This window comes from Lucilia sericata, unplaced genomic scaffold (genome assembly GCF_015586225.1).
Source record: "Lucilia sericata isolate MDLA Ls3-8-SP2 unplaced genomic scaffold, ASM1558622v1 Contig001247F_arrow, whole genome shotgun sequence".
In the NCBI taxonomy this organism is placed as follows: Eukaryota; Metazoa; Arthropoda; class Insecta; order Diptera; family Calliphoridae; genus Lucilia; species Lucilia sericata.
The window spans coordinates 5,531-77,619 of record NW_023995202.1 but is presented as its reverse complement, the minus strand read 5'-3'; the positions used below and the strand labels follow the sequence as shown (position 1 = coordinate 77,619).

General features: G+C 30.8%; 1 protein-coding gene across 1 annotated transcript; it reads left to right on the top strand.

The window, feature by feature from the left end:
- The first annotated feature begins 55,582 nt into the window (after nt 1-55,582).
- LOC119610616 (rhoGEF domain-containing protein gxcI-like) lies at nt 55,583-67,471 on the top strand. Its single transcript, XM_037965908.1, has 2 exons — nt 55,583-55,905; nt 65,563-67,471. The coding sequence occupies exon 2, from the start codon at nt 65,914-65,916 to the stop codon at nt 66,718-66,720; it is 807 nt and encodes a 268-aa protein (XP_037821836.1). The 5' UTR covers nt 55,583-55,905; nt 65,563-65,913; the 3' UTR covers nt 66,721-67,471.
- Nucleotides 67,472-72,089: the final 4,618 nt, after the last annotated feature.

Below are 72,089 nucleotides of genomic sequence, written 5' to 3'. Positions count from 1 at the left end.
TTTTTCAAACGTTTTTTTGAAAAACTGCAAACATACTTTAACATACCGACTTATAATCGCATGTATATGTAAATAATGTGACCAACTAGAAAATAAGATATAACTGAATTGAATCTAATTAGCGATCCTTTTTGGATCTTATTCTATGAGTAAAGTTCCTCACCTGCTAAATAAATTTGCACGGGGCTAAGCATTGCAGTCTCAAGACCAATGGGTCGACTAAACTATAGAATATACTTTAGACTAGATTACATTTAGCCTAAATTATAGACTAGTGTAAAGACTAGACTATAGACTAGATTATAGAATAGACTATATCCTAGACAATAAACTATTCTATAGACTAGACTATAGAATAGACCATAGACTAGAATATAGACTAGACTAGACCATAGACTAGACTATAGACTAGACTATAGACTAGACTATAGACTAGACCATAGACTAGAATATAGACTAGACTATAGACTAGACCATAGACTAGAATATAGACTAGACCATAGACTAGACTATAGACTAGACTATAGACTAGACTATAGACTACACCATAGACTAGAATATAGACTAGAATATAGACTAGAATATAGACTAGGCTACAGACTAGACTATAGACTAGACTATAGACTAGACTATAGACTAGACTATAGACTAGACTATAGACTAGACTATAGACTAGACTATAGACTAGACTATAGACTAGACTATAGACTAGACTATAGACTAGACTATAGACTAGACTATAGACTAGACTATAGACTAGACTATAGACTAGACTATAGACTAGACTATAGACTAGACTATAGACTAGACTATAGACTAGACTATAGCTAGATATAGACTAGACTATAGACTAGACTATAGACTAGACTATAGACTAGACTATAGACTAGACTATAGACTAGACTATAGACTAGACTATAGACTAGACTATAGACTAGACTATAGACTAGACTATAGACTAGACTATAGACTAGACTATAGACTAGACTATAGACTAGACTATAGACTAGACTATAGACTAGACTATAGACTAGACTATAGACTAGACTATAGACTAGACTATAGACTAGACTATAGACTAGACTATAGACTAGACTATAGACAGACTATAGACTAGACTATAGACTAGACTATAGACTAGACTATAGACTAGACTATAGACTAGACTATAGACTAGACTATAGACTAGACTATAGACTAGACTATAGACTAGACTATAGACTAGACTATAGACTAGACTATAGACTAGACTATAGACTAGACTATAGACTAGACTATAGACTAGACTATAGACTAGACTATAGACTAGACTATAGACTAGACTATAGACTAGACTATAGACTAGACTATAGACTAGACTATAGACTAGACTATAGACTAGACTATAGACTAGACTATAGACTAGACTATAGACTAGACTATAGACTAGACTATAGACTAGACTATAGACTAGACTAGACTATAGACTAGACTTTAGACTATAGACTAGACTTTAGACTAGACTATAGACTAGACTATAGACTAGACTATAGACTAGACTATAGACTAGACTATAGACTAGACTATAGACTAGACTATAGACTAGACTATAGACTAGACTATAGACTAGACTATAGACTAGACTATAGACTAGACTATAGACTAGACTATAGACTAGACTATAGACTAGACTATAGACTAGACTATAGACTAGACTATAGACTAGACTATAGACTAGACTATAGACTAGACTATAGACTAGACTATAGACTAGACTATAGACTAGACTATAGACTAGACTATAGACTAGACTATAGACTAGACTATAGACTAGACTATAGACTATACTATAGACTATACTATAGAAGATACTATAGACTAGACTATAACTAGACTATAGACTAAGACTATAACTAACTATAGACTAGACTATATACTAGACTATAGACTAGACTATAGACTAGACTATAGACGAGACCTATAGGACTAGACTATAGACTAGACTATAGACTAGACTATAGACTAGACTATAGACTAGACTATGAACTAGACTATAGACTAGACTATGGACTAGACTATAGACTAGACTATAGACTAGAATCTAATAGACTAGACTATAGACTAGACTATAGACTAGACTATAGACTAGACTATAGACTAGACTATAGACTAGACTGATAGACTAGACTATAGACTAGACTATAGACTAGACTATAGATTAGACTATTTTATTATTATCCCAGATTTAATGACTTATCCAGATTTCAGAGTTCCTGAAATTCTGGTTCACATAGTCTCCATCAAATTAAATTGGTCTCACTGTATAACTCATAAAAATCCAGCGTTAAAAATTATTGCTTAGTAATGATATTTTTTCCCCAAAAGCAAATCTAATATCAACAGTAACAACAACAACAGCCAGTAATGCTAAGCAGCAGCAACAGCATGAGTATGACCGACCAATGTTAAAAAATAAATAGAACGAACCAAAAAAATATAATCAAGAATATCAAATACGTGTTGTTATTTGATGTGAATTTAATATCCTTCAAATGAAAAGGTCATTTTCTATATATAAAATACTTAAAAGCGGAAAAAAACAATAATTGCTTAAATTTTTAAATGATTTTCTATTAAAGCGTCATAAAAATAAATTTGTTTTTAAAAGTAAAAAATTTGGTTAATTTAACTATCAATTTTAAAGGGCACAAAGGACATTTGTTTTAAAAGGAGACAAAGTAAGAAACACGAGTAGTAGATTTCAGAACTGGTAAAGACTTGTAGTTGTAAGGTTTCAAACTGTCGGATATAATTGACTGTATTATCTAATTTGCTTAAGTTTCAAAGCTGTAAACTTCTTTATAGAATTTAATTTTTATTAAAATTTCCTTTTTGTCAAAACACTTTCTGTAAGTCCTTTAATAGTTGTATGAATTCCTTATCATTTATAAAACACTAGCTATACCCAGTGTGCTTTGCTACCCTAAAAGGAATATGTATAAATAAATACCAGATTTATTATATGTTACATATAAAAGATGTCAAGCAAATTATTGCAAGTTCGCCAGTTTCTATCTATCGCCAATTTCTATCTATCTACAAAAAATTTTAATAATATAAGAGTTTCCAAGATGCACGAAATTTTGTATTTAATTCATATATGTGGTGCCAAGCCCCCCATTGAAAGTCCGCCCGTTATTCTCTAAATGTTCACATGAATGTCAAAGTTCTTCATGTAAAATTTTAAGATTCTAGCTCTAATAGTTTCTCAGATATACGAATTTAATTCATGTGGGGGCTTCAAGCCCCCCGGATGAAAGTCCGCCCTTTTTCCTCCAAAATATTCAGATGATTATTAAAATAATTTGTTCAAAATTTGAAGAATCTAGTTCTATTAGTTTCCCAGTTAAACGAAATTTTGTATTTAATTCATATGGGAGGTACCAAGTAACCCATTGGAAGTCCGCCCGTTATACTCTAAATGTTCAGGTGAATGTCAAAGTTCTTCAAGTAAAATTTAATGATTCTAGCTCTAATTGTTTCTCAGATATACGAATTTTTCTATTTTATTCATATGGGGGCTCCAAGCCCCCCAGATGAAAGTCCGCTCTTTTTTCCTTAAAAATGTTCAGATGAATATTAAAGTTCTTCGTGCAAAATTTTAAGAATTTAGTTCTATTAGTTTCCCAGATAAACGAATTTTTGTTTTTAATTAATATGGGAGGTGCCGCTCCTCTCATGGGTAGTCCGCCAATTTTTTACCCAAAATGTTTATATGGATGTTAAAGTTCTTTGTGCAAAATTTTAAGAATTTAGTTCTATTAGTTTCCCAGATAAACGAATTTTTGTATTTAATTAATATGGGAGGTGCCGCTCCCCTCATGGATAGTCCGCCAATTTATTACCCAAAATGTTTATATGGATGTTAAAGTTCTTCGTGCTAAATTTTAAGAATTTAGTTCTATTAGTTTCCCAGATAAACGAATTTTTGTATTTAATTTATATGGGAGGTACCACGCCCCCTAATGCTAGTCCGCCTACTTTTTGTCCTAAATGATCATATTGACACTAAAGTGGCTCCGACAAAATTTGAGGACTCTAACTGTTATATTATCTAAAATATACGGATTTTATATTTTCTTAATGTGGGCGTGGCTCATCGCCCACTTGAAATTTCGAAATAAAAAGTAGCCTATTACCTATTCCAGACATGCAGGAATATGCTGTGAAAATTTCAAGAAAATCGGTTCAGCCGTTTAGTAGTCTATAACGTTCAAACATACAAACAAACACACATTCATTTTTATATATATAGATAAATACATACTTTCTTAATTATTTGTCGCTACAAATTTCCTTAACAACAATCTTTAACAACATCTTCCTATTTAAGGTGTATCCAAGAGTTTCTTCTAATTGATGTCAACTTTTTCCCCATTTCTTTTATTTAATCTTTTTTCCCCATCAGAATATATTTTAACAACCATATGATTTTATTCTACCATTGAACTCCCCAAGCTGTGTACATGAGTGTGTTGCCAATCATAAAGTTTTCATCTTTTTGTTTCCTTTGCCAAACTTAGAAAATCTGTTTTACAACGAGACAAAAACGTAAGAAATGTGTAAAAAAAAGTGAAAAATAAAGAATTGAGGGAAAGTTTTTTAGAGCACAAATTAAATTTCAGTTATTAAACCATCAATTCAATACACAATTAAGAAGTTCAAAGAAGTTTTAGAAAATGTAAAAAAAAAAACAAACACAATGAATAAAAGTAAAAAGCCAAAGTAAAGTTTTGCGTTATGTAAACTTTTGACAAAAGTGCCAAAAACTTTAGCAACGTGTTTTTCTTATTTCTTTACTATATACTTTTTATACTCAACTAATAGAAAGAAGAGTGGTATTTTGATTTCATTATTGCATTTGTAACACATTTAACTATCGTTCTTATACGAACTAGACATGTCCATGTTCGTCCTATACAAGTATACCGAACGAATCACTTTCTGAGTTGATTAAAACGTGTCCATCCGTCCAGTTGGCTGGCTGTCAATGTAAACCAATTTTCAAATATATGTATCGGATTTATAATAGGCTTCGTCCTTGAGCCAAAAGAAGAGTATGAGCCAAATTTCATCAAATTATCTCGAAAATTGCAACCTGTAGAGTGCGTAAGGTTTACATGGACATATTGACAGGCAGACAGACAGACAGATAGATAGACAGACAGACAGACAGACAGACAGACAGGCAGGCAGACAGACAGACAGACAGACAGACAGACAGACAGACAGACAGACAGACAGACAGACAGACAGACAGACAGACAGACAGACAGACAGACGGACAGACAGACAGACAGACAGACAGACAGACAGACAGACAGACAGACAGACAGACAGACAGACAGACAGACAGACGGTCATATCTAAATCCTCTCAAAGTAATTCTGAGCTGATTGATATACTTTAAGGTGAGTGTAGGAAATGTTACAAACATCAGCACAAACGCATAATACCCTCTCCACTATAGTGGTGTAGGGTATAATAAAATGTAGCTGTTGTAGGGTATCATATAGTCATGCCAGCTATACTTACCTTCTTGTATTTTACTTATATTATAAACAAATTTGAAGAGAAATACATACATATGTATATGTATTTGATGCAAAATCTTTCGTTAAGCTAACAGTTGATAATTCGAAAAGCATATGAGTGTGACTCCCACTTCCCTCCTCCCGTAATATTGAAGTAACACTTGAAATTAAAATCTTGAAAAAATATTAAAGATTTTCTTTCTTAATTTTTATTCCAATATTAAAATTTCATGAATGTATAATAATAATAAATAGTTCAAATTTTATAAACAGTTTATTTTATGTTTCCTAAAATTATGCAATAAAAATGGCATTATTTTAATAATAAATTCAGTTATCAACTGCATCACCCTGTTTCTTTATTTGTTTTCGTTTGCCGTTATTTTTAAAATAATACGAAAATCACTGTCAATGGTGATAGAATAATACCGTGTACAACACCAAGAAATATTCATCTGAGACCCAACAAATTAAACACATTCCTGGTCCTTGTGAAATTTTCAGTCGATGTAGCTATGTCAGTATGTCACTTAATTTGATGTTTCTATGTTCAATATCACAGGAGATTCAAAAAGAACCTTTTGAAGAACAAAACAGTATCAAAAAGTCCCCTTTTATACGTTCTCACTTACTTGGGGCTCCACATGCTTAGTTTCATGTTTCTAGGTACAATATTATAGAAAATTCAAAAAGTACCTTTTGAAGAACGAAAAAATACCAAAAAGTCTCCTTTTATTGGTTCTCACTTACTCGAGGCACTACATGTTTAATTTCACGTTTCTAGTTTTAATATTTAGAAAATTCAAAAATGACCATTTAAAGATCGAAAAAGTACCAAAAAGTCCCCTTTTATCGGTTCTCATTAACTCCGGACTCCACATGCTTAATATCATGTTTTCTAGGATCATATTATAAAAAACACAAAAAGTACCAGTTAAAAAACGTAAAAGTACCAAAAAATAGTCCTTTGTACCGGAGTAACACCAAGTAACACTCCATTGGTATATTCAGTGTTACTAAAACTAAAAGTCAGTGAGTTTGAATAAAATCAAATTTACCAAAAGGGAGAAATCCTTTTGGTACTTTTTTCTCCTTATTGAAGTAATAAACATTTTATTACAAATCGTAGTGGGAGCCCCCAAAAACAGGTAAAATTTTCACCCCTTAAACGTCCGAATATCCTTAAAATACTGAATTCATATTTTTATTTTTTCGTTAAGTTATGAAGGAGTCAAAAATATTTTTTGTATGTTCATTGGTTTAAAAGATACATGGGGTGCAAAAAAAGTACCAAAATACAGTTTTTTCCCGTTTATTTCCTAAAGGGACCGAGTTTGAAAAAAGTGCCAGACACCTGTTCGCTTTATCTAGTTTAGGAGATATGAGGTTACCGAATTTACACACTTTTATACCCCCTAAACATTCGAATTTCCAAAATTCCCGTCTTAGTGGATCTATTTGGTGGGAGACCAACCTCCTGTCTAAATTTCAGCTCTTTAGTCTCAACCGTTCAGGCTGTGGGATGATGATTCAGTCGGTAAGTCAGTCAGTAACGTTAAAATTTTATATATATAGATATAGATAGATAACTTCAAAATATCGCTATCACCACATAATTTTGTTCTTACAAATATAATATTAATCAATGGAAATTATATTACCAATAAAGTTCTGTATAGGTTCCTAATTGGTCATAGCTAGAATATAAATAGAATATAGAATAAATATATTACTTTGCGATTTTTGTCTGGATAGATCAATTTTGGATCATAGCTTCGAAATAAGTTCCACTTTCGAAAATCTGTAAAAGTATTAAATTCGTCCTAAATTAAATTAAAATTTAAAATTCGACTAGGTCCACAATTGGTCATACAAATCATTCTACAAAATTGTTACCTACTGGTTCTAGCAAAAATTGTTCAAAAGAGTTAAGATAGCTCTCTCTTCTCTCTTTCCACAAAAGTGTGTTATTTATTTTTTTATACCCTACACCACTACAGTGGGAAGGATATTTTGGGTTTGTGCTGACGTTTGTAACGCACAATAATATTGGTCCTATACCCGCCTTAATGTATACCAATCAGCGTACAATCATTTTCTCAGTCGATTCTATGTCCGTCCGTCTAAACCAATGAAATTTGTTAAGATCGGTCCATTATTTCACTTAGCCCCCATACAACCGGACTCTCTTGCTTACAAGGCTTGTAAACCTTGTAATCAAACTATAGGTCGCAATTTTGAAGATAATTCAATGAAATTTGGCACATGATCTTCTTTTGAAGAAGCCTGTAGAAAATGGTTAACATTGGTCCTAGCCCCCCCATACAACCGAACCCCCCGAATAGGGCTTTTAAGTTCATAATTATTTGTAATATACTCGTATCTATACAAAAAGCTGCAAAACCAAGTTCTATACTGGCCTTGATGACCCTGATGAATTTTATAATGATAGGAACACATTTTTATTTTTATAACTGGTGTAGGGTATTATATGGTCGTTGATAAGTTACATAAATGAGAAAAAACGTCTATTTGGTAAAAGTTTTAAACTTTCACCTACTGTAACGCAGAGAGTTCTTGACCTGTCTTGTGTCTAAACTAATATGCAATAGGATAAACCTCGGTGTAAATTTCATACCGATCGAAAGACATCGATTTCAAATGTTGGTTCACTTGACATGAAATACCCCATATACAAGTGAAAGCTCAAATTACTTCTTCAAAAAGCAGCTAAGTATTTCGCTCAATGACAAAATAGCTAATTATATCACTCTCGAATTTATGTTTTAAATTTAAATCTTATTAAATTATTGATTTATTTCAATTAAATACTCTCTGCAATATACTCTTGACTTTTGTCCCTGCTGTATAGAGCACACAAAAAAGACATATATTTAATTCTTTAATTATGTATTGAGCTCTTATAATATTGACTTTCTACACAATGATCAATGATGTTTTCTTTTTGCAATTGTTTTTATTTATTTTATATTCAACAGTTTAAGCAGACAGTATATGGAGGGACTATATTCAATTGTCTCTATCTTAATATACACAAGTTTAGGAGATAACACAAGCAGATCTTGAAAACCTTTAGATCCATTTTTAATATTTTGACAGATTTGTGTTTTGTATTCAAATTAGTATGAAATCTTACAACAGAAAATTATCCAAATTAATATAATTTTCATGAAAATGAAAGATAGCAACTATTGTATATAAATAGTCCATCGATATGTTATGTGTTTCTATCAAATTGCTTCTCAAATAAAAGACTTGTTGCCTCTGTGACTATTTACGACTAAAAAGAACTTAAATATACGAACTCATACAAACATATCGAAATAATAAAAATAAAATAATATAATTAATTAAATTTTTGTTGACATCTGTTAAATCTCAAAATAAACACACATACATACATACATTAGACCGCCCCCTTAGAAAACAAATAATTGTTTCTTTTATAAAGTTTGTTTGGTTTTGAAAATGGGCAATATCGGTTTAGCCGAAAAAATTTAACAATTGAATTGATGGACAGACATCTTGTCCATCAGGCATGCTTAAACGGTAAAAACTATATAATTTTAGAACCACATTGGTGATTGTTCTGATTTTAAATATGTATGTATATATGTATATTGAAATCGATTGTACCTTTCTGCTCTTCCAGGGAGCATGTTACCTTGGTGAAGCCTCCATATTGGTGTTATTGCAATATCCCGGGTAAAAGAGGTGCTTACAATACCTCTGCCGGGACTATAAACTGGTTATAATCAAATGTTTCCTCGGCCCTTCCTTGGAATGATTTGACATGGGGTCTATCCAGAGAATCATATAATCTGGAACTACGGGTGGCCAGTAACCCACAGGACTTTTCCCGGCTGGTCAGTTGGTTGAGGTTCCTTCGGGATCCACGCAGTTGCTGTGGTTTAATACCAAATACGCGGGGAGAAAATGTTGGTTTAAGGAATGATATATATATATGTATGTCTGCATTCTCTCTCCTGTGCTGTTGCCATCTCAACAGATGTCACTAGGTGATGTGACAGAGCAACTTATGCTGGATTCCTAAGCCCGTTGAGTATCTCTTACTCTTCGCGTAGTAGGACGCCAGTATAGGTTAGAGAATTCTCAAGTTGACACTTGGTATCTTGCCTGGCAATCCGTAGATCGTTCTTTATGGTCTGAGAATAGAACTGATGTAATTGGTGAATGATCGGTAAAGACTCCTCTGCCCTACGGGAGACTAGTACTGATTTAGCAGACCTTTAACTTCAGGAAAGTTCTCGGTGCTGTTGTCATCTCAACAGGATGCATATTGTTTCATGCTATGCGACTTATGGTTGAGGCCTTCTACTCAACTTGTCGGGGCAATTATTTCGAATTGAAATTCTTTTGTCACATTATCTGACATACAGAGGGATCCTGATTCATTGGCTGGGTATTTCGGACTACCAAATACGTCTCTAGGTGTTGTTGCCGGGCCATCTAAGTATTGTGGTTGTGCGGGCTTTAAAAGGTTAAGGAATGCACTGGAATGGGTCATTAGTTGATGGGATTGCTTTTTAAATAATGCAATCTTTCATGGCATCAAAAGGGTGGTCACTTGACTTTAGACCAGTGATTGCAATTTTCTTGTCGAGGCTTGCATAGGGATTGATCCCATGCTGTCTGTCATTCCGCAACGGGGCTACTAAGGCAAGAGATAAGACAGCTCGAGTACTTTAGGAAAGTAGTTGTACATGGACCGGCATAGCCATGTACAAACATTACCACCTGAGTTCTTCATAGAAGGATTCTGGGGCGCGTAGTAGACCGTCTCAAGGCGATGTTCACGTTAAGCACTTAGACATCTAGTACCAAAACTCTGCTTTTCCAAATACAAAATTAAAATTTGAAATTTTTTCTTCCTACAAGTTTGCTGGGTTATTTTATTGCTGTCAGCTTTATTTTGTGTTAAACATTACACTGTCGTTCACTGTGCGCAGCAATTAAATGGATATGACTTCGTCACAGTTAATAATATTTTTATACAATATTTGTGCTTTTTTTACAAATCGCACAAACGACAAGATCTGCCCCACAATTTTTGTTTTTTTGGATGGTGTTTGAAAATCACAGCTCCCACTAAAGAGCATACAAACAAACACACTCGCACATTTAGACATCACATCTATTCGAATTAAAACTCATGATGTTTTTTTTTTTTTTTGTGAGAATGATACGAGTAATAATAAAAAGAAAATTTTGTGTGTGATTTACAATAAAAAATACATACAAAAGAACAGCAGCAACAACAAAATTATAAAAATAAAAGATTGAAACAGAAAAAGAAATGTCGTGCGCATATTTTTGCTTTTTCCTAATAGTACAGATAAAGATTCCACAATTTAGTGATTGGTGTGACATTATTTTTAATGTCCAGAAATATGGAGAGGTGGTATATCGATTTTGTTAGTCTGTAAGTAACATGTGTGGATTTATATTATATATCCGATCACATCATGCATCAGGCCTCGGACTTAGAATCATTCACTTTGATTGGTCTATTATTTTCAGTGGAAATATCTGGGTTGTTGTCATTTTAGCTATGTACATTCACCTGTAAATACGTCTAAGGCATGATAAAATACAATTTGAACCTTCGTCTCTACCTTTACGAGATGGGTATATATAAGCCTGTCGTTCGGTTTGTAGTTTTTGAAATGTAAAGTATGTATGTATATAATACGGATTCTTTTAAAAGTCCATTTGTCTGTTTATTGAAATTAATTTTCTGATGACCTCACATTGAAAGTAAACCATGCCTAATATATGTATATACGAAAAATGTTGTACATTGTACGTATGCTTTCATGTTTCGCACTACGAAATTGTTTCGTAATATATATGAAATTGTACGAATTGTACTTGTAACGTAAATTTTATAAAAATTTATTTAAAATATATTACAAGAGATTTTTAGCATTTCGTACTATACCCGAAATTGTCGTAAATATTACGAAAAAAATAGTTATGAACATTTGTGATCATAAAGTTAAGCATGGATTATTTTCAGTGCAGATCTCAACAATAATTCCATCACATATGCTTTCAAGGTGCAAAATCGGTCCTGATTAGGCCCTTTACAAATATATTGACTAGTTTACTCACTTGACTACTGAATAATTTGTTGACTAGATTATTGACTGGTCCATTCACTAGCTTTTTGCCTAGTCTATTGACTACATTATTGTTAAGTTTATTAACTATACTCCTGACTAGACTATTTACTAATCTGTTAGTTAATTGTAAAGTCAATTAACTATTGACTATTCATTGCCTACAGTCAATTGACTACAAGCTTTTGATTACAGCATATTGACTGGCCTAACAATTAGTCTATTGACTAATCCATGCACTGGTCTATTGACTAGTCCATTGCCTAGTTTTTTTGTTACTCTATTGATGAATCTATTTACTAGGTACTGTCTTGACTATTGACTTATCTAGGCATTTATTGATTAGTCTATTGACTAGTCTACTGATATTGACAAATATTTTGACTAGCCTATTGACTTATTTGTGGACTAATCTATTGCCTAGTGTACCGACTAATATAATGACTAGATTACTGACTTTACTAGACTATTGACTAATCTTCATTAAACGATTGACTAATCTATTGATTGGACTTATTACTAGTCTATTGGTTAGTCTTTTGACTAGACTATAAACTGTCTATTGGTTAGTCTTTTGACTAGACTATAAACTGTCTATTGATTAGCCTATTGACTAGACTACTGTCTTAACTATCGGCTAGCCTATTAAATAATATGTTAACTAGATTATTGGCTAGGATATTGACTTTGCTGTTGACTATTTTATTGCCTTGACTATCTGTGACTAGTCTGACTAGATCTGTGACTAGTCTATTTCTATTAACAAGATTATTCTATCTATTGGTTATTAGTTTATTGACTAGTATACTTTCCTGTTGACTACAATTTGCCTTGACTATTGCCTAGACCTGTGACTAATCTATTTCTATTAACAATATTATTGTCTAGACTAGTCACTAGTGGCTTATCTAATGATTAGTTTAATGCCTAACATTTTGACCATTGACTAATCTGTTGATTAGTCTATTGACTTATCAGTCGACTAGTCTATTGATTAGTCTACTAACTAGGATATTTACTGTCTTCAGACTAGTCCATTGACCAGATTGTTGTCTACAGTTGTCTATATTAGTTTCTTATCTAATGATTAGTTTAATGTCTAAAATGTTGACCATTGACTAATGTGTTGATTAGTCTATTGACTTATCTGTCGACTAGTCTATTGATTAGTCTACTAACTAGGCTATTGAATGTCTTTAGACTGTTCCATTAACCAGTTTATTGACTACCTTGAGTCCGTTAACTAGTCCATTAACCATATTGTTGCCTAGACTAGTGTCTAATATAATGATTAGTTTAATAACAGATATGTTGACTAGACTATTGACTCATCTGTTGACTAGTAGATTGATTATTCTCTTGGTTAGTTTATTGACTAGTATACTTTCCTGTTAATTATTTCATTGACTTGACTGTTGACTAGATATGTGACTATGTAGTCTATTTCTATTAACAAGATTATTGTCTAGACTAGTCGCTAGTAGTGACTTATCTAATAATTAGTTTAATGCTTAAAATGTTGCCCATTGACTAATATGTTGATTAGTCCATTGACTCATTTGTCGACTAGTTTACTAACTAGACTATTGACTGTCTTTTGACTAGTCCATTAACTATTCTATTGACTGTCTTCAGACTAGTCTATTAGCCAGTCCATTAAGCGGATTGTTGTCTAGACTAGTGTCTAATATAGTGATTAGTTTAATACCAGAAATGTTGACTAGACTATTGACTAATTCGTTGACTAGTAGATTGATTATTCTATCTATTGGTTATTAGTTTATTGACTAGTATACTTTCCTGTTGACTATTTTTTTTCTTGTTAACAGAAATAGACTAGTCACAGATCTAGGCAATATATCTGTGACTAGTCTATTTCTGTTAACAAGATTATTGTCTAGACTAGTCACTAGTGACTTATCTAACGATTAGTTTAATGCCTAAATTTTTGACCATTGACTAATCTGTTGATTAGTCTATTGACTTATCAGTCGACTAGTCTATTGAATAGTCTACTAACTAGGATATTGACTGTCTTTAGACTAGTTCATTGACCAGATTGTTGTCTACAGTAATGTCTAATATAATGATTAGTTTAATTCCAAAAATGTTGTCTAGACTATTGACTAATCTCTTGACTAGTAGATTAATTATTCTATTGATTAGTTTATTGACTAGACTATGGACTATTAATTAGGCTAATATGTATGTTGACTAGCTTAATGCCCGAGATATTGACTAATACATTGATTAATTTTTAGTATACCAACTAATCTATTGACTATTAACTAGGCGATTAACTAATCTCTTAACTAGTCTACTAGTTTTGGTGTTGGGTGTTTAAAATTCGCCACAGACCACAAACTCACACTTGTTTTCATTTGATTTTCTAATCTATTGGATGAATAAAATTGTCATAAGTTTTTTCTTTTTGTATTTTTAATGAAAATTATTGAAACTGAAAAACAACAAAAGAATAACTAAAATAAAAATTTGGCGCGATTTTTTTTTTTTTCTTCTTTTGTTGTTTGTTATTTGATTTGTTTTGGAACAAAATTAAGTGGCCGTTTTCGGAGATTTTTTGTTTGTTATTTTTTTTGCTGTTTAGGTAAATATTTGGAGAATGTTGTGACATTCTTCTAGTAGTTCAAAAGACGTGTGAGATTAAGGTGCTATAAAATTTGTCTTTTAACATTAAACGTTTTTGGTGTTTTAATACTCGCTAAAAAAAAAATACAAAATACACGAAACATTGAGAAAGTGAAATGAAAATGTGTCATCTTTATAATCTGACACATACATACCTCCTCGACACCGCAAAAACAGCAACAGCTTTTTTACAATTTTAATGGCCAATGACACTTTCTGTGTAAATTTTTGAATTTTATTTTGAAAAAAAAAAAAAACAACTTTTTGAAAAGATTTTTTTTATAATAAAATACTGCACAGCAAGTGCAAAAAGCAACAGAAAAATAAAAAAAAAATCAAGCAATTACTGTGCATTTTTAATGTGTTCTTTTTTCCATTAAAACAATTTTCCTTCCATGTTCTTTTAGTCGGTCACTTGTAGTCAGCAAAGTGTTTCTTTCGCGGTTCGTTACATTTTCTTCTGTATGTGTTTTTTTTCGTCGCTCATTCGCGTAGTCTTACCGCGCCATTCGAAAGTGTTTTTCTTACTTGCGAGAACCACAACAACAAAATTATCAACAAAAAAATAATATTTTAAAGAAAAGTGTTTTTTATATATAAAAAAATCCATGTTTTTTTTTCCATAATTCCACTGATTGCGGAAAAGTGTTATATGGAAATTAGTCTAAAAATAAAAAAGGAAAACATAAATATAAAAAATATTGATTTAAATCCATTAATTTAAAGTGATTTTTGTTAAAAAATAAAATTAGAAATAGAAATTCTTAAAATAAATAAAAATAATATTGGATACAAAATTTGAATAAAATATTTAAAATAATGTCTTGTTAAAAAAATATATTTTAAATTAAAAAACATAAAAGAATCATAATAATAAACATAAAAATTCCTAACAAAAAAAAAATAAGTCGGAGATAGACGCACTTAGGATACCTTTCATTGCAAAAAAGTAAGAACTAAATTTAGTATATAAAACTTAATTTACAAGAATATTTAAAAAAAAATATTTTTCAAAGCGTTTACGATAATAGCAATAACACGATCGTTGCGTCCAATAGATCTATTCCATATTTAGTATTTACATTATAAGGTACAACCCTAACTGTGCCGAGAAGATGTGAGCATCACTTGAAGAGGTGAGCTTCACTAGTTGAACTGTTTTTTTACTAAAGATCTAATATATACTGATCTGATCTTCACTAAGAGGTCACTAGAATATTTAAAATCTGATCTTCTCTAAAATAATTGATCTAACCTGTGCTTTAGCAGTACTCATCTTTTTCAGAGTAACTAACAATCTTTACTAAAAGATCTGATCTTAACTAGAGCTAATTTCCACTAGTTGATCTAATCTTTACTAAAGAATAATTGATCATCGCTAAAACAGCTGATCTTCACTAGTTGAGCTAGTCTTTACTTAAAGATCTAATGTTTCATGATCTGATCGTCACTAAGAGGTCGCTAGAACAGTTAAATTCTGATCTTAGTTGAAATAATTGTTCTCTAGAAATACTCACCTTTTTATACCCTCCACCACTATCAGTGGTGATAGATGGTATATATAAGTTTGTCATTCCGTGTGTAACACCAAGATATATTCATATGAGACCCAACAAAGTATATATATTCTTATGTATATATATTTACGTATGTCCGTCTGTCTATATTCAAAATCAAAATAATCGATCCAAAATTTCCCATAGCCCCCATACTAAGGTGCATATTTCCGGAAATGGATTTAATAACTAAATCAAAAATATCGGTATCAACTAAAAATTTTGCAGATATAAATATTATATTAACAGAAATCTTACTACCAACGTAGATCTCAGTTTGGCCCACAATTGGTCATAGCTCCCATATAAGGCCCACTTCCGAAAATCACTTAAACGCGCATTTTTCACTGATAAATAAAGCTATCGAGATAAAATTCGACATGAATATGTTTTGTGTATATATAAATCACTACACTAATTTTTTTCCGAATTGGTCCATAATTGGTCATAGCTCGCATATTAGGTTCACTTCCGAAAATCACTTAAACGCTCATATTTCATTAACTAATGAAGTTATCGGGGTAAAATTCGACATGAATATGTTTTTGTATATATAAATCAAGCTTCGATTTTTTTCGAATCGGTCCATAGTTGGTAATAGCTTCCATATAAGGTCCACTTCCGAAAATCACTTAAACGTTCATATTTCATTAACTAATGAAGTTATCGGGGTAAAATTCGACATTAATATGTTTTTGTATATATAAATAATTCTTCGAAATTTTTTCCGAATCGGTCCATAATTGGTCATAGCTCCCATATAAGGTCCACTTCCGAAAATTACTTAAACGCGCCTATGTCATGGACTAATGAAGCTATCGTGGTAAAATTCGACATGTTTTGTGTATATATAAATCGATCTTCGAAATTTTTTCCGAATTGGTCCATAATTAGTCATAGCTCCCATATAAGGTCACGTCCGAAAATCACTTAAACGCACGTATTTCATTGATATATCGAATATGTTGTGTATATGTATCAATTAATCTACGAATCTTTTTCTGGATAGGCCCTTAATTGGTCATAGCTCCCATATAAGGTACATTTTCGAAAATAACTTAAACGTATATAATTTATTAACTAATAAAGCTATTGAGGTAAAATTCCACAGGAATATGTTTGATATATAAATATAAATCATTATGCGAAATTTTTCGCGGGTCGGTCCATAATTGGCCACAACTCCTAATAAGGATCATTTTCGAAAATAACTTTAAGGCACAATTTCATTGACAATAAAAGTTATCGGGATAAAATTTAACTTGAATATGTTTTGTGTATACATATGTATATAAATCAGTATACGCAATTTTTTCCGGATCGGTCCATAAATAGTCATAGCTCCCATATAAGGTTCATTTCTGAAAATCACTTAATACCACATAATTCATTATTAAATTATTATTAATGATCCGGACAAAATTCGACATGTGTATAGATAAATCATTCTGCTAAAATGTTTTCCAATTGATCCATTATAGATCGTAGTTCCCATATAAGACCGTTTGATATGGGTTTTTTTAAACGAAACTCACAAAAAATAATCATCACTAAAAGAGCTGATCTTCACTAGTTGAGCTAATATTTACTAATATGATCGTACTAAAAGATCACACTATTAAAATCTGATCTTCGCTAAAACATAATCTGTTCTCATCATTTTTAGAACAACTAATAATCATTACCAAAAGATATGATCTTCACTAAGTAAACTGATCACCAGCTGATCTTTAATAAAAGTGATACATTTTACTAGAAGAATTGATCATATCTAGTTGAGCTGATTTTCACTAGTTGAGCTGATCTTTACTAAACATCTAATATTTACTGATCTGATCTTCACTAAAAGAATTGATCTAACTTGTTCTTTCAAAGTACTGATGTCTTTTAGAAAAACTTATCTTCACTAGGTAAGCTGATTTCCAGGTGATCTTTAATCAAAGAGATACATTTTACTAGAAGAGTTGATCATCAGTAAAAGAGTTGATTTGCACTGATCATTATTCTTTCTACTAGGTCTCTCGAACAGTCAAAATCATATCTTTGCTAAAAGAACTGATCTAAATTGTTCATTAGAAGTACTGATCTTTTTTAAAATAACTCATTTTATATAGAATAGGTGAATTAATTAGCTTTAGAATTCGGAAGGTGTTGATATTTACTGAAAGATCTTGTCCTCACTGATCTACACTAGAACAGCAAAAAGTAAGTACCTAGATCAGCTGATCTCCAATGGAAGAACTGATCTTCTAAAGAAGATCTGATCTTTTTTTAAATAAGTTATTTCCAATAACTGATCTTCATTAGAAGTATTCTGATCCATTCTATATAGCTTTGGGCCATTTAAACAGCGGTTATAAACCTTCAAAAGTGAATGTTTTCTGGATATTAATAATAAATTCTCAAAATTGATCGTCCTATGTCCGTCTGAAAGCACGATATATGGGTTAATTATCTTTTTTTATTATTATTCACCTTCTTGAGAACGATATACATAAGATTATCATTCAGTTCCAAATTTCTACAATATAATTTTCGGACCCTATAAATTATACAAATATATTCTGGATATTTAGCGAAGTCGATTAAGTTATGTTAAATCTAATAGCCTAAAGCGAAAGGTCCGGTAATGTGGGGCCAGGTGAATCTATAGACCGATTTCAACCATTATATATAGAGAATAGTTGGCTAAGAGAAGGGTATTTAAAAATCACACTCATATTAAATATGTATTAAAAATATTTTTGAACAAGAAAAATAATTTTTACACCATTTTGTTTAAACATATTTTTCCACTTATAAAAATAAAAATTATTAAATTTACGTTTAGTATCTCTATAAAAAAAAACAAACAAATTTCAAATGTTTTATACTAATTGCCATAAAAAAATCAAAACTTTTATTTTCTTGTTTCCATTTACTGCCCATAAATCATCCGGTATTTTGACCTCGCTCTTCAAATGTCAATCTTTGTATGCGAATACAAATAATTTTCTCTTTCATTTATTTATTTGTTCAATTTTTTTTGCTGGTATTTGGCATAGAAGACGTGGGGACGACATCGTTGACGCTGCTGTATAAATAAGTAGAAAAGAAAAGAACATTGTTATAGAATTTTTATGGACATATGTTTGTTTATTGTAGTCGTACTATAAGTGTATGTTGCAGAGTTTAAGAACCCTCATTATTTAGTATTTGAATTTATCACCAGTCACACTCACCGTCGGTCATTTTACAGCGCGTCACTTTTTCACTTTGCAAAAATTCATGTATAATGGTCTCCAATTGTGCATTACGTATGGTAATTTGTCATTTTTTTTAGCTCTGTTATTCACATGAATAGTTTTCAGTATGTATATAGTGAGAGATTACAGTTCATTGCATACGTTTGTATGTAATATTCATATTTAGAATATACTTCGTACTCGAATCCCCTGAAATTGATAGTATGTGACTCTATATATCGCTCTTAGTTCATAGTTTTCTTTAAAACGGGCATAGGCAGATATTGTAAGTCACTATCTGCTCTGTTTGTAATGTTTGATTTTATTCATACTTACATACGTATTTATGTGTGAATGAGAGCTCTTTGTTAACTGTGTTCTAAACCAGTTATCGGCAAAAAAAAAACATAAAAAAAGTAAAATCATGATCGAGAGACATTTCAAAAGATAGTTCTTTGTCCATCTTCTTTTGAACCCTTTATGAGAGAGCTCTCTTTCTATGTTTTAACCCAGTTATCGCTAAGCATCGGTTCAAATTAGAAAATAAGATCTCTGAGAGATTTTTTTCATACATGTATGAGTTTTATACATGTGAAAACATGATACCGGTACTTTTTCAAACTTAGTCTAGTCTATAGTCTAGTCTATAGTCTAGTCTATAGTCTAGTCTATAGTCTAGTCTATAGTCTAGTCTATAGTCTAGTCTATAGTCTAGTCTATAGTCTAGTCTATAGTCTAGTCTCTAGTCTATAGTCTAGTCTATAGTCTAGTCTATAGTCTAGTCTATAGTCTAGTTCTATAGTCTAGTCTATAGTCTAGTCTATAGTCTAGTCTATAGTCTAGTCTATAGTCTAGTCTATAGTCTAGTCTATAGTCTAGTCTATAGTCTAGTCTATAGTCTAGTCATAGTCTAGTCTATAGTCTAGTCTATAGTCTAGTCTATAGTCTAGTCTATAGTCTAGTCTATAGTCTAGTCTATAGTCTAGTCTATAGTCTAGTCTATAGTCTAGTCTATAGTCTAGTCTATAGCCTAGTCTATAGTCTAGTCTATAGTCTAGTCTATAGTCTAGTCTATAGTCTAGTCTATAGTCCTAGTCTATAGTCTAGTCTATAGTCTATAGTCTAGTCTATAGTCTAGTCTATCGTCTAGTCTATAGTCTAGTCTATAGTCTAGTCTATAGTCTAGTCTATAGTCTAGTCTATAGTCTAGTCTATAGTCTAGTCTATAGTCTAGTCTATAGTCTAGTCTATAGTCTAGTCTATAGTCTAGTCTATAGTCTAGTCTATAGTCTAGTCTATAGTCTAGTCTATAGTCTAGTCTATAGTCTAGTCTATAGTCTAGTCTATAGTCTAGTCTATAGTCTAGTCTATAGTCTAGTCTATAGTCTAGTCTATAGTCTAGTCTATAGTCTAGTCTATAGTCTAGTCTATAGTCTAGTCTATAGTCTAGTCTATAGTCTAGTCTATAGTCTAGTCTATAGTCTAGTCTATAGTCTAGTCTATAGTCTAGTCTATAGTCTAGTCTATAGTCTAGTCTATAGCCTAGTCTATAGTCTAGTCTATAGTCTAGTCTATAGTCTAGTCTATAGTCTAGTCTATAGTCTAGTCTATAGTCTAGTCTATAGTCTAGTCTTTAGTCTAGTCTATAGTCTAGTCTATAGTCTAGTCTATAGTCTAGTCTATAGTCTAGTCTATAGTCTAGTTTATAGTCTAGTCTATAGTCTAGTCTATAATGTAGTCTATAGTGTAGTTCTATAGTCTATTCTATTGTATAGTCTATAATCTAGTCTAAACTCTATTCTATAGTCTAGTCTATAATGTAGTCTATAGTGTAGTTCTATAGTCTATTCTATTGTATAGTCTATAATCTAGTCTAAACTCTATTCTATAGTCCAGTCTATAATGTAGTCTATAGTCTATTCTATTATCTAGTCTATAGTCTGTCTAGCTTAAAAATAGCTTAGTTCTTTAGAACCTAAAAAAGTACTGTTTTTGTTATAAGTTAGTACTATTCTACAAGTTCAATTTTCCAGGGCTGGTAAAGTGTATATAAGATTCGGCACAGCCGAATATAAAACTCTTACTTCTTTCCTACTATTCTAGTTCTATAAGTGCAGACACTAAAAAATTATGCTTCATAGCTTTAATGGTCAATTCAATTAAGGTAAGTGCAACATAAATCTGAACATTAAACGTAACTACATGCATATATAAATACAGTAATAAGTATACTGCAAGTAGTAGATACTAAAATTTTAAGAGATATTTGGATTAATAATAAAAAAAATATGTTCATGCAGATTATAGCCATTATTTAGTTTACAATTGACCGCTATATGTGGGATTTGGGAGTAATGCATTATATAAAATAAAAGTTTATTTCTCTACAATATTATTCGGGAATGAGCTTTGATATTCCAGAGTTGAATGTTTTAATATTTTCTGCAGTTGACTCTTGAACTACCAAATGGAACTGTTGTAATGCTGATGGTAAATAGGCGGCCGATTTGACCGATTACCGGTGGTAACTTGGAGATTTCTGCAAAATTTTATGGTTATTTATAGAATTTCTAAACGTGTTACGTTTGGTTGGTTAAAGGGAAGCAATAACGGAAATTCTTCTGAATTGAACAACAATCTGTTAAACTATACGAAATCCAAAAAAAAATCTAAGGATTCGATCACAACTAAGTGCTTCATAAATGTCATTCAAAATTGCGACCTGTAGTTTAATTACAAGGTTTACATGGACAGACAGACAGAAATACATGCAGACAGACAGACAGACAGACAGACAGACAGACAGACAGGCAGACAGACAGACAGACAGACAGACAGACAGACAGACAGACAGACAGACAGACAGACAGACAGACAGACAGACAGACAGACAGACAGACAGACAGACAGACAGACAGACAGACAGATAGACAGACAGACAGACAGACAGACAGACAGACAGACGGACAGACAGATGGACGGACATAACTAAATCGACGCAGAAAATGATTCTAAGCAGATTGATATACTTTATGGTGGGTTTAGAGCCAATATTATTATGCGTTACAAACATCAGCATAAACCCAATATACCCTCCCCACTAAAATAGTGCAGGGTATAAAAAGACATCGGGAGCTCTTGATTTCGAATACGAATGTACAACAATCTGTTAAACTACTATGAACTAAAAAGAATTCAGTAGCACATGATCTTGACCCAATTCAAGGACCTTATTTTGGTATCATTCATATTTTCCTGAAAAAATCTTCTACTTCTTTTGAAACTACTCCTCCTACCACCCATTCCTCTTAGATATTAATTATCCCCGTCCTTGTCATCACATGATTCCCGCTATAATTACTTTTAAAATTACCAAATAAAAATTTAATTCTCATTATAAATAACCACAAATCGATTGAACTTTTACATGTATTTAAATAAAATTACGTTAAATGTGGCCAAAAAAGTAATAAATTACTACCTACCAACCAATGCGTGTATCCTTTTTTAAAAATTTGCCTTCATTTAACCACATTCTGATTAAAAGGTCTTCTGTTATGCATGTAGTACCTATAAAAAGTCGAAAAAAGTTATATTATAAGAAGTAACAATCCACAACCAATAATTAATTTATTATTTCAGTTTTAAAACCCCATAAAATAACTAACGAACAGTGATGAGGGGTGCAGGGGAAGGAAACAGGATAACAAAAAATATTACAACATTTTAAATACAATACACACACACACACAACACACACGTATTCAACAACAAATACATACATTAACATTCAGAAATGAAAATTGTTGTTCATCCGACATGTGTCACGTTCCTCACAATTCGTCTCATTTATTTTCCATAATGGTCAATAATTACCGCAAACATGTCAATCGAAATTACATTGGCTCGATATACATATGTATGTACAAGTGTATCTGTGTGTATATGTAGAGCAATAAAACCCAATAGTTCTGGGAGTGTATTATGTACTAGACAAAAAATTTGCTTTATCCATACAGGGAGTGGTTGCCCCCAGCTTGATTCAAAACCTGTCATATGAAATATCATGAACTCTTCTCTTTGCATAAGTAAAGAAACAGAAATTTACATACCCAAAAGAACACATTGAAGCATTCTAAAACTACATGGTATTGACCATAACACAAAAAACAATAATAATTATAAAATAAAACCATTTTGTCTTATAAAGTACAGACAAACTGTACAGATAAATAAGTATGTATATGTTTACATACTTATATATCCTTATACCCACACACTCATACTGTTGTCTACTTAAACATTGTATAAAAAAAATATTTATCGTTTAAATATTCCAGAAACATATAACCAAACGCCAACACACATACAAACATACATTTAAGTAGTAAAGTTCGTGATATCCTTTCTTAATAGTAGAACATATAAAATCGAATCAAGTACAGTAAAGGATAAATATGTATATGTATGTATATGAGTGATCACCAATAAGGCTCTTTTTTACTTTGAAATAAAAATATAAGCGAAACCCACGATATTAGAATTTTCTACATTTTCTTATAAAACGAGTGTGAATGTATAGTCGGCCATGACCGACAATATAATACCCTACACCAGCATAATGCATGTAATTAGTTCTTTACCTTAATTCTGAAATATTTCTACAATTTGTTGATAAAAAAGATATTTTCTAGATGAGGGTTTATATGGGGGTGAGGGCAAATATTGACCTATCCTTAAAAATTTTGGTAGAGAAATGTATGTCTACATTAAAGTTGTTTATGCAGAAATTCATCGTATTCTTAGTGCTTCTAAGTGAATTTCGAACTTCAATTTATTTTCTGCAGTGGAGTTTGTATGGGGGCTAGGGTCATATGAGGCCCGATCATCACGAAAATCGCCAGTGTAATTTTATAAAACTAAGTTTTGTAAATTTTTGTTGGGTCAAAAGAAGATTAAACATAATTATGTGCTCAAAAGACCTATTCGGGGGTATTGTTGTTAACAATTTTCACTTAGGTTTGTTCTTAGGTTAAAAGATGTGTATGTGGCAAATTACATCAGACTATATTCGGACGGACAAAGCTAAATCGATTCGAAAAGTGATATTTTTGGGTGTAACAAACATCAGCACAAACACATAACACCCTACCTTTAGTTAGTTAGTTAGTTAGTTAGTTAGTTAGTTAGTTAGTTAGTTAGTTAGTTAGTTAGTTAGTTAGTTAGTTAGTTAGTTAGTTAGTTAGTTAGTTAGTTAGTTAGTTAGTTAGTTAGTAGTTAGTTAGTTAGTTAGTTAGTTAGTTAGTTAGTTAGTTAGTTAGTTAGTTAGTTAGTAGTAGTTAGTTAGTTAGTTAGTTAGTTAGTTAGTTAGTTAGTTAGTTAGTTAGTTAGTTAGTTAGTTAGTTAGTAGTTAGTTAGTTAGTTAGTTAGTTAGTTAGTTAGTTAGTTAGTTAGTTAGTTAGTTAGTTAGTAGTTAGTAGTAGTAGTTAGTTAGTTAGTCAGTTAGTAGTTAGTCTAGTTAGTTAGTTAGTTAGTTAGTTAGTTAGTTAGTTAGTTAGTTAGTTAGTTAGTTAGTTAGTTAGTTAGTTAGTTAGTTAGTTAGTTAGTTAGTAGTTAGTTAGTTAGTTAGTTAGTTAGTTAGTTAGTTAGTTAGTAGTTAGTTAGTTAGTTAGTTAGTTAGTTAGTTAGTTAGTTAGTTAGTTAGTTAGTTAGTTAGTTAGTTAGTTAGTTAGTTAGTTAGTTAGTTAGTTAGTTAGTTAGTTAGTTAGTTAGTTAGTTAGTTAGTTAGTTAGTTAGTTAGTTAGTTAGTTAGTTAGTAGTTAGTTAGTTAGTTAGTTAGTTAGTTAGTTAGTTAGTTAGTTAGTTAGTAGTTAGTTAGTTAGTTAGTTAGTAGTTAGTTAGTTAGTTAGTAGTTAGTTAGTTAGTTAGTTAGTTAGTTAGTTAGTTAGTTAGTTAGTTAGTTAGTTAGTTAGTAGTTAGTTAGTTAGTTAGTTAGTTAGTTAGTTAGTAGTTAGTTAGTTAGTAGTTAGTTAGTTAGTTAGTTAGTTAGTTAGTAGTTAGTTAGTTAGTTAGTTAGTTAGTTAGTTAGTTAGTTAGTTAGTTAGTTAGTTAGTTAGTTAGTTAGTTAGTTAGTTAGTTAGTTAGTTAGTTAGTTAGTTAGTTAGTTAGTTAGTTAGTTAGTTAGTTAGTTAGTTAGTTAGTTAGTTAGTTAGTTAGTTAGTTAGTTAGTTAGTTAGTTAGTTAGTTAGTTAGTTAGTTAGTAGTTAGTTAGTAGTTAGTTAGTTAGTTAGTTAGTTAGTTAGTTAGTTAGTTAGTTAGTTAGTTAGTTAGTTAGTTAGTTAGTTAGTTAGTTAGTTAGTTAGTTAGTTAGTTAGTTAGTTAGTTAGTTAGTTAGTTAGTTAGTTAGTTAGTTAGTTAGTAGTTAGTTAGTTAGTTAGTTAGTTAGTTAGTTAGTTAGTTAGTTAGTTAGTTAGTTAGTTAGTTAGTTAGTTAGTAGTTAGTTAGTTAGTTAGTTAGTTAGTTAGTTAGTAGTTAGTTAGTTAGTTAGTTAGTTAGTTAGTTAGTTAGTAGTTAGTTAGTTAGTTAGTTAGTTAGTTAGTTAGTTAGTTAGTTAGTTAGTTAGTTAGTTAGTTAGTTAGTTAGTGTTAGTTAGTTAGTTAGTTAGTTAGTAGTTAGTTAGTTAGTTAGTTAGTTAGTTAGTTAGTTAGTTAGTTAGTTAGTTAGTTAGTTAGTTAGTTAGTTAGTTAGTTAGTTAGTTAGTTAGTAGTTAGTTAGTTAGTTAGTTAGTTAGTTAGTTAGTTAGTTAGTTAGTAGTAGTTAGTTAGTTAGTTAGTTAGTTAGTTAGTTAGTTAGTTAGTTAGTTAGTTAGTTAGTTAGTTAGTTAGTTAGTTAGTTAGTTAGTTAGTTAGTAGTTAGTTAGTTAGTTAGTTAGTTAGTAGTTAGTTAGTTAGTTAGTTAGTTAGTTAGTAGTTAGTTAGTTAGTTAGTTAGTTAGTTAGTTAGTTAGTTAGTTAGTTAGTTAGTTAGTTAGTTAGTTAGTTAGTTAGTTAGTTAGTTAGTTAGTTAGTTAGTTAGTTAGTTAGTTAGTTAGTTAGTTAGTTAGTTAGTTAGTTAGTTAGTAGTTAGTTAGTTAGTTAGTTAGTTAGTTAGTTAGTTAGTTAGTTAGTTAGTTAGTTAGTTAGTTAGTTAGTTAGTTAGTTAGTTAGTTAGTTAGTTAGTTAGTTAGTTAGTTAGTTAGTTAGTTAGTTAGTTAGTTAGTTAGTTAGTTAGTTAGTTAGTTAGTTAGTTAGTTAGTTAGTTAGTTAGTTAGTTAGTTAGTTAGTTAGTTAGTTAGTTAGTTAGTTAGTTAGTTAGTTAGTTAGTTAGTTAGTTAGTTAGTTAGTTAGTTAGTTAGTTAGTTAGTTAGTTAGTAGTTAGTTAGTTAGTTAGTTAGTTAGTTAGTTAGTTAGTTAGTTAGTTAGTTAGTTAGTAGTTAGTTAGTTAGTTAGTTAGTTAGTTAGTTAGTTAGTTAGTTAGTTAGTTAGTTAGTTAGTTAGTTAGTTAGTTAGTTAGTTAGTTAGTTAGTTAGTTAGTTAGTTAGTTAGTTAGTTAGTTAGTTAGTTAGTTAGTTAGTTAGTTAGTTAGTTAGTTAGTTAGTTAGTTAGTTAGTTAGTTAGTTAGTTAGTTAGTTAGTTAGTTAGTTAGTTAGTTAATAACTATTACACTCTTTTTGCAATTAATTGTAATTGGTCGACCAGTTATGCCCTTCACTGCTCCTATTTAAGTCGAAATTTTCCGACTTTCGTCATTTAATCAGACATATAAATGTGTTCAAGCTTACTGTTTGAATTGTAAATATGTATGTTTGTATTTGTGTCTGTGTCGAATGTATAATAATTTTAATCGGTTTTTACTACATTTATATTATTGGTTAACCAAGACATGTTGCCACATTAAATTATACATTACATGTTTCATATGAACATTCACACAGTTTCTCACAAGTCTGTGTGTATGTTACTAATATATGTGTTTGTCTGAGAATGTCCTTAAAATACACAAAATGTTTGTTATATCCTTAATGAAACCATTCAAGTATTTCCAATTTTTTTGTTTGATTTCTAATACTTTTTACCACTTTAGTTCAAACTTATTGATTCATTTTTGTGTGTTTTCTAGTTGTTGTAGATTTTTTTGTTGGTTTTTTTTTCTCTCCTATCGGAAATTCATTTCAAACCGTAATGTAGTGGTTTTATAGAAAATACTTTATTAGATGAAATAAAAGGGAAATGAAAAAAAAAAAGTGTTGCCATGGATTTGTTTATTTGGAAGATAAGGATAAATAGTTTTTTTTTGGAAAAAAAAAGAAAACTATTAATTTCTTGAATGTATGGAATGGAGTTTTTATAAATTAGAATAATTTTATTTTCAAGTTTTAATTAAAATATGTATTTTCGTATAGATAATAACTTTCGATTTTTCTTTCTGTCTACATTATATCGTTAGAGTAAGGTATTTTTTGTTATTTAAAAATGTTGTTCATTTTTCTAACAAATACAAGCAAACCTTTACTTTTAGACAAGTTGTATACAAATATTTTTCAATATCCTGTTAATATTGCATTTTAAACCAACATTAGGTTATTTGTATAAATAAGGCATGGTTTACACTAGCTCTGATTTTAAAAAAAATTTCATTTCAATTTAAAGGAAATATAATCATATTGTTTCATCAGCAAAAAGTCCTCCAACTCTATAGGAAACAGGAAAATTTATCATATTGCTAGAAATACGATGCTAATGTAAACACTTCTCTCTACTTCCAATAGTATATTTACGAATATTTTCATATGTTTACTGGTATTGGTGTGGTTTTATGTAGAAAATTTCAATGTCCATTTCTTTGTCCTTATTCATAATTTCCTTTGTTGTTGTTGCTTTTGCTGTTCTTGTTGTGGTATACATTTTGTTACGTCCTTTTTATTATTCACAATTTGTTTTATTTCTTGTAGTCATTTCTTCTATTTTATTTTTTTGCATTTCATTCACTCATTCTTTAATTCCTGCTACATGGTTTTGGAAGTTTTATTATACCCTACACCACTTTAGTGGGGAGGGTATATTGGATTTGTGCTGATGTTTGTAACATACAAAAATATTCGTCCTAGACCCACCTTAAAGTATACCAATCGGCTTAGAATCGTTTTCTGAGTCGATTAAGCTATGTCCGTCCGTCCGTCCGTCCGTCTGGCTGGCTGGCTGGCTGGCTGTCCATGTAAACCTTGTGCGCAAGGTACAGGTCGCAATTTTCAAGATAATTGGATGAAATTTGGCACGCACGTTTTATTTGACCTAAGGACGAAGCCTATTGAAAATGGTTAAAATCGGTCCATTATTTCACCTAGCCCCCATACAACAGAACCCCCCGAAAAGGGCTTCTGAGCTCATAATTATGTTAAATATACAGATATATCGATAAAATACGGCACAACTAAGTTTTATAGAAGTCTTGATGACCCTGCCAAATTTCATAAAGATCGGGCCACATTTGACCCTAGCTCCCATACAATGTCCCCTTCAGAAAATTACTTGAATGTACCAAATTAGCTTATAAACACAAATATCCCGATGAAATTCAGCACAATAAAATATTATGTCAATATAAATATATTCACAAAATTTTATCGGGCTTGGTCCATATTTGCCCCTAGCCCCCATATAAAGCCTCTTTCAGAAAATTAGTTTTTCATCCATAAATTGCTTAAATGTATCGGAACAAGGGAATATTGAAGATAAATGCTTTATTATGAAAAATAAATCACATTTAATATTCATAACTGGTGTAGGGTATCATATGGTCGGCCACGCCCGACTATAATTTCTTACTTGTTTTTAAGTTGTTTCTATAGGAAAATGTGAATGTATGTAAGGATGTAAGGGTTTGTGTGTATTGGATAAAATGCATAGTGTTATTGTGTTATTTGTCATTGTGGTTGGTTAGGAAAAACCACTAAATTGTGTTTCGACTTTGTAACGTTTTAACCACATTTCGGTGGTTCTTTTGAGGCAGTATTGTTATTTTTATACCCTACACCACTTTAGTGGGGAGGGTATATTGGATTTGTGCTGATGTTTGTAACATACAAAAATATTCGTCCTAGACCCACCTTAAAGTATACCAATCGGCTTAGAATCGTTTTCTGAGTCGATTAAGCTATGTCCGTCCGTCCGTCCGTCCGTCTGGCTGGCTGGCTGGCTGGCTGTCCATGTAAACCTTGTGCGCAAGGTACAGGTCGCAATTTTCAAGATAATTGGATGAAATTTGGCACGCACGTTTTATTTGACCTAAGGACGAAGCCTATTGAAAATGGTTAAAATCGGTCCATTATTTCACCTAGCCCCCATACAACAGAACCCCCCGAAAAGGGCTTCTGAGCTCATAATTATGTTAAATATACAGATATATCGATAAAATACGGCACAACTAAGTTTTATAGAAGTCTTGATGACCCTGCCAAATTTCATAAAGATCGGGCCACATTTGACCCTAGCTCCCATACAATGTCCCCTTCAGAAAATTACTTGAATGTACCAAATTAGCTTATAAATACAAATATCCCGATGAAATTCAGCACAATAAAATATTATGTCAATATAAATATATTCACAAAATTTTATCGGGCTTGGTCCATATTTGCCCCTAGCCCCCATATAAAGCCTCTTTCAGAAAATTAGTTTTTCATCCATAAATTGCTTAAATGTATCGGAACAAGGGAATATTGAAGATAAATGCTTTATTATGAAAAATAAATCACATTTAATATTCATAACTGGTGTAGGGTATCATATGGTCGGCCACGCCCGACTATAATTTCTTACTTGTTTTTTTTTGTTTTTTTTTTTGTTATTGTTTCTGCAACTACCACTACTTGGACTGATTTATACATACATAAGGAATACAAACCTGCTAAACGTATGTACATATAAACTACTTGACTTTTAAACTTTAATATAAATATTAAATTAAATTATTAATTAGAAATTTAATACTTATATCAACGTTAAAAAGTCAAAGAGGTATTTAGTTTAAATAAGCTATAGTATCTAAATGATACAAGTAAGAAGTCTATATTTGCCTTTGCGAATCTTTTTTTCTTTAGCCGGACAGGCAGACAGACGGACGGACATGTCTTAATAGACTCCGCTATCTATAAGGATCCAAAATATGTATAGGTATATACTTTATAAGGTCGGAAAATTATATTCAGCGAGTTAAAAATGGAATGGCATACTTATATAGATCTTTCTCACACATTGATAAAATACCCCATCTTGGTGTGATTGCAATCCCAGGGAAATGAGGTGCTAACAATATCTCTAGTTTGCCGGGACTATAAACTGGTTATGATCAAATGTATCCTAGGCCTTTCTTTGGAATGAATGGACATGGGGTCGAACCAGAAAACTATATAATCTAGTACTACGGGTGGCAGGACTTTGTCATTTGCTAGAGGTTCCTTCGAAATCCAGTTGGATGAGGTACCTTCGGGATTCATGTAGTGGCTTAAACCAAAATTCACCGGAATAGAATATCGGTTAAAGGACTGAGGCATAATGAAATCTATGATTGGGGATAAGTTGTTGCCGAAGTTAACAGATGTCCCACAGAGGAGTGACTGTGAGACTAAGCGTTGGAAATGAGTTGGTGTTAAATGTATATGATACGGGATGAATATAAGGGTATATGGGTCTTCAGTCGCCCGCAAACATAGAGTGAGTGTGTCGGATGTTGTTCTCTATGAGTGTGTCGCGTGTGAATGAGAAGTGTGCTGGATTAAATGGTGACGGGAATCTATATATATAAAAGAGTAGCGTTACTGACTGACTGATTCATCATCGCACAGCCCAAACGGCTAATCCTAGAATCATGAAATTTTGACAGTAGATGTGTTTTTGGTTATGTAGATCCACTAAGGAGGGATTTTTGGAAATTTGTACATTTACGGGTAAAAAGGGGAAAAAACGGGTAAAACAGGTTTTCTTAATTATCTTAGTGATACAAGAAAAATTTAAATGCACCTGTATCTACTCTTAAAATGAGCAGATGGGTGTCTGTCACTTTTTGAAATTCGTACTTTTAAGGGGTAAAAATGTGTAACAAAGGTGATTTTGGTAGCTTTTTTGGCCCTTTTTAACTTTTGAACTAATTAACATAATAAAATTTTTATAAATATTTTCAATACATCTCCCAAAATTATGAGACACCTGTTTCGTACTTTTTTAAAATTCAGTCCTTTTTGGGTGTAAAAGGGAGAAAACTGTATTTATGGTACTTTTTTTAGCACATTAAGAAAACTTTTTCGGTTTATTGCATTATTCCTATTAAATTATGGACTAACTCTGTAATATTTATCGTAATAAAATTTTTGCTATTTCACTGGGGAAAAAAGTACCAAAAAGGGAAAAAACGGGAAATTTAATTTTATTCAAACTCATTGAGCCAATTTTTATAAAATTTGAAAAAGTAGTTTATTTACTCACACAAAATAAGCTGTTGGTATATTATTTTGGAATTCGAGTACTAAGGACTATCTAGCACCAAATTCGAGTAAATTGTTTGGAACTTTTTGAAAGCACTATTTTTCTGGAACAAATAGATGCAGATTTGAATCGTTTGAGTTTTCTCTGTGATATATAGATTTAAATACGGAACATTTTGTAAACTTAATTCTCGAAAAAGTATATTTCTAAGCGAAAAGGGGAAAAATTGTACTCTTTATTAGTACTTTCCACTTAGGTAAAATTTATTTCACTTTTGGTACTTTTTCTTTTTTCAAATGATACTCTTTGTATGTTCTTTAATATGAATTCAAAACACATGGTTATTAAACATAGACGGTCCTCATTGAATAAGATTCTTTAAGAGAGAACTTTTTATCTCAAAAATAGTACTTTTTTAATTTTCTAAAATATTCAACTCGGAACATTAATTAATAAACATGGTCTTGACTGAATAATATTCTGTAAGTGGGAACTATTTGGAATCAGAATCTACTGAAGGGACTTTTGGTACTTTTTCATTCATTAAAATTATATTTTTTGAATTGTATATAATATTGAACACAGAAACATAAGATTTTTGATTAAATGATAATCTATTAGAGATATTTTATAGTTATTATTTGATGGATTCGTGTTTCTACCGAATACATCTCCAGGTGTTGTTGCCTCAACAGAGTCCATTTCATCTGCGTGGTTGTAAACGAAAGCAATGTTCTTACATCTTGGAATTTAAGCAACGGGGCAGCAATGGTCAGTTCATAGTTCTGCCAGTCCATGTAAAAGCACTTGCCATCGCGTTTAAAATGCACAAAGGGGAGTTAGTGAGTCGTCACAAAATCTCAGACTGTGGGTATAAAGAACCACCGTGAAATAAGGCCAAGTACAGCAGGTGTTCATGTAAAGCACTTCGATATTTATACCCTTCTCATGAAGGTGGAGCTTGATTCGTGATCACTCACAATTTGTATACAAAATCTATTATTTTTAAGAAAATGTAAAGAATTCTAAAATACCCAGCAAAATCTTTACTTACCCGGTAAGTAGGCAAGTAATATTGGAGCAAAGTGTAAGTACTTCCTTTTTGGGTAAATAACTACTTATTTTTGTTTGACGATGACCAAAAAATAACTGGTTACAAATGTGCTTACCCGACTTTTCCGGATTTAAAACCGACATTACAGTTATTTTCTGTGTTTTATCGTGCTATTTGGAATAATTTTTACATGAAGGTTCAAATCAATATTTCTTCAAAAATCTTCTAATATCGACTAGGCTTAAAACCATTAACCAATTCCTTATTAGACATACGCTCTATACATCTGGCAACAAATCCTACCCAAAAAAATTAAATAATTTTATTAATAAAGACCACTCATTACCAAGTAATGTGTGAAATAACTACATTACTTACAATACTCATTACCAAAATTTGAAAATATTTTACAGGGTAGTTAATAACTCTGTAAAAAAATGTAACGAATAAGAGTTTAAATGAAACAAGTGACACAAGATCGATCTGCGATCAGTTATATTTTCTGGACAAAAATCGACTTTTTTTAATAAAAAATCTTAAACACAAAATATTTTCTTCTAAGATTTTCCAAAATAGTTTTTTAATAGAAATTGGAAACACATTTTACCTCATATGTCAAAAAGATCAGTTCCACATTTTTTCATTCCACCTACAAATTATCTAAAATATTAACACCGCACAGTGGTATAGGAAAAAAAAAGAGGGAAATAATTCGGTAACTTCTAAACGGTTAATCCGATTTTAATGAAATTTGGTGTGCACAAAGAGGAGGTGTTGTCGAGTTTAGGTTTTGAATTTGGACCTTATAGGCCAACCAGGGGCCCGGCGGGGGGTCATCAAATTAGGACACCTCGGCTATGTTAAATTTTTAAAACGATCCTATTTCTTCATTTGAGTTCCGATTTAAAAAAAATAGAATCTCCTCATCGAGCACTATAAAAAATGTTGTTATAGCAGTAAATTATCTCTTATAGTTTAGGAGATATTCGCATTTGAAAATTAAAATTTTAAAATTTTTACCGTCCTTACTTTAGTTTTTTTTGATAATAGCAGGTCCAAATATTCCCGATTTTCGCCATTTTTTTTATTCGCTTAACAACAAGTTTATATATCAAGCAGTGAAAGAATTATGTAAAAATCATGACTGAGTCCAAAGTTATAGGCATTTTAATTTAAAAAATTAAAAAAAGGCGATTTTTTGTCATTTTTTTGGGAAAAAAGTATCTTTTTCTTTTTAAGTTATCTAAAAAGTTTCTAAGAAGATGTATATAGAATTTATACTTTTTGGAAAGCTGACTTTACATAAAATACGATAAATGAAACAAAACCTAAAAATTTTTGATACCGAGGGGACCAGGTCCATCCAAAAAAACCCTATATTTTATGGAAAATTAAATTTTGAGCAAAAATTCTCAAATCGCATAGTCGATATCAAATTATAGTGACCTGTTTTATATGACCCAATAAGTTCTTAATCATTTTGTAACGGGTTTCGATAACCCCGCCCCTGGTATGGATATAATAGGCAAAAAACCAAAAAATCCCATTTTTGGGATTTTTTAAAACTTTTTTGGGAATTCCGGGATTTCTAATAAGAAAATTCGAAATTTTTATTTAATTTTGGATTTTGAGTAAAAAAATCTACCTAACTGTAAAATTTCATCAAAAAATATTCATAAATAAAATTTTTATTGCAATTTGAAAAATTTGTATCTTCGCAAAAACTGAATAAAAAACATTTTTTAATTTTTTTTAAAAAAAGTATTCCGCGAATTTTTTAATTTTCAAAAATTATATACAGTTTTGAAAAATAGACAAAATTACCTTTCCATTGATATATAACATGCCTACCTAATGCTTTTTAAGTGACAAATTAATTAGGGAAAACTCAACATCTTTTAGAAAATTTACCTAGCACTATTATTTTCATCCATATATGTAACAAATTTAAGAGTTAACCTTATGGATGAAAATAATAGTGCTAGGTAGATTTTTTTACTCAAAATCCAAAATTAAATAAAAATTTCGAATTTTCTTATTAGAAATCCCGGAATTCCCAAAAAAGTTTTAAAAAATCCCAAAAATGGGATTTTTTGGTTTTTTGCCTATTATATCCATACCAGGGGCGGGGTTATCGAAACCCGTTACAAAATGATTAAGAACTTATTGGGTCATATAAAACAGGTCACTATAATTTGATATCGACTATGCGATTTGAGAATTTTTGCTCAAAATTTAATTTTCCATAAAATATAGGGTTTTTTGGATGGACCTGGTCCCCTCGGTATCAAAAATTTTTAGGTTTTGTTTCATTTATCGTATTTTATGTAAAGTCAGCTTTCCAAAAAGTATAAATTCTATATACATCTTCTTAGAAACTTTTTAGATAACTTAAAAAGAAAAAGATACTTTTTTCCCAAAAAAATGACAAAAAATCGCCTTTTTTTAATTTTTTAAATTTAAATGCCTATAACTTTGGACTCAGTCATGATTTTTACATAATTCTTTCACTGCTTGGTATATAAACTTGTTGTTAAGCAAATAAAAAAAAATGGCGAAAATCGGAAATATTTGGACCTGCTATTATCAAAAAACTAAAGTAAGGACGGTAAAAATTTTAAAATTTTAATATTCAAATGCGAATATCTCCTAAACTATAAGAGATAATTTACTGCTACGACGACATTTTTTATAGTGCTCGATGAGGAGATTCTATATACGAAATTTTTTTTAAATCGGAACTCAAATGAAGAAATAGGATCGTTTTAAAAATTTAACATAGCCGAGGTGTCCTAATTTGAGGACCCCCCGCCGGGCCCCTGGTTGGCCTATAAGGTCCAAATTCAAAACCTAAACTCGACAACACCTCCTCTTTGTGCATACCAAATTTCATTAAAATCGGATTAACCGTTTAGAAGTTACCGAATTATTTCCCTCTTTTTTTTTCCTATACCACTGTGCACCGCCACAATCATATCTCAGCTGCATGTGTCCATAAGATCAGACATTTATTTAATTGTTAAACATTTTTTTTTTTTTTTTTTAATACAAATTAACTTAAAACAAAATTTATGATTTCTAAGTGAAATTTTTCGATAATAAAATATGAAAGAAATTTGCAATAATTTATCACTAAAATATGATTTGGTCGAAACAAAACGTTTTGACGAACTAGACATAAAAAATAACACCCACATCTACAAATTAATAAATTTATCTAAACTGAAACAAAAATTTAAATTAATTTTCGTTTTTTTTTGAGTGCACTAGATAGTATAAAGTTTAAAAGAAAAATGTTCATTCAATTTATGAAATTATATTTCAGAAGCATAATTAATAATTCAGAAATGAAATATTTTTTCTAACTGAACTAAATTTAGTAGACCATTCCTAAAATAGGATATAATATGCTGGAGGTATATTCTCGACCTTATTATAACCATACCTTTCATCTAATGTCAATAAATTTCGTACAACTAATGACAGAAATGCCTCCTCCTAATTATAAAAGGATCCTCCTAATTATAAAAGGGTCGAGCCGCTTTCAAAAAAACAGTTTTTAATCAATAAATGCTGAAATACATCGTAATTAAAGTTAGCTCACAAATGGTATAGGATATCATATGGTCGTATTAGCCCGACTAAATTTGACTACTTGTTTTTATTGCTTTCGTTTAAACTATTTTATCTGTCGAAAACAAAATACAGTTTGGCCCAATACCACTAGCCGAAACACATGTTCGAAATTTAAACGATTTTTTTTCTCTCTTGTGTTTTTTTTAAATTTTCTAAATATAAAATAAAATCATCTAAATTTAAACCAATGTCAGCTATAAACAAAAATAAGACAAAATAACAAAACAGAAAAAAATAATTCGAAAACATTTAAAAAAAAAACTACAAAAACGGTCAAGGTCGACCCAATAAATTAGTTTTTAAAACTTAGTTCAAAATTTTTCTTAAAACACAACTAATATCAATGATATATCTTTATGTATTAAATCATTTTATCAAAAATAATTCTAATCCTATTTAAAAGTTATTGATATGATATGTCTATGGTAGCGTGCCAAAATAATTATATTTTTCTCTTGTTTAAAATATTATTTTGTAAACACATGAGACAACTTTGTTTTGTTATTATGGGTTTTAATTTTAAAAATTTTATCTTAAATTTTTAAATTTTCAATATAATTTAAATAAATATTTCACAGACAAAGAGTAATTATGATTACATGACAAAGTGTTATTAATTATAAAAGATTTGTTTTCGAAATTTAAGAAAATATTCAATAAGCTATAGTATACATACATATGTATATAGACAGTGGAAATTTTTATATTATTTAAAAAATAAACAAACAAAAAATAATAATTTAAAAACACATCTGAGAGAATTAACTCATAGCTATATTATAAATGAACTTAAACAGAACTGAACTTGAACTAAACACGAACTGAACTAGAACTGAACTATAACTGTACCGCAATTCAGTAACTTTTTAACGACAAAATTTTGTCGTTAAATAGTAAAAATTCGTAAGTTAACAATAATTGTCGTTATGTGGCATTCTGAATTTTATTTCACCGATTTTTTTTCGTTAAACATAATTATTAGTTAACGAAAAGTATCGGCAATGTAACGACAAATAAAAAGTTCACGTTAATAACTTTATATTTTAAAAATATTTCAATACAAAACTTTTGACATTTCTATATTTTTCCGATCTTTGTCGTTAAAATATTCGAAAGTCGTTAAAAAGTTACTGAATTGCAAATTCATTAATGCAACCGATATTTGTCGTTACTTTACGATATCGGTAGTTAAAGTTAAAAAGTTACAGAATTGCGGCACTGAACTATAACTGAACTATAACTGAACTATAACTGAGCTATAACTGAGCTATAACTGAACTAGAACTGAACTAGAACTGAACTAGAACTGAACTAGAACTGAACTAGAACTGAACTAGAACTGAACTAGAACTGAACTAGAACTGAACTAGAACTGAACTAGAACTGAACTAGAACTGAACTAGAACTGAACTAGAACTGAACTAGAACTGAACTAGAACTGAACTAGAACTGAACTAGAACTGAACTAGAACTGAACTAGAACTGAACTAGAACTGAACTAGAACTGAACTAGAACTGAACTAGAACTGAACTAGAACTGAACTAGAACTGAACTAGAACTGAACTAGAACTGAACTAGAACTGAACTAGAACTGAACTAGAACTGAACTAGAACTGAACTGAACTAGAACTGAACTAGAACTGAACTAGAACTGAACTAACTGAACTAGAACTGAACTGAGACTGAACTAGAACTGAACTAGAACTGAACTAGAACTGAACTAGAACTGAACTAGAACTGAACTAGAACTGAACTAGGAACTGAACTAGAACTGAACTAGAACTGAACTAGAACTGAACTAGAACTGAACTAGAACTGAACTAGAACTGAACTAGAACTGAACTAGAACTGAACTAGAACTGAACTAGAACTGAACTAGAACTGAACTAGAACTGAACTAGAACTGAACTAGAAACTGACTAGAATGAACTAGAACTGAACTAGAACTGAACTAGAACTGAACTAGAACTGAACTAGAACTGAACTAGAACTGAACTAGAACTGAACTAGAACTGAACTAGAACTGAACTAGAACTGAACTAGAACTGAACTAGAACTGAACTAGAACTGAACTAGAACTGAACTAGAACTGAACTAGAACTGAACTAGAACTGAACTAGAAACTGAACTAGAACTGAACTAGAACACTGAACTAGAACTGACTAGAACTGAACTAGAACTGAACTAGAACTGAACTAGAACTGAACTAGAACTGAACTAGAACTGAACTAGAACTGAACTAGAACTGAACTAGAACTGAACTAGAACTGAACTGAACTGAACTAGAACTGAACTAGAACTGAACTAGAACTGAACTAGAACTGAACTAGAACTGAACTAGAACTGAACTAGAACTGAACTAGAACTGACACTAGAACTGAACTAGAACTGAACTAGAACTGAACTAGAACTGACTAGAACTGAACTAGAACTGAACTAGAACTGAACTAGAACTGAACTAGAACTGAACTAGAACTGAACTTGAACTGACTACTGAAACTGATGAACTAGAAACTGAAACTAGAAACTGAACTAGAACTGAACTAGAACTGAACTAGAACTGAACTAGAACTGAACTAGAACTGAACTAGAACTGAACTAGAACTGAACTAGAACTGAACTAGAACTGAACTAGAACTGAACTAGAACTGAACTAAACTTACTAGAACTGAACTAGAACTGAACTTGAACTGAACTAGAACGGAACTAGAACTGAACTAGAAACTGAACTAGAACTGAACTGAATTTTAGTTCTAGTTCTATTGTCACAAGTTGTATAAATAATTTCGGAATTGAGGTCAAAGACAAATTAAATGCTTTATTAATAAGAAATCCACATTTTAATATATTCATTGGTGTAGGGTATTATATGTTCGGCCATGCCCGACTTTGCATTCATACTGGTTTATGTATATAAAAGCTATTTTTAAAGTGTCAAAACCATTAATATGAAAAAAGTAATAAATATTATTTAGTAAATGTAAATTTAATAAATCTTTAAAACGATTATAATCTTTAATAAAATATCGGCCCCAGGTTAAAGTATTCGATTTAAGTGTCCTTTGAGAGCATGTTTATTTAAACATTAGAACATAAGACTACTACTACATTGTAAACTTATAACAATGTGTGTGTTGAAGAGTAATGTCCCAGCAGTTCGGTCGAACAGTCCCGAACTCCCTATTTAACCTACCACATAGGGTTACACCTAGCCACCAACTGTCCAGGTGACTAGCTATTTTAACATGTGCTTGTCCTACGAGGAAGTCAATCGTCACCCCATAGGTTACGAAGAGGCAGACAAGTGCTTTTTAAGTGTCCCCTCTCTCGCTTACAAAGAGGACACTAAAGTGACGATTATCTTCACTCTCGTTTACAAAGAGTACATCCGTGACGAAAGACGAATTAGAGCCAACCAGGTTGTTAGACGTTTGTGGAAATCTCTGTCTTTTTCGGATGCATCGACTCTTTGCCAAACTGCAGGGGTATGTAAGTAATTAAGCAGTTTTAGAAATAGTCAAGGTGTCTATTTTTGGTAATATTTGTAATAAGTGGATACCTTCGAGGTTATGAATTTATATATTAACTCATTTAAAAATGTTACTCCTGTGTACCTTTGTTATTACAAAATATTTTAACTCACTTAAGTATCTGCAAGTAATACGTAGAAAATTCGGTAAATATAAGAGATTACAGTCATCAGAATTACTGGGTTTTATAGCGTTTTACAAAACATAAGAGAAGCATGTCTAAAAACATGCACACAACCGTAGACTCACAGGCATACAATGCAGGCACTATACTTATATACATACATACATACATATGTAACACATGCCCAAAGTACATAATTATTGGTTAAGGAAAAAAGGATATTCCACTTAAACATAAGTAATTATGCATATAATTATATTCAAATGACTGGTATTAGAAAAATGTTGTTTGACACATATCTAACTTTTTTTTAAGCTATAAGTATAAAAATATGCTTTTCTATTAATTGCCTTTAATATTAACTTTCAACTCTTTTAAATACAAAAGAAACTAATAATTTCTTTCACTAATATGTATCTTATCCAATTCTGGTCAATAGACATTGTTCGATCGAACAAACAATACAAAACCATGTAAGTATGTATGTATAATTACATTTCGCTTTCATTTATATTGCACTCTCATACAATCTCAGACAGACGGACATATAAGCACAACCAAATATGTAGACGCATATGACCAATGATTTCGCACAAAGTTCATTTGGTAACCCTTTGGTAACTTGACCATTATTGTAACAAAAACAATAGCAGAACAAAACGCCAACAACAAAAAACCCGTGTAAGACACTAGACAAACGAAACATGTTCAATAGTAGTTCAGTTGTATTGTAAAATCCATTGAAAAAGTATTGATTAAAACATTGCACGATTGTATCTCCTACAAGTGCATTCATGTCCATATCTGTCTGTAAGCCAGAAAAGAAAACTGGGAGTCAGAGGGTGAAAGGGTCTGGTGAATCTCAATGTATACATTAAAACAACGAATAGATTTTACATTGTATCCACATTTAAGTATGTCTTTAAAAACTTTCTGTAGATTTTTTCTCTAAAGATTAATAATGTTTTAAGAGCAGTCTGCTATATACTTGACATTGTCTATAGTCTAGTCTATAGTCAAGTCTATAGTCTAGTCTATAGTCTAGTCTATAGTCTAGTCTATAGTCTAGTCTATAGTCTAGTCTATAGTCAAGTCTATAGTCTAGTCTATAGTCTAGTCTATAGTCTAGTCTATAGTCTAGTCTATAGTCAAGTCTATAGTCTAGTCTATAGTCTAGTCTATAGTCTAGTCTATAGTCTAGTCTATAGTCTAGTCTATAGTCAAGTCTATAGTCTAGTCTATAGTCTAGTCTATAGTCTAGTCTATAGTCTAGTCTATAGTCAAGTCTATAGTCTAGTCTATAGTCTAGTCTATAGTCTAGTCTATAGTCTAGTCTATATTCTAGTCTATAGTCTAGTCTATAGTCTAGTCTATAGTCTAGTCTATAGTCTAGTCTATAGTCTAGTCTATAGTCTAGTCTATAGTCTAGTCTATAGTCTAGTCTATAGTCTAGTCTATAGTCTAGTCTATAGTCTAGTCTATAGTCTAGTCTATAGTCTAGTCTATAGTCTAGTCTATAGTCTAGTCTATAGTCTAGTCTATAGTCTAGTCTATAGTCTAGTCTATAGTCTAGTCTATAGTCTAGTCTATAGTCTAGTCTATAGTCTAGTCTATAGTCTAGTCTATAGTCTAGTCTATAGTCTAGTCTATAGTCTAGTCTATAGTCTAGTCTATAGTCTAGTCTATAGTCTAGTCTATAGTCTAGTCTATAGTCTAGTCTATAGTCTAGTCTATAGTCTAGTCTATAGTCTAGTCTATAGTCTAGTCTATAGTCTAGTCTATAGTCTAGTCTATAGTCTAGTCTATAGTCTAGTCTATAGTCTAGTCTATAGTCTAGTCTATAGTCTAGTCTATAGTCTAGTCTATAGTCTAGTCTATAGTCTAGTCTATAGTCTAGTCTATAGTCTAGTCTATAGTCTAGTCTATAGTCTAGTCTATAGTCTAGTCTATAGTCTAGTCTATAGTCTAGTCTATAGTCTAGTCTATAGTCTAGTCTATAGTCTAGTCTATAGTCTAGTCTATAGTCTAGTCTATAGTCTAGTCTATAGTCTAGTCTATAGTCTAGTCTATAGTCTAGTCTATAGTCTAGTCTATAGTCTAGTCTATAGTCTAGTCTATAGTCTAGTCTATAGTCTAGTCTATAGTCTAGTCTATAGTCTAGTCTATAGTCTAGTCTATAGTCTAGTCTATAGTCTAGTCTATAGTCTAGTCTATAGTCTAGTCTATAGTCTAGTCTATAGTCTAGTCTATAGTCTAGTCTATAGTCTAGTCTATAGTCTAGTCTATAGTCTAGTCTATATAGTCTATAGTCTAGTCTATAGTATAGTCTATAGTCTAGTCTATAGTCTAGTCTATAGTCTAGTCTATAGTCTATAGTCTAGTCTATAGTCTAGTCTATAGTCTAGTCTATAGTCTAGTCTATAGACTAGTCTATAGACTAGTCTATAGTCTAGTCTATAGTCTAGTCTATAGTCTAGTCTATAGTCTAGTCTATAGTCTAGTCTATAGTCTAGTCTATAGTCTAGTCTATAGTCTAGTCTATAGACTAGTCTATAGACTAGTCTATAGTCTAGTCTAGTCTATAGTCTAGTCTATAGTCTAGTCTATAGTCTAGTCTATAGTCTAGTCTATAGTCTAGTCTATAGTCTAGTCTATAGTCTAGTCTATAGTCTAGTCTATAGTCTAGTCTATAGTCTAGTCTAGTCTATAGTCTATACTTAAGTCTGGTTTTTAATATAGTCAATAAGTTTTTAAATTTATTTTTCCTAGTAACTAGTAACTAAAACTAAACTAACAGAATTTTGTTGCGATAGCAGTATGTCAACCTTTTTAAATTAATTAATTTGTTTTACAACTATCGATTGTTAACTTTTCCATTTTTGTATTTACTGTGAACTAACTAATACTCCTGTGTAGTGCATATATTTTTTGTTGCCTTTCGGCTTAAAAAGTTCTCTTTAGAGGCAAATTAATAGGTGTTCGAGCATATGTTTGTATCCGTATAACTATACCTTTTTATATATTTCTACACGCATAATGTTACCAGTGTCACAAGGTATGACGATATTTTGTTAAAGGACATGTCTAACTGAAGGACCTACCGACCACCACACCACTACATGCACTCTATAATTATTTGATTTTGAAAGTTGTTAAAGTAGGTATTAAATTTACATGCATACTTTTAACGGGAATAACAATTTATTCTTTAGCAGATTGTTGGAGTGTAAAAATATAACTGTTAGAAAATACTTACATATATACATATGTATGTGTAATAATATCATGTTCTCATGTGCATTTGTATATGAATGTGTGTTTGACATTCAAGTGGTTTAATATATTGAAAAACTAAATAAAGAACTTAAAAGAAAAATTTAATCAATGCTGCACTGTGAAGTGTTTTTTGTTTACGCTATAATGCGTTAGAGACCTAACTCGAAAATCTTTGGTCAGAAATGCCAGACATTATCTTATGTTAGGAGAATTTAGTATTATCCAAAAATATGTAGTAATAAATACGGTCTTCTTATTTAGCTCCACTGTTACTTTAACCAACCTACTACAGTATGTGGTTTTCATTTCTAATGCATTTGTTGGCATGTACATACATACATATGTATAAGTTTGTCTACATTAGCCGAGTAGAAATATATACCTTTTACAAATTATTGTACATAGACGATTTATATATTAATTTCGTTTCCGTTATTAGGCCATATAGTCCTTTATTTACAACCTCATTTTTTTAAATAGTTTATGACTGTGAATAAATAAAGCTCTGTGTTTTTCTGATGTCGATAATATAAACTAACAATAACAAATAGTAGTGAGAGCGACAGACCTTTTCAAGTGTAAAAAAGAGCAGAGTTTTGTTTCCGACAAGTGGGTTGGCGTTTGCCTATTTGTTGTAAAAATTATTAGAATTTACAAATTACCGTTATGTACTCTAGTTTAGATAGAAATAAAATCAAAAACATTTAACAAATCGTACGAGGATAAGGTAAGTACGAGGGTTGTAGACTAATTTAGGAATAGTCGGAACTTTGGATATAGAACTTTATGCTGACTAGACTATAGAATAGACTATGGACTAGACCATAGACAAGACTATAGACTAGAATATAGACTAGACAATAGACTAGACTATAGACTAGACTATAGACTAGACTATAAACTAGACTATAGACTAGACTATAGACTAGACTATAGACTAGACTATAGACTAGACTATAAACTAGCCTATAGACTAGAATATAGACTAGACTATAGACTAGACTGTAGACTACACTATAGACTAGACTATAGACTAGACTGTAGACTACACTATAGACTAGACTATAGACTAGACTAGACTATAGACTAGACTAGACTATAGACTAGACTAGACTATAGACTAGACTAGACTATAGACAAGACTATAGACAAGACTATAGACTAGACTATAGACTAGACTATAGACTAGACTATAGACTAGACTATAGACTAGACTATAGACTAGACTATAGACTAGACTATAGACTAGACTATAAACTAGACTATAGACTAGACTATAGACTAGACTATAGACTAGACTATAGACTAGACTATAGACTAGACTATAGACTAGACTATAGACTAGACTATAGACTAGACTATAGACTAGACTATAGACTAGACTATAGACTAGACTATAGACTAGACTATAGACTAGACTATAGACTAGACTATAGACTAGACTATAGACTAGACTATAGACTAGACTATAGACTAGACTATAGACTAGACTATAGACTAGACTATAGACTAGACTATAGACTAGACTATAGACTAGACTATAGACTAGACTATAGACTAGACTATAGACTAGACTATAGACTAGACTATAGACTAGACTATAGACTAGACTATAGACTAGACTATAGACTAGACTATAGACTAGACTATAGACTAGACTATAGACTAGACTATAGACTAGACTATAGACTAGACTATAGACTAGACTATAGACTAGACTATAGACTAGACTATAGACTAGACTATAGACTAGACTATAGACTAGACTATAGACTAGACTATAGACTGGACTATAGACTAGACTATAGACTAGGCTATAGACTAAACTATAGACTAGACTATAGACTAGACTATAGACTAGACTATAGACTAGACTATAGACTAGACTATAGACTAGACTTTAGATTAGACTATAGACTAGACTATAGACTAGACTATAGATTAGACTATAGACTAGACTATAGACTAGACTATAGACTAGACTATAGACTAGACTATAGACTAGACTATAGACTAGACTATAGACTAGACTATAGACTAGACTATAGACTAGACTATAGACTAGACTATAGACTAGACTAGACTATAGACTAGACTATAGACTAGACTATAGACTAGACTATAGACTAGACTATAGACTAGAATATAGACTAGACTATAGGCTAGACTATAGACTAGACTATAGACTAGACTATAGACTAGACTATAGACTAGACTATAGACTAGACTATAGACTAGACTATAGACTAGACTATAGACTAGACAATAGACTATACTATAGACTAGACTATAGACTAGACTATAGACTAGACTATAGACTACACTATAGACTACACTATAGGCTACACTATATTTAAATATTCTTTCTTAAGTAATTTTTATCCATTTCAAAGTCTATATCCTTCCCAATAAAACTACACCCCACTGTATTATATTATACACGACTGTTTTTGTTTACAATACATTCTATACACATTATTGACATGGTAAATTGTTAATAATATATTGGAGAAAAAAATGTAAAAAGGTATAGAAAATATTTATAAAAATTCCTAGCCATACTTACACAGAGTATGAGGAATATTATCCTTTTTCATAAAGGCACATATACAGTCATGTTTATAGACAATCTGATACTCATACACACATACTTTACTGAATGACCGATTAAACCTTTTTTATACGTTGTTGTTGTTGTTGATTTTATTGTATACATTTGTATAAAGTTGCTGGCCATTCAATCGTTAAAGGTAGAGAGTAGTCAGTCAGTCATGTTTTTATCCTTCCGTTTTGTATACAAAAAAAATTTAAATTCATTGTCGTTTGGTTATAGCGATTGTGTATCTAGATATGTGGTTGTAAAGGTTTGTGTACTTTGAGGAGGGTTAGCTGAGAAGTTTGTTAAAAATGTATAACCTATAATCGAGCCATTCCTAAATAGCGGACCATAATTTCCACTAATATCTACCCAACTGTGTGTTCTTTATTAAACCTTTTTTATACGTTGTTGTTGTTGTTGATTTTATTGTATACATTTGTATAAAGTTGCTGGCCATTCAATCGTTAAAGGTAGAGAGTAGTCAGTCAGTCATGTTTTTATCCTTCCGTTTTGTATACAAAAAAAATTTAAATTCATTGTCGTTTGGTTATAGCGATTGTGTATCTAGATATGTGGTTGTAAAGGTTTGTGTACTTTGAGGAGGGTTAGCTGAGAAGTTTGTTAAAAATGTATAACCTATAATCGAGCCATTCCTAAATAGCGGACCATAATTTCCACTAATATCTACCCAACTGTGTGTTCTTTATTCGTCAACGAAGTACTCTTTGTAAACGATTGTACTAGCTTTCTTGCTGTGTCATTGTAATTGACTTCCTAATAGGAGCAGCACTAGAATATATGTATGTCGTTCGGGATTGCTCTTTAAAACTAATGGGATTATCATATATTCAATTGGGTGTTAGTATTAGTTTTTTCTAATTCATTTCTAGTTCAGTTCTAGTTCAATTCTAGTTCAGTTCTAGTTCAGTTCTAGTTCAGTTCTAGTTCAGTTCTAGTTAAGTTCTAGTTCAGTTCTAGTTCAGTTCTAGTTCAGTTCTAGTTCAGTTCTAGTTCAGTTCTAATTCAGTTCTAGTTCAGTTCTAGTTCAGTTCTAGTTCAGTTCTAGTTCAGTTCTAGTTCAGTTCTAGTTCAGTTCTAGTTCAGTTCTAGTTCAGTTCTAGTTCAGTTCTAGTTCAGTTCTAGTTCAGTTCTAGTTCAGTTCTAGTTCAGTTCTAATTCAGTTCTAGTTCAGTTCTAGTTCAGTTCTAGTTCAGTTCTAGTTCAGTTCTAGTTCAGTTCTAGTTCAGTTCTAGTTCAGTTCTAGTTCAGTTCTAGTTCAGTTCTAGTTCAGTTCTAGTTCAGTTCTAGTTCAGTTCTAGTTCAGTTCTAGTTCAGTTCTAGTTCAGTTCTAGTTCAGTTCTAGTTCAGTTCTAGTTCAGTTCTAGTTCAGTTCTAGTTCAGTTCTAGTTCAGTTCTAGTTCAGTTCTAGTTCAGTTCTAGTTCAGTTCTAGTTCAGTTCTAGTTCAGTTCTAGTTCAGTTCTAGTTCAGTTCTAGTTCAGTTCTAGTTCAGTTCTAGTTCAGTTCTAGTTCAGTTCTAGTTCAGTTCTAGTTCAGTTCTAGTTCAGTTCTAGCTTAATAAAATTTAAAACAATCAAAACCGATTTTTCACAAGATTTATCAGATAACTCTCGTAAAAAATGGATTGAATGAAAGTCTGTCTGTTCTCCTCTTTTTTGTTGTTTTTCTTTTTTGTGTATTTGACAGCTAGTAATGATTACTTATCGACAAACTGCATTTTATACACATAGATTCCGTTAGTGTTTGTTGGAGAGACAATGAGAGTGTGTGTGTAACTATTTAGAATAGTGTGAGAATATGTGTGTGATTTATGTATGTATGAGTGTTTATAAAAGTATTAAAAACCAATAACAAGAACTTTATTGTACACATGTATTGTTTGAATTTTTGTTTTGTTTTGGTTTTTTTTCGCTTTAAAGCTCTTCGGGTTATTTTGTTAGTGGTAACGCTAACGCTACCAACCGCCACCACCATCACCTCCTTTTGTCTGTTGATGATGGTCATTTGGTCAGTTGGTTGTTTGGTCATTTAAACATACCACATATACATATACAGGATACAAACACATGTTTAAATTTATAGAAACACACAAACACACACCTACTCACACTCATAGTACAATACAATTATTGTAGAGATATTTATATTTATTGAACTTATAAAAGTTTAGTTTATATTTATTGTCATTATCGAACGGATATCGTTGTATCGTTTGTTAAACGCGTTTATTAAACTCTATATATATTTATTATTATTACCTTTTTTATATATAAATATAAATAAATATATACATAATCATATAATATACTTACTTGTATGCATACATACAGCGAAACACTATTTTACCTTTTTTTACATTATCAGTGTTAATTTTTTTTTAATATAAATAAAACCAAACCAATAGCAGTTACAAAAAAAATATATAATAAATAATAATACAAATATTTTTAATACCGTCATTATGAAAATTTGAACAAATAATCAGTTCATATAAATTGTCATCATTTTAATCAATGATAGTTATAGTTTGCACTTTTTTTAAATGCAAACACAAATCACTATTATTGTTTCCTTTTAATAATTTTTAAATCGAAATATTAATTAAAATATTTTCAACAAAAAAATGTGTTGGTATCCTCAGTAGCCTATCAAGTGTTTTGTAGTGTTTTTTCTTTCTAATAGTTGTGCTTTCTTTAGTTAATAATCTTATCAATTGTTAACTTCTAACTACTGTTGTTAATTTTAGTGATTTTTTTAGGGTAAGTAAATTTTTTATCTGTCATTTCATTTTAATTATTTGTGTTTTGTATGTATATACAAACAAAATTTTGAAAAAGTCATTGTATGATATGGTGATTCAAAATGACATGTTTGTTAGCAGGTTATCAAAAAAAAAAAAAAGATAATATATACAAATAACGAGCAAAATGAAGTCTTGCCTCTTCGGAATTCTAAAGGTGGATTTACTTTTAAAAACAAATTATTTATTGTTTATTATTATTCTTCAAGAAAGTCCATCATGATTTCCACAGACGGACTGACGGACAAACGTTTAGAATCTAATAAGGATTGGCAATTTATAGAGACAACAACATCTCTAAGATACATGAACAATATTGACAGGTTGAAATAATCATTATAGAAACATATTTAAACGATTTATAAACAAAACTAAACTTAAATCTGCTAAATGCAATATATATTTTTTACTTACTTTGCCTTTTCACTCTACGTTGATTAAAAGTTAGATTTGTAATGACAATTATTGAAAACTAGACTTAATTACCTTTCCAATGATATATAATATGTCATATCTAACCGTTCACTGAGCTGCAGAATAAGTCTTTAAAATCACCTCTCTTGAAAAATGTTTAGCTTTAGCAGTAACATATGTAATGCTTACTATGCGCTTCTCATAATTACATGTACCCTATATGGCACTTTAGGCGTAGCATTGTTGTTGTTGTTTGTAAAATTATTGTTTAGTTGAGCTTAAGTAAACTTTTGTCAACGACAAAGCACGCAATTGATAAACGTTGATTAGTGTTAAAATAGTTCTTTGTACGTTCAGGGGTTTAATATAAAAACGGTTTTCGCAAAAATATAGATTTTTAATTAAAACTTGATTTTTTTTAGAAAAAAAAATTATTTTTACAAAAAAAAAAAATATTTTTAATCTAAAAATTTATATTTTATCAAAATATTGATATTTTACTAAAAAAATTATTTACTTACAAATTTATTTTCGTCAAAAAATCTATAATTTTACTAAAAAATTTAGTTTTTTACCCAAAACTACTTACAACACAAATTTTAACAAATTATAAAAAAAATTATTTGATTGATATTTATTTTTCAAAAATAGGTTTTAAAAAAATGATCGATTATATACGATTTTTACCACTTAAACTTCCGAATTTCAAAAATGTACCAAAATTGTTTCGTGTTATTAAATTGCTCATGGTTTAGAAGATACTTTAGGTGCAAAAAGGTTCCAAAATACACTTTTTACTCCTAAAAGGGGCCGAAATTCGAAAAAGTACTAGATACCTGTCCTCTTATTTGTTTAATAAACCACGAGAAGTATTTCGTTTTGGTTATATCTTTTTCAGTTTAGGAGATATGTATGAGGTTACCGAATTTACCCGTTTTGACTCTTTTTTCAAAAACCCTAATGGATTTACAGACAGAAAGTCCATCTACTGTCAAAATGCCATGTCTCTAGGTTCAACCGTTTAGGCAGTGTGCTAATCAATCGATCAGTAAATAGGTAATTTATTGAAGACTGAAAAACTGATATGGGGATTAAGGTCAAATTTAGAGCTAATCAATCAGTACGAAAATCAGTAGTATCATTTAGGATTATACTAACTTAATTGTGCTGATTTTTGCATACTACTAGTTCGAAGGCCCCAGATGTATACAAATTTCATCAACTTATTTTCAAAATTGTGATCTAAACTTGGATCAACGGACAAATCAGGGGTATCTTTAAATCGTCTCAAGAAGTGATTCTCAGCAAATTGGTTAATAATCTTAAGGTGATCGAGCAACAAATATGAATGAATGTTACAAATATCAGCACAAATCCATAATACCCTTTATACTATAGTGGAGATGGATGTCGAAGTGCATTACGTGAACACCTGCCGTGTTGGCCTATTTCACTGTGGTCTTTTACATACATCGGGTGAGCTTCCGTGATGACTCATCAACGCCCTTTTGTGTATATCACACGCAGGTGGCAATTTTTGTACATGGTTCTGCCGGACCATGTACAAGCACTCGAGCTATCATTGATGTCCCGTTGCTTAACTTCCTAGATGCTAAACATCATTTCCGCTTATAACCACGAAGATGGGACGGTCGCTGTTGAGTCGGCAACATAGAGAACAACATCCGACACACTCATTCTAGGTATACGGACGGGTAAGATCCGTATACCCCTACATTCATTCTGAATCATATACATTTAACACCAACTCAATTCCAACGCTTAGTCTCACAGTAACCTTCCTCTGTGGGGTATCTGTTGACTTCGGTAACTACACCGAACTTATCCCTAATTATAGATTTCATCGTGCATCAGTCGTTTAACCGACATTCTCATCCGGGAAATTTGGGAAGAGAAGATATTACGTGGATTCCGAAGGAACCTAAACCATCTGACCAGTCAGGACAAAGTACTGCGGGCAACTGGGCACCCGTAGTACCAGATTATGTGGTTCATGGTTCTCTCGACCCCATGTCAAGGCATTCCAAGGAAAGGCCGAGGATACATTATAGGCCCGGCATACTACAGGTATTTGCAGCACCTCTTTTCAATTACAGCAACATTGGGTCTTTCATCAAGGTAACATGCCCCCGGGGGGAACTATAGTGGAGTCATTGAATGCCAAAATTAATTGCGCAACATTTTATTATAAATTTCCTCACATTTATGAATTTTAATATTTGATTTGTATGGGAGACGCCACGCCCATGCCTGCTGGTCCGTCTTTGTAGGCTTAAAAAACTCATATTGAACTAAAGTAAATATTAAACAAGTTTTGAACTCTAACTGCTAGAATTTACCAAATATAGTACGAATTTTGATATTCAATTAATATGCATGATGCCACGCCCACTATTGATAATTCATCCATTTCTTTTATAAATGTTTAAATGCAAAATTTGATAACTCTAATTGTAATAGTTCCCCACATATACGAATTCTATTACTTTATTGTTATAGGGAATGCCACGCCTACTATAAATAATCTAATCCGCCTATTTTTTTTTTTTGTTAATATTGATATTTGCACCAAAGTTGCTCGTACAAATATCAAATGTAATTGAAATTACGTACTTAACGCAATCATTAAAACCCAAACCTACTAAAGAGTGCAACTATTAGGGCCCAACTATAACATTTCATTTATTTATAGTTTTTTTAAAAGGGGGATTAGTTTTCTTTTTCTAAGTGTGAACATATTTATATTTTAACTTATGTATTCCGTATTCGGCTCACCTTAAACTCGAAACTTATTTACATTTGAATTAATAGATTGACAATATTTTTCTATGTTTGAAAATACAATGACGTCGGCATGTTTGCTTATTCGCTATTGACTTTGACATTTTGAACTTTAAAATTAAGAACTTAAACAAATAACAAATGCGGAAATAGTGTTGGTTATTTTGAAATACATATGTATGTAGTAAAGTAATATACAACATTATTATGTTAGTAAAATAAGATGCTTAAGAAATTTATTGATATTTTTTTAGAAAATTCATTTAAAAAGCTGAAAATGGTAAAATTTTTGTCACATTTTTACGAATTAAATTATATATTTTATTTTGACAAGTTCTGGTACAACATGATTTGAACCAATTGGCACAAATTTCCATTAAGATACATCGTACAGTAAATTTTTATTTTCCAGAATATTTAGAACTAATAGATACAGCAACACATATTAGACATAATAAAACCAACAAAAGAATAAAAACAAATAAATCTACAATCGTACATTAGGCAATAATGGAAAATAAGAAAAATAACATATCCAAATAGAACACCACTAAAACACTGCACCTTTCATTCACTTAATGTATGTAAAATGTATATAAATACATTTTAATAAATGCGATAAATACAACAGAAATTATGAGCTGACAATTTACCTGTAAATAGTACTGCTGTTATTAGTACGTGAACGCAAGTACTTTCTTACATGTCATGTGTACGAGTATGAAACTAGTGTAAACATCCCACAAAAAAACAACAACAACACAAACAAACATATACACTAGCGACCACTTTATGCGGTTTACACTTCACAAAACAAAAGCAAACAATAATAAAATTTTTTATTAAGTGAAGTATACTCGCGTAGTACTATTTTTTTTGGAAATAAGAACACTGTGCTGTATGATGACGATCAAGTACTTACATACATATGTATGTATGTATATTAGCTGCATGAAATTATTATAGAAAACAACAACAACAATCACAACAACACTCATAATAAAACATTACGATAAGAAATGAATGCGCTTATCAATATTTAACCAAAAAAATATAACAAAAAAGCCAAAGATAACAAATCCTTATCTAATAAAATGTAAAAAAAAATAACAGAAAAAAGAATACAATTGTAACGAACAATTTAAAAGAGAGGAGAACAAAATACTTACACTGTGAACGAGGGTAGTAGAAAGAGTTATTTGAAAAAATTTCTTGAGTAAATTCTTAATACCAAACAACTTTTATATAATAGATATTTTTTTAAACCTTCATTCCTCCCGTTTTAAAGGACATGCCGCTAGACAGATAGCATAATAGAAATCCAAAATATAGACTTTCGGTGGTCTACAACCAGTATTTCGCCACTCCAGACAAGTTTGTGCTGATGTTTGTAAAACAAGAAATTATTGGCCCTACACCCACCTCTGCTCAGAATCATTTTCTGAGTGGATTTAGCTATGTCCGTCCGTCTGTCTGTCAATCTGTATACAACCATACCCCTTAAATAAGCCTTTTGAGCTCATAATTATTTAATGATCGGCGTCATTTGACCCTAGCCCCCATACAAACTCCCCTTTAGAAAATGGCATGAAGGTCAAAATTCACTTATAAAGCCTAATAACACTATGGAATTCCACTTAATTTTAAATTTAAATTTGATGTAGACGTAAACTCCTCTACCAAAATTTACAGTTAGTTAGTTAGTTAGTTAGTTAGCGAGTTAGTTAGTTAGTAGTTAGTTAGTTAGTTAGTTAGTTAGTTAGTTAGTTAGTTAGTTAGTTAGTTAGTTAGTTAGTTAGTTAGTAGTTAGTAGTTAGTTAGTTAGTAGTTAGTTAGTTAGTTAGTTAGTTAGTTAGTTAGTTAGTTAGTTAGTTAGTTAGTTAGTTAGTTAGTTAGTTAGTTAGTTAGTTAGTTAGTAGTTAGTTAGTTAGTTAGTTAGTTAGTTAGTTAGTTAGTTAGTTAGTAGGTAGTTAGTTAGTTAGTTAGTTAGTTAGTTAGTTAGTTAGTTAGTTAGTTAGTTAGTTAGTTAGTTAGTTAGTTAGTTAGTTAGTTAGTTAGTTAGTTAGTTAGTTAGTTAGTTAGTTAGTTAGTTAGTTAGTAGTTAGTTAGTTAGTAGTTAGTTAGTTAGTTAGTTAGTTAGTTAGTTAGTTAGTTAGTTAGTAGTTAGTTAGTTAGTTAGTTAGTTAGTTAGTTAGTTAGTTAGTTAGTTAGTTAGTTAGTTAGTTAGTTAGTTAGTTAGTTAGTTAGTAGTTAGTTAGTTAGTTAGTTAGTTAGTTAGTTAGTTAGTTAGTTAGTTAGTTAGTTAGTTAGTTAGTTAGTTAGTTAGTTAGTTAGTTAGTTAGTTAGTTAGTTAGTTAGTTAGTTAGTTAGTTAGTAGTTAGTTAGTTAGTTAGTTAGTTAGTTAGTTAGTTAGTTAGTTAGTTAGTTAGTTAGTTAGTTAGTTAGTAGTTAGTTAGTTAGTTAGTTAGTAGTTAGTTAGTTAGTTAGTTAGTTAGTTAGTTAGTTAGTTAGTTAGTTAGTTAGTTAGTTAGTTAGTTAGTTAGTTAGTTAGTTAGTTAGTTAGTTAGTTAGTTAGTTAGTTAGTTAGTTAGTTAGTTAGTTAGTTAGTTAGTTAGTTAGTTAGTTAGTTAGTTAGTTAGTTAGTTAGTTAGTTAGTTAGTTAGTTAGTTAGTTAGTTAGTTAGTTAGTTAGTTAGTTAGTTAGTTAGTTAGTTAGTTAGTTAGTTAGTTAGTTAGTTAGTTAGTTAGTTAGTTAGTTAGTTAGTTAGTTAGTTAGTTAGTTAGTTAGTTAGTTAGTTAGTTAGTTAGTTAGTTAGTTAGTTAGTTAGTTAGTTAGTTAGTTAGTTAGTTAGTTAGTTAGTTAGTTAGTTAGTTAGTTAGTTAGTTAGTTAGTTAGTTAGTTAGTTAGTTAGTTAGTTAGTTAGTTAGTTAGTTAGTTAGTTAGTTAGTTAGTTAGTTAGTTAGTTAGTTAGTTAGTTAGTTAGTTAGTTAGTTAGTTAGTTAGTTAGTTAGTTAGTTAGTTAGTTAGTTAGTTAGTTAGTTAGTTAGTTAGTTAGTTAGTTAGTTAGTTAGTTAGTTAGTTAGTTAGTTAGTTAGTTAGTTAGTTAGTTAGTTAGTTAGTTAGTTAGTTAGTTAGTTAGTTAGTTAGTTAGTTAGTTAGTTAGTTAGTTAGTTAGTTAGTTAGTTAGTTAGTTAGTTAGTTAGTTAGTTAGTTAGTTAGTTAGTTAGTTAGTTAGTTAGTTAGTTAGTTAGTTAGTTAGTTAGTTAGTTAGTTAGTTAGTTAGTTAGTTAGTAGTAGTTAGTTAGTTAGTTAGTTAGTTAGTTAGTTAGTTAGTTAGTTAGTTAGTTAGTTAGTTAGTTAGTTAGTTAGTAGTTAGTTAGTTAGTTAGTTAGTTAGTTAGTTAGTTATTACACAAATCATGATCTTCATTTCTTACTACTCAATAACTTTTCCAATTGCCCTCGTACCCATACGATTAGACTAGATAATGAGATGTCAGTGTATGAGATCGTTTGTGTTTTAAAAAGGGAGCAAAATTAGTGCATGAAATATGACAAAAAGGTAGAGTTTGTACAGAGAGTTTTTATGAATGTCTGATTGTATGTTTATCTGTCTTTTTTTGGTCTCCTCATATAGAGTATTGAGGAACAAATTACCTACGAATACTTAGTTTTAGTTCCAATTGAAACGGAGCGCGGTAACGGTTAATTTTTTTGTTTGTCGTTAATTTTCTACGTATACGTGTGTGATAGTGAGTGGTCGAACGGTCAATTTATTGTTCTTTTCGGTTTTTTATCGTATTTTCAAATGTTAATTGAAATTTCTCTTAAGTGATCTTGACAAAGTAATTAAGTGATTTAATTAAAATCAAAAAAATGCTTATGTAAAAAAAGAATATAACAAAATAATAAAAAAACAAAAAATTTATTTTCAAAAAAATAATAAATTTGCATACAGTTCTTGAGAGGTAAATTGTTTTTTACACACAAAAAAAAATATATAAAATCAACATTGAGTTATTAGCAATTAAAAACGTGTTTCTTAAGTGTTGATTAAAAAATTAATGAAATTGTTCTTTTCGCAACAGGTCTAAAAAAGTGTAAATATTTTGCAATTATTAAAAAGTATATAAATGTGCTGCGAATTTATAAATATTTATTACAGTAGTTATTGCAATTCTTAAAAAAAACACAGAGTAATGAGAGAGAGAGATGTTACTCATTTGAAATAATGTTGCCTCTAGATTTTCAAAGCTATAAAACTTTATATAAAAATTAAAATTTATTGTCCTGAATTCAAAGCCAATTAAATAGCATTCCCTGCTTTAATTAAACAAATTTTTCGATAAAAATTTCCTTTGCTCCAACTTTCATAAATATTTTTCTTTTCAACTACAAAACCAACAAATTTAATCAAATTTATACCAAATGTTTTGCCTGCCTGCAGAGAGACAATTAATTTTAGCCTGGCTATATACCAAAGGATTTTTTTCGATATAAATAAAAACCAAATTGTTACACAGTAATAACACAAAACTTAATTAAGACTTAAAGAGACACCTGCTGGGCTGTAAATCTACAAACAGCAGTAGTTGTAGACAAATTTAATAACATAACATAGATACCCACATACAAACATATACATATGTATGTGTAGGAAAAGAGGACACACATACAAAATTAAAACTAAATAGAATAAGTTTGTAAATAAAAATGAACTTACAAGATATTTAGAAAAATAAATATACAAGAGGAGAAAAAAGAATCTTATATAGATTTTATATAAAAGATACCCCAATAACCAATTTATTGAAAACAAAAGATAAATACAATTTGCAAGGTGACAACATAAACAAAAGACAACAAATACAAAGTGTAAAAGAACAAAAAATTGGCACAAAACAACAACAAGTAAATAGACAATGCAACAACATTGACATGAAAACAAATTTTCGTAAAGAAGGAGAAGATAAAATATGTGGAGAAAAAAAATCAAACAGTTACAAAGCAAATATTTTGTTCGCACAGAAACACCTTTCGTAATCATGTAACTGTGTTAGTTAACTATTATTTTGCAACTAATACAAACATACGTACATACATACATATCCAATCGTAGCGATATCAGCAGCAGCAACAGTACAGTATTTTTTTATGAAATAACAATAATAATAAAAGGATATCATGGCAAAAGCTTAAGCTTACTCACACACACACATAGATCTACTCATACACACTTGCAAAGGATATCAATATCTTTTATATTTTCATGATGATGTTCACATCAACATCATTCAATATGATGCACTACTAATACATACTTACATACATTTGTGGAAAAATTTTTTATAGATAGTTACAGTGAGTGGCAAAATTGGTTAGTTATAATTCAACAAGTTGAGTATAAACAAACTTGCCTTACTTTTTGTTAAGAACTAACTTTTAGGTCAATTATGAACCGATCCACAGTGGCTTAACTAATTTATTTTTATTTTCGTTATCTTGTCATTTGTTCACAACTCTATAGACTGGTCTGTTGACTACTCTATAGGCTGGTTTACTGACAACTCTACAGGCTGGCCTATTGACTACTCCATTGACTAGTCTATTGACTACTCCAAAAACTGGTCTATTAACCACTCTATAGGCTAGTATATTGACTAATCTTTAGAATATTCTATTGACTATTCTATAGACTGGTCTAATAACTACTCTATAGACTGGTCTATTGACTGTTCTAAAAATTTGTCCATTTATTTCAATAGCGATGATTTATCATCATTTTGATATGTATATCATACTTAGGAAGTAATGATTACAGTAATGATTACATAGATTACATAAATTACATGGTCCATTACAATTACTTGTAATGTGTAATCGAGCATCAACCACTTACAATTATTTGGAGTCTTGCCAATTAAATTACTTGTAATGCGTAATTGACCAATAAACAATTACAATTACTTGTAATTATAAATTTTCAATTACTTTTGTAATTTTTAATTAAACAATGTCCAATTACAACTCCTTGTAATTGAACAATTACAAATTACCATTACTTGCCACAGATAAACATATACATACAGTAATGATTACATAGATTATATGATTACATAAATTACATGGTCAGTTTCAATTACTTGTAATGTATAATCGAGCATCAACCAATTACAATTATTTGGAGTCTTGCCAATTAAATTACTCGTAATGCGTAATTGACCAATAAACAATTACAATTACTTGTAATTGAAAATTTTCAATTACAACTCCTTGTAATTGAACAATTACAAATTACCATTACTTGCCACAGATAAACTTATACATACGGTTCCACATTTGGAACAATTTCGCTAAATTAAAGAAAAAAGCAATTCCTAGTAAATTAAGGTGAGCACTTAACTTATAATTTTCACTGTACTTTAACCAAAACATCAACGAAAGACTACTGTTCTCTGGAAATATGAACAACGCACATGCAAAAGGGTATTTACTTACAAATTAAAGAGTTATACAAAAAGAGGTGTTAAGAATTTTGGTAAGCAACTACAATAAACATTTTTAGATTTTTAAATTACAACGAATTCTAAAGAAACTTTAAAACTTAGTCTAGACTACATACCGTAGAAAACAGTGAATTTGTTTTTAGGTCTTTTCCTTTCTAATCATTTTATTTATCACCTTTCTTACAACAAACTTTTAAAAACCCTGTACCACAGTTAAACTGGCATTATAAGCATCTAACATTTTCCTAGTGTATACGTGTATGTCCTTTTCTAGTTGTAAGCTAAAAAACAATAGTCTTGTACATAAATACGTTAGCAACAACTACAAACAACATATCTAATTTTGAGCATCTTTAGTAAGTCTTTCGAAAAAAAAAACAAGAAAAAAGCTTGTTTAGTTTACTATCACAATCAGTACTAACAACATGACTACAACTATTACCCTGCAGTTAGCGATGGCGGTACCGAATTAGTAGCTGGTCTAAAGACTAGTCCATAGACAAACCAAAAAAGACTAGATCATGGAAAAGTCAATAGCTTAGTTCATAGACCATTCCAGTTACTAGTAAATAGGACAATTAGGCAATCGAGTAGTACCTAAACTAGTCAATAGACCAGTCTATAGACTATCCAATACATCAATTAATAGACCAATCTATAGACTACTCAATATACTAGTTAACAGATCAGTATATAGATTGATTAATAGACTAGTCTATAGAAATTAGAATAGTCTGTAGACTGGTCTATAGACAATAGAATAGTCTATAGACTGGCCTATAGACAATATATAGTCCAAAAACTAGACTATATACCAGTCTATATACTAGTTACTAGAACAGTCCATAGACTATACAATACTTCAGTCTATAGATGATTCAATAGTACAGTCTATACGATACTCAATAGACTTGTCAATAAACCAGTCTATAGAGTAGTCAATAGACCACTTTATCGAGTTTTCAATATATAGACCAGTATAATAGAGTAGTCAATGTACCAGTCTATAGTCAGTAGACCAGTGTATATGAATATAGACTAGTCCAGATACTAGTAAACAGGACAATTAGGCAATCGACTAGTACCTAAACTAGTCAATAGACCAGTTTATAGACTATCCAATACACCAATTAATAGACTATTCAATAGACCAATCTATTGACTACTCAATAGACTAGTTAACAGATCAATCTATAGGTTGATTAATAGACTGGTCTGTAGACAATAGAATAGTCTATATACTGGCCTATAGACAATATATAGTCTAGAAACTAGACTATATACCAGTCTATATACTAGTTACTAGAACAGTCCATAGACTATACAATACTTCAGTCTATAGATGATTCAATAGTACAGTCTATAGGATACTCAATAGACTAGTCAATAGACCAGTTTATTGTGTAGTCAATAGACCAGTCTATGGAGTAGTCTATAGACCAGTCTATGGAGTAGTCAATAGATCAGTCTATGGAGTAATCAATAGACCAGTCTATAGATTAGTCAATAGACCAGTCTATGGAGTAGTCGATGGACCAGTCTATGGAACAGTCAATAGACCAGTCTATGGAGTAGTCAATACATCAGTCTATGGACAAGTCAATGGACAAATTTATAGAATAGTCAACAGACTAGTCTATAGAGTAGTCATTGGACCAGTCTATAGAATAGTCTATAGAGTAGTCAATAGAAAAGTCTATCGAGTAGTCAAGAGACCAGTCTATTAAGTAGTCAATAGACTAGTCTATGAAGTAATCAATAGACTAGTCTATGGAGTAATCATTAGACCAGTCTATGGTGTAGTCAAAAGACCAGTCTAAAGAGTATTCAGTAGAACAGTTTATGGAGTAGTCAATAAACCAGTCTATAGAGTAGTCAATAGACCAGTATATATAATAGTCAATGTACCAGTCTATAGAGTAGCCAGTACACCAGTGTATAGTCAATAGAAAAGTATATAGAGTAGTCAAAAGACTATTCTATAGAGTAGTCAATGGAGAAGTCAATAAAACAGTCTATAGAGTAGTCAATGGACCGGTCTATGGTAGACCAGCGTATAGAGTAATCAGTAGAAAAGTATATAGAGTAGCCAATAGACAAGTCTATAGAGTCGCCAATAGACCAGTCTGTAGAATATTTAATAGACCAGTCTGTATAGTGGTAAATCGACTACTTTATAAAGTGGTCAATAGACCATTCTGTTTAGTCTTAAATCGACCAGTATATAAAGTAGTCAATATGAACAATGGGCTATTATTTTTGCTATTCTATTGACTAGACATTAATTTCTAAAAGGGATACATCAAATTCCTCTAAAACTGTTGGATACTGACTGCTCTTTTTCTATTAAACACATACACAACAGCATCTAAGTATCACAACACACAAACTTACACACTTTTTTTCTAAATACACTAATACAACAAGATGAAAACTGCAACCTAGAGACGACAACACTTTTCCAAGTATTGAACATATTAGTAGTAGTCCTAGTCTTGTACTACGCGTTACGTTGTCACGTCAATAATACCTCAACTACTGCTATTGCTCCTGCTTTTACTACTGCTGCTCTTTATAGTCTTTAATAACTTGTTTTTTGTTCCAGTTTTGTTTCCTTAGACAGTTACAAGTTGCAAAACATAAAAATAGAAAAATTTTTTGAACTTTTGTACAACAAACCGTGCAACATAATACAAAAAAAAAAAAACACAATGTAAAGCATGTAATTTTATAAGGTGCTATGCCACTAACTTTGCCAGTGCTGTAATAAATATAAGTTTCTGAAAAGTGTTGTAAAAAATATTAAACTATTATTTATTAATGTGAAAAAAAAAAATATTGTAAAATTTGAAAGTTTTTAATGAATTTAAGTAATTTGAAACAAAAAAAGTTGCCAATCTAGAAAAAAGTTTAAAAGAAAGTCAAAACATTAAAAGAGTTGTCATACATTTCAAAACCTTGAATAGTGTTTTATTAAATTTTTTTTAATAAATTATCAAATTAATTTATGTATTAATTCCAGCAATTATAATGAGAATATAATTTTATTTTAATGTTTAAAATTTGTTTATTTGCAAAGAGTAAGTTTATTTAGATTTGTGTATGTGATTTTTTTGGGGTTTAATTATTATTGTAACTACCTTTATAGAGGTAGTCAAGTAGTAAACATTTAACTCGTTGTCAACTAATTAGTTAAATTGAAATCGAATTATTTGTTGTCTCACTTGAATTAACCACACACTCATTCAGCTTAATTATCAGTCAGTATATGCATATAGTATATTTGTATATGAACACACAAAAACACAACATATGTATGTATATACATATGCATGTATTTACCTAATAATAGGGTGCTTTTTCCCTACCGAAAATCTAAATTTACTCGCAGGATATGAATGTGAAAGTAATTCATGTAAAATATAAAGCTTCTAGCTCTAATAGTTCCTTAGATATACGAATTTTTGTATTGAATCCATGTGGGGATTCTAGCAGTCATCCCCCCAGATGAAAGTCCGCTCTTTTTCTCCAAATTTTTTTTTTAATTTGTGCAAAATTTGAAGAGTTTAGTTCAATTAGTTTCCCAGACAAACGAAATTTTGAATTTAATTCATATGGGAGGTGCCAAGTCCCCTATTGAAAGTCCGCCCATTACACTCTAAATATTCAGATGAATGTCAAAATTCTTCAAGTGAAATTAGAAGATTCTAGCTATAATAGTTTCTCAAATATACGATTTTTTCTATTTAACACATATGGGGGCTCCAAGACACCCCAAATGAAAGTCCGCTCTTTTTCCATCAAAATGTTCAGATGAACATTAAAGTTCTTCGTGCAAAATTTTAAGATTCTAACTGTAATAGTTTCCAAGATAAAAGATTTTTGGTATTTAATTTATATGGGAGGTGCCGCGCCCCCTAATAATAGTCCGCTCACTTTTTGTCCTAAATAATCATATTGACACTACAGTGGCTCCGATAAAATTTGAGGACTCTAACTGTTATATTATTTTAAATATACAGATCTTATATATTTTCGTAATCTGGACGTAGACTATAACCTCTTCCAGACATAAAGGAATACGCTTTGAAAATGTCAAGAAAATCGGTTCAGCCGTTCAGTAGTCTACAAAGTTCAAATATACAAACGTACGAACAAACACACAATAATTTTTATACTCTACACCACTTTAGTGGGGTTTGTGCTGATGTTTGCAACGCACAATAATATTGGTCCTATACCCACCTTAAAGTATACCAATCGGCTTAGAGTCGATTTAGCTATGTCCGTCCGTCCGTCCATATAAACCTTATAATCAAACTACAGGTCGCAATTTTGAAGATAATTCAATGAGATCTATTATCCCAGGGACGAAGCCTATTGAAAATGGTTAAGATCGGTCCATTATTTCACCTAACTCCATACAACTGAACTCCTACAGGGCTTATAAACCTTCTAATCAACCTACAGGACGCAATTTTGAAGATAATTCAATGAAATTTGGCACATGATCTTCTATTGTCTCAGGAACAAAGTCTGTTCGAAATGCTTAACATCGGTCCATTATTTCACCTAGGCCCCATACAACTGAACCCGACGAGTACGGCTTTCAAGTTTATAATTATGTTTAATATAATTGTATCTCGACAAAAAGCTGCAAAACCAAGTTCTAGCCATTATGACTCTCATTAATTTTATAATTATAGTGTCTCAATTGACCATCGCCCCTATACAATGCCCCCTTCAAAATTTGACTTAAATGTCCACAATTTTATTCAACAATAAATGGCTTAAGTATATCTGAGACAAGATACAATTTAACTTAAATGCTTTATTAGGAAAACTACTTCACATTTTATTTTTGTAACAGGTGTAGGGTCTCGCCCGACTATATTTTCTTACTAGTTTTTATATACATAGATACTTTCTGGATCTCAGATGAATATTTATTGGTATTACAAACGGAATGACAAACTTATGCATACATACATATATACTGTCTATAACCACTTATAATGTTATTGGATGATATAAAAAGTCTAAATCGGTTCACACGTGGAAAAGTTCTGAACAAGAACCACCCTAATCGTAGATCTATTTATGTGCAAATAATTTACACACACATACATACATATGCACACATTTTGCGGCATATTTATGTCTACTGAAGTAAGTGCAACATTTAACCAAAACAGTACGTGTTAAAAATTATAATAATGAAGCTATTAATTGGTTGTTAAAGTCGAATTGATTAAAAGTTTTTTAAGGTAAAAAAATATATGTTTAATATTAGGATCGGATCATCCTCAAAAGGTTAAAATGACTTTATATTTGTTAGGCCCAATTACGAACCGGCTTTAAAGCCGTTTGCTAAGGTTATTTTTTACGGGCGTTAGGATCAATAATGAGCCGATCCTAATAAATTTGACGAAAATATTTTGTTTTCTATTAAACTTATTTATGTCAAATTTCATAGCTATATATGTCTTTTTAAGCCAATTACAAACTATATAGGCATTTCCTGAATGGGGGGCTTACGTAAATCGTTTGCTATCTTGTAGTGCACTTAATTTACAATAAGGCTGATTAATTAACTTGTACGCTTATTTGTAATAATATGTGTTATGTATTGTTATAGTTTAACATCTACATATGTATGAATTCATGTATATGGGTGAGTGGTATTAATGGCAACTTTTAATTGGTTATAATTACACTCAAAATTATTTGTTAATTAACAAACTATGAAACATTTTTAAAAATGTTTTATGTTTATGCCAGAAAAAATTTCAACATAAATAATATGAACTGTTTTCATAGACTAAAGTTAATCAGATTTAAGAATAAGAATAATAGTATAATTTTTTTCATATTTATACGCTACACCATTTTAGTGGGGAATGTATATTGGGTTTGTGCTGATGTTTGTAACGCACAATAATATTAGTCCCTATACCCACCTTAAAGTATACCAATCGGCTTAGAATCATTTTCTGAGTCGAGTTAGCTATGTCCGTCCGTCCGTACGTCTGTCCGTCCATATAAACCTAGTAGTCAAACTACAGGTAGAATTTTTTTAATATAATTCTATGAAATTTTGCACATGATCTTCTATAGTACCGAAGACGAAACCTATCGATTCGATTGATACGATTTAGCTACATCCGTCCGTCCATGTAATGAAACTACAGGACGCAATATTAATGATAATTCAATGAAATTTGCCACATGATCTTCTATGTTACCGAAGACGAAGCCTATTGAAAATAGTTAACATCGGTCCATTATCTCACCTAGCCCCCATACAACTGAACCCCCGAATAGGGCTTGTAAACCTTGCAATCAAACTACAGGTCGCAATTTTGAAGATAATACAATGCAATTTTGCATATGATCTTCTATGATACTGGAAATGAAGCTTATTGAAAATGGTTAACATCGGTCCATTATTTCACCAAGTCCCCATACAACTGATGCCGACGAATAGGGCTTTCAAATTCATAATTATGTTTAATATACTGGTATCACGACAAAAAGCTGCAAAACCAAGTTCTATACTAGCCTTGATGATTCTCATGAATTTTATAATTATAGGGTCTCATTTGACAATAGCCCCTATTCAAAGCATGCTTTCGAGGAGTTTCTTATATAAAATCAGTAAAATCGGCCTCTAAATAATGGAGATCTGAGCAAACTTTCAAAATATTTCATGAAAATATTTGATTTATATTTCACAATGAAAACAACAACAACATATATGTAACTACATATAACAAGTAGTTGTTGTTGTAAGTTTTTATACACAACAAGTTTACAGCTGAAAACAACAACATATAGCTAATGTTTTAAGTGCAATTAACAGTTGAAATCAAAGATGGAAACAATGTATGAATGAAATTCGATTTTTTTTTTTTTTCGGAAAAATTTAAATATATTTTTTAATAAAATTTAACACCTTTATTATATTTAAAGCTTCTTTTACAGAGAAATATAACAAAACAGTTCCTAAATACTCCAAAAAAAATTTCTGATATTAAATATTCACTAACTATTTTATATTATAACTATATTAAACATGTTTAAATTACTTATAAATATTTTATATTTCTTTTATTCTAGATCAAAAAAAAAAAAATACAAATATTAAATACCAATTATCAAAAAAAATAAAAAATTTCAATAAAAATCCTTAATATCTAAAAAAAAAATTGTTATTTACTTAATCCTTTACAAATCTCTAGTGAATGTGTAAAATATAAATCCCAGAAAAAAAAGCTTTTCAAAATACAACTAAAATTTATAATACTGTGATAAATATAAAAAATTACATAAAATTTAACAAATGAAAATAAAAGTTACACAATAAATAACTAAACAAAAATAAAAACAAATAAAACAAACCAATAATTTCAAACCAAAAAAAAAAAACAACCAAAGTTTTCACAGTTACACAAAATTATCAAACTAAAAATGTTGCAATCCCTTAAACTGCGCACAGACAATCTTATGGAAGCTACAAATAATGGTATGGATAACCACAATAACAACACAAATAATCTAGTTGCAACAACACCGCCAACAACAGCCGCAGCAGCAGCTTTAACAACAAATCCACTACTAACAACTTTGGCAACATCAACGACTTTGTTAACGCCCGCAATAACAGCAACAACAAATTTAGTTAGAGAAACTTTGTCAACACCTGTTGCTCTGCATGCCAATGGTCTGAATGTTTTTAACAACAACAACAGCAGCAATAATCATATAGTAAACAATACCAACAACAACAATAATAACAATAATCATTTAAATAATATACACCACCTGCAACAATATCAAGCCAAATATTTAGAATCTGCCAATGCTGCAACAGCTGCCTCCGCCTCTGCTGCTCATAATGTTATAACAACTGCAGCAAAAAGTTTTCATCCTTATTTGCGTCCAGTAACAAAAAATACCTCCTCTACTTCACCACCCTTAACAGCAGCTAACAATTCCACTGCAACTTTGTCCACACCAACTAAAACAACTACAACATTGTTTCAAACACTTTTACAAAACCAAATAAATTCCACGGTTGTTGCAACAACAACAACACCAGCAGCAGCTGCTGCTCTAGCAACAACTATAACAACATCAGCTAATACTTTGGCCACAACAGCATCAAGTGGATTATTAACTTTGCCAACAACACCACCATCATCATCAGCAGCCGCAGCAACAACTTCATTAGCCAGCAACAACATGGAAAACCAATCCTCACAAATTAATCCGTAAGTTGTATTCACTTGTTCTCTTTTTTATGCTTGTTTTTATGTAGTTTTAATCATCATTTTAAACATACTTTTCTGTTGTGCCCCCCACTGCCTGTTGCATTTAACATGGCATTTGGATTTAAATACTAAATACTTGTTTTTTTAACTATACACCACCATCAGTAATCACAGTGGGTATATATAAGTTTAATATACCATGTGTAACACCAAGGAATATTCATCTGACACCCAACATACTATATATATATATATATGTATATATTCCGGGTCTTTAGGAAATTTAAGGCAATGTCCGTCTGTCTGTTGTTTGAACTATCCACCATTATCAGAGGTTTTTCCTAATTCCTAAGAAGTTTTATTTGTTTCAACCAGGGATCAATTATGTTTAAAATCATAACAACCGTTTCAAAATTTCCAATATCCCCCAAACATAGGTACATATTCCCGGAAATGAATTTATCGTTTATAACTCCTTCCAAAATATCGACATCACCACAAAGATATAATGTAATATTAATAGAAAACATATTACTTACCTGGATCCATATCGATCCATAATTGGTCATAATTCACACATAAGGTACACTTCAGAAAATCTCTTAAATGCACACAACTTATGAAGAAATAAAGATTAAAGTTGATATAAATAATTTTTGTGTCAAAATATTTTCCGCATCGATCCTTAATTGGTCCAATAGGTCCCATATAAGGACCACTTCTGGCAACCACACAAAAACTGACATATTTCATTACTCAATAAGTATACCGAGATGAAATTCGTTATGACAGCGTTAACAGTAGAAACACACAAACCATTCAGTAATTATTTTCCGTATCGGTCCATAATTGGTCATAGTACCCATAAAAGGTTTACTTTCGAAAATTTCTTAAACGCCATATAACATTGACCAAAAAATATAATATACGATATAAATATATTTTGAGTTTATTTAAATCATTCTAAGAAAAATTTTTGCCGGATCAGTCCATAACTGGTCATAGATCTCCTTCCGAAAATCACCAAAACTCTCATATTTTAATGATAATTAAATATATCTAAATAAATTTCCAAAAATTTGAAATCCAAATAATTAGCATATCGATAAATCATTTCGAAAATGGTGTTCGGATTGGACCATTATTGGTCATAGCTCCCATATAAGGTCATTGTTCGAAAATCATTTAAAAGAACATAATTCATTTTTAAATACCAATATCGGGGTAAAATTTGATAGGAATATGTTTTGTATATACACAAATCATTCTTCGAAACTTTTTCAGATCGGCCCATAATTGATCATGTTATGGACCTGAACAAAATTAGTTTCATATATGTATAAAGAAATTACTAAACTATTTCTAAATGATAGTTCCCTCATTATTATAAAAAGTAGCTAACAGTAGGAGGATATTTAAGACTCGGCATAGTCGAGTAAGGTAATCGATATACAGCCGAATATAGTATGTTAATTATACCCTACACCACCACTTCTCATAATCAATTCTTTAGTCGATTTAGCTATGTCCGTCTGCCTGTCTGTCTATCTGTGTGCCTGTCTGTTTGTGTGTCCATGTTAAACTTTTGCGCACTCTATAGGTCGCAATTTTCAAAATAATTTGATAAAATTTGGAACATTCTCTTGTTTTAACCCAAGGACGAAGCTTATTGAAAATAGTTAAAGTTGGTCCATTATTTCATATAGCCCCCATACAACCGTACCCCCCGAAAAGGGCTTTTGAGCTCATAAATATGTTAAATGTTCTTGTATCACTCCAAAATCGGCAAAACTTAGTTTTATATGTCTTAATAATACTGCTGATTTTGACCCTACAGCATACAAAGTCCACTTCAGAAAATGACTTGATGGTCAATATTCACTAACACTAATATCATGATGATATTCTGCATAAATAACTAATGTAACGTTAATCCCTCTACGAAAATGTATAAGGATAGGACCATATTAACCCCCACCGCCCCATATAACCCCTCTTTTAGAAAATCCCTTTTTTGTCAACAAAATATTGAATACTTTATTATTATAAAAATATGTAATCAACATTTTTAACATAATAAATGTGGGCAAGAAAACGTTTTATATTTAAAGACACTAACAGATGTAAAAACAAGTAAGAAATTATAGTCGGGCGAGGCCGACCATATAATACCCTACACCTGTTACAAAAATAATGTGATTTAGTTTTCATAATAAAGCATTTAAGTTGAATTGTACCATGCCTCAGATATACTTAAGCCATTTATTGTTGAATAAAATTGTGGACATTTAAGTCGAATTTTGAAAGAGGCTTTGAATAGGGGCTGTGGTGAAATGAGCCCCTAAATTAAAAAAATCATCAAGGCTAGTATAGAACTTGGTTTAGCAGCTTTTTGTCGAGATACGAGTATATTAAACATAATTATGAACTTAAAAGCCCTATTAGTCCGGTTCAGTTGTATGGGGGCTAGGTGAGATAATGGACCGATGTTAACCATTTTTAATAGGCTTCGTCTCCGGTACTATAGAAGATCGTGCGTCAAATTTCATTGAATTATCTTCAAAATTGCGACCTGTAGTTTGATTACAGGATTTACAAGCCCTATTAAGGGGTTCAGTTGTATGGGGGCTAGGTGAGATAATGGACCGATGTTAACCATTTTCAATAGACTTCGTCTCTGGTACCATAGAAGATCGTGTGCCAAATTTCATAGAATCTTCAAAATTGCGACCTGTAGTTTGAATTCAAGTTTTACATGTACGGGCGGACGGACAGACGAACCAACGGACGGACGGTCAGACCGACATAGCTAAATCGACTCAGAAAATGATTCTTAGTCGATTGGCATACTTTAAGGTACAACACTAAAGTGTTGTAGGGTATAAAAACTTTGAGGCCTGATGCTTAATGCTTTCAATAGGCAGAAGAACGGACACGATCTAATTGTCAGAATTTTTCAAGAAGCCAAGAAGATGAAACAGACAGACTAGACAGTGTAGGATGGACACACAATTGTTTAAAAACTAATTTTATTAATTTTATAAACTTTTGAATTAAAACACTTTTAACATGCTGTTATAATCATTTTATATGCTAAACAATTATTAAATATCATATTGAAGAAAAATATGAATATTTTCTTCTCAATATTTTATTTAACATATAAACTACTAAATTATATAAAACCTTCAATTTAAACTCCATAACACCTGGCATAAAATCTTTTTCTTGAAAAAAAAAGTATACAAATATCCCGAATTTACTTGCAACTACAGATACACTGTCTCACACACACACACACCAACATAAACAAGTACATTATCCTAAACTAAATTCAAAAATTTATATCCTTAAAGAACGTAACGTTTTCATTTTATACTTTGCCAAATATACATACATATAAAAACAAGTAAGGGTGTGGTCGGTCAAGGCCGATCATTTGATACCCTACGCCAAATGAGGCCCGATCATTACGATTATTATCGGCAGTATCATTTATACTTATATAAAACTAAGTCTAGCCGATTTTTGTAGAGATACAAGAACATTAAACATAATAATTTTGAGCTCAACAGCCGTATTCGGGGACAGACAGGCAGACAGACAGGCAGACAGACAGACAGACAGACAGACAGACAAACAGACAAACAGACAGACAGACAGACAGACAGACAGACAGACAGACAGACAGACAGACAGGCAGACAGACAGACAGACAGGCAGACGGAAGGACCATTTTTGAGTGTTACAAACACCAGCACAAATGCATAATGCTCTCCCCAATATAGTGGTGTAGGGTATAAATAGAAAAAACTCCTAAAAATAAACTTCAACACCAACCAGACAAAATGCCAAAAAAAGTAACGACGAAAATTGAATTTTTATGTTTTACATAAAACAATTCTTATGCAAATTATTAATCCATCTTTAAGCAGGAAAACGAAGACGTAACAAACACAAATATAAAAGCAATAAAAAATCTTGATGAAATAAAAAGAAAATTTTGAAATTTTATTTCCTTTTTACCATAAGTTTTAAATGGCAAAGACTAAAAATTTCAAACATAAAAAAGCTATGAGTTGTCAATTTACACGCATGTTTGAAATTTTTCACTTCAGATACGAAAAGGTGACAATTTTCCGGGTTCTAGCCAGAAATAGCTATAAAATATATAGAAAAATGAAAAAAAATAAAAGGTGTAAATTGCTAACATAACTTTAGGTTATAAAAAAACATAAAAAAAGGAATAAAAACACTAGACAAGAAGGCGAGTGAAAATAGTCATTGTGTATGGAACGCCTGAGGTGGTGCTGAAAACAACAAAAAAAATATTAAATAAACGCTTTAGCAAGTGATAAAAAATATACATATAAATTTTTATTAGAAAATTTGAATTAAATGAAAGGTAAATGATTTGAGTGTGAGTAAGTGAGTGTGGCAGGGTTTAGAAATTAATTTAAAACAAGAGGATTAAAACATGACCAATGAATAAAAATTTTTTCACAAAGGAAAATGATGAATGTATACTGAGGCATTCAAAACAGATGGTGAATCAGTCAATTACTTGGTCATTCCAATTTCCAACCCTATAAAGTTGACATATGTATATATGTTGGTATATGTACTGAATCCTTACACACAGGAAGTAATCTATGCGTAATAAAGACGAAACATGTCGTATATTGAACGAAATCATTCGTGATTTCGGAAGTGTTTCGCAATATGGAGGGAATTGTACAAAATATTTTAGTATGATTTAACATACCCACTGGTGTTGGGTATCATATGGTCGTTCATGCCAGCCTATACATAATTTAAAGTAAATATTATTGTTTTAAATAAAAATATACATATTGTGTAAAGAAGAGCGAATAACTAAAACCATTTCAATAAAACATTTACTTGTTATGTTAGTTATGTTAGTTAGTTAGTTAGTTAGTCAGTAAGTTAGTTAGTTCGTTAAGTTAGTTAGTCAGTAAGTAGTTATTAGTTAGTTAGTTAGTAGTTAGTTAGTTAGTAGTAGTTAGTTCGTAGTTCGTGAGTTAGTTAGTAGTTACGTTAAGTTCTTAGTTAGTGTCAGTTAAGTTAGTTAGGTAGTTAGTCAGTTAGTAGTTAGTTAGTTATTAGTTAGTTAGTTAGTTCGAGTTAGTTAGTTAGTTAGTAGTTAGTTAGTAGTTAGTTAGTTAGTTAGTTAAGTTAGTTAGTTAGTTAGTTAGTTAGTTAGTTAGTTAGTTAGTTAGTTAGTAGTTAGTTAGTTAGTTAGTTAGTTAGTTAGTTAGTTAGTTAGTTAGTTAGTTAGTTAGTTAGTTAGTTAGTTAGTTAGTTAGTTAGTTAGTTAGTTAGTTAGTTAGTTAGTTAGTTAGTTAGTTAGTT

Coding starts and splice junctions, on each gene's coding strand:
- LOC119610616 (XM_037965908.1), top strand. CDS start 65,914: ATGTTGCAATCCCTTAAACTGCGCACAGACAATCTTATGGAAGCTACA.